Raw genomic sequence first — 72,089 nt, 5'->3', positions numbered from 1 at the left:
CAATGAGGTACCGCTTCACACCAGTCAGAATGGCCATCATCAAAAATTCTATAAATAATTGCAATTCCTGTCGTGGCACAGCGGAAATAGGTTCGACCAGGAACCAAGAGGCTGCAGGTTCAATATCTGGCCTCCATCAGTGGGTTAAGGATCCAGCGTTGCTGTGAACTGTGGTGAAGTTTGCTGATGCAGGTCAGATCTGGCACTGCTGTGGCTGTGGTGTAGGCCAGCAGCTACAGCTCTGATTGGACCCCTAGCCTGGGAACCTCCATATGCTGCAGGTGTGGCTCTAATAAGACAAAAGATGAAAAAAAATTATATAAATAATAAATGCCGGAGAGGGTGTGGAGAAAATGGAACCCTCCTCCACTGTTGGCAGTAATGTAAATTTGTGCAGCCACTACAGAGAACAGTGTAGAGGTTCCTATCAAAACTAAAAATAGGGTTCCAGTATGATCCAGCAATCCCACTGCTGGACATCTATCTGGAAAAGATGAGAATTCTAATTCAAAGAAATACCCACACCCCAATGTTCATAGCAGCACTGTTCACGATAGCCAAGACACAGAAACAACTTTCCAAAAACTAAAGATAAGACAGGTGCAGAAATAATAATAGTGCAAAAGGCAGGATGTGAAAGGTGCTGTGCAAAGTTTGGAAAATGAGCTGGAAATTTATTCTGACACCTATAAACACAGGCAAAGCTGGAAAAGTTGAGAACTGAGATGCCAAATGGCATGAAATTCGTTGGCTAGAACTTTGGGGCAGAAAGGGAGCCTTGTATCAAGATTGTCAAGAGTGAAGGCTGGAGAAAGGCAGACTATTAAACCTGAAATAAACGTGTACTACACTCAAGCTAGTTTAAAGGGACTCAGACATGAACCAGAACACACGTCTCAGGGGACTCCTATAGCACAAAGGAAATGAAGTTGTTTATCTCTGTGCCTTGAGCAGTTTAGCAATGACAATTTTTTACATGCCAACTCTGAAAAAAATATTGAGTCTGACCACAGAACTATCTGATACTCGATTTTTTAAAAAACCAAATTCTTAAGGCTAGTAAATTAAAAGAAAAATGATCTCGATGTATGGATTTATATGCATGATGAGCAAAAGAAAAAAAAGCAAGAGAAGGAAAATGTGAAAGGAAAGACAAGTCAGGGACATTACCGTGGGAGAACTAGGGGGCTGGGAGAGGAGCAGAGAAAGGCTGGTGATGGAAGAGAGTCAGATATTCCTCCATTGAACAGAAGGTTTTTTTTTTCTCACTTCTTATAGTCACTTACAGCTTTGTTCATGAGACATATAAATAGCTGTGAGTTTGAAAACTCACAGCAGTGGCTGTGTATGCTTTAATATCTGCACAGGTGAAATACCATTAGTCATACTCATCATTAATTATGCCGGACATTTTATCCCTCATATTTCTAGGAATTTTAAAACTTGGTCTATCAGTTTTCCCTAGTTTCTAATGCTTGCTCTAGTACGTGAGCACTATAATACAATTTTGAAACTACATTATAAGAGATAGAAAAACAGAACCTCTTCTTATTTCACAAAGCATTGTACTATATGACACAGCTGTCTATTATGATTATGTACAGTGCTGAAGAACTGATAATTCAATTCACTAGTCCTTACAACTTTTTTCCCTAAAGACATCTAGATGTATTTCAAATGTGGGTGCTGTAGGAGTTACCTATTGCTGTGTAACAACCCACTACAAACATAGAAGCTTAAAACAAAACATATTTATTATTTTAAAGTTTCTGTGGTTCAGGAGTCTGGCATAGCATAGCTGGGTCCTCTGCTAAAAGCCTAAAAAAGCTATAATCAAAGTATTTCCTAGGTTGGAGTTCCTGTTGTGGCTCAGTGGTTAAGGAATCCGACTAGGAACCATGAGGTTATCGGTTCGATCCCTGGCCTTGCTCAGTGGGTTAAGGATCTGGCGTTGTCATGAGCTGTGGTGTAGATTGCAGATGAGGCTCGGATCTTGCGTTGCTGTGGCTGTGGTGTAGACCGGCGGCTACAGCTCTGATTAGACCCCTAGCTTGGGAACCTCCATATACCACAGGAGTGGCCCTAGAAAAGGCAAAAAAAAAAAAAAAAAAAAAAAAAAAAGAGTATTTCCTGGGTTGTGATCTCATCCGAAGACTCAACTGAGGAAGAATCAGTTCCCATGCTCATTCTGGTGGTCAGCAAAATTCATTTCTGAGTGCTGTATGTCTTGGAGGCTGACTGTGCTGCCTTGTACATGAACTTCTCCATAGGCAGTTCACAACTTCGCAGCTTCATTCTTCCAAAGCAGAATGAGAGTCAGAGCTAGAAAGACAGTCTTATATAATGTAAGGTGATATAATCATAAGAGTGACATTTCACCACCCTTGCCAGAATCTGATGGTCAAAAGCAAATCACAGGTCCTGCTCAACTCAAAGGGAGGAAATTATATAAGAACATGAACCTCAAAAGGTAAGGTACATTCTTCTTAGGGTTTGTCTGCTGCAGATACTAAAATAACTTGTTCATATTTTGCTATCTTTTTCCATAGACATAATGTAAAAGATGAAAGTGATAATACGGAACCATGTTTTTAATAGAGAGGGAAACAGTTAAGGTCAAGAGAAAAAACTTTAAAGCCACTTTTAGCAAACTCAGAGTATAATAAATAAAATTCAAGATTAGGTTTTAAAAATTGTTTAACTAATAAGTGGAATTGAATATGTATGTTAGCTAACTGATTTCTTGAAATTTTTAAGTGCTAGCAATAGTTTTACGTGCTGCAAAGGTATTTGAAAGTGAATGAAGCAGAAAAAAAAAAATAGGAAGTTCATTGGTGGCTCAGTAGCATTAGGGAACTGATGGTGTCACTGCTATGGTGCAGGTTCAATCACTGGCCCAGGAACTTCTGCATGTTGTGGGCATAGCCCCAAAAAAGCAATAGACTAGTAGAAAATACGTGCAACAAACTCAACAAAGAGATTATGTACAAAATATATAAGGGTGCGACCACTATGGGAAACAGTACGGAGGCACCTTAGAAAACTATGCGTAGAGAAGTTCCTGTCGTGGCACAGCTGAAGTGAATCTGATTAGGAACCATGAGGTGGTGGGTTCCATCTCTGGCCTTGCTCAGTGGGTTAAAGATCCATGAGCATTGCTGTGAGCTGTGGTGTAGGTCGAAGACGTGGCTTGGATCTGGCTTGGGCCGGCGGCTACAGCTCTGATTTGACCCCTAGCCTGGGAACCTCCATATGCTGCAGATGCATCCCTAAAAACCACACACACAAAAAGAAAGAAAACCTTACATAGAACCACCATATCCCCCAGCAATCCCACTCTTGGGCATATATCCAGACAAAACTTTCCTTGAAATAGACACATGCACCCACATGTTCATTGCAGCACTATTCACAATAGCCAAGACATGGGAACAACCTAAATGTCCATCAACAGATGAATGGATTAAGACAATGTGGTACATATACACTATGGAATACTACTCAGCCATAAAAAGAAAAAAATAATGCTATTTACAGCAACATGGATGGAAATGGAGACTCATGAAGTAAAGTCAGAAAGAGACTTTACAAAGTGAAGTAAGTCAGAAAGAGAAAGACAAACACCATATGATATCACATATCTGGAATCTAATGTATCAAATGAACCTTCCCACAGAAAAGAAAATCATGGACATGGAGAACAGACTTGTGCTTGCCAAGAGGGAGGGGGAGGGAGTTGGAAGGACTGGGAATTTGGGATTAATAGATGGAAACTATTGCCTTTGGAATGGGTAAGCAATGGGATCCTGCTCTATAGCACTGGGAAACATGTCTGGTCACTTGTGATGGAGCATGATAATGTGAGAAAATAGAATGTATTCATGTATGTGTGACTGGATCACCGTGCTGTGCAGTAGAAAACTGACAGAACACTGTAAACCAGCTATAATGGAAAAAATAAAAATCATTATTAAAAAAAACAAAATATATAAAAGCTTCGACAACTCACTAAACAAAACCCAAAACACCCCCAGAGAAAAGTGAACAAAATATGATTAGGCAATTCACAAAGAAAATACGTAGTAAATAAGGAAATAAATGCTCAATCGCCCTTATAATTATGTAAATAAATTGTCAAAACAGTAATAAAATAAAAATATTCACTAACATAATTAGAAAGATAAAACAACAAAAAAAGATTTCTAATCTCAAGGGCTGTTAAGGAGGTAAGACAACAGGCACTCATACATTTAATGAAAAGATCAGCTTTGGGGAAGGCAATTTAGCAAAACCTATAAAATTTTAAAAAGACTTACTATTTGACCCAGCAATTTCCTTTCTGGGAAACTATCCTAAGGAAATACTCCCACTTTTTAAAAAGCAATTCACAAGGATATTCATTGTATAATTGTGGACACTGGAAATAACAATGTACTATCACAGAGAACTGAATTATGATAGAGTCATGCTATGAAATTCTATGAGGCCAATAAAAAGAAAGAAGATGACAGATGTGTACTTGCCTGAGAAAAGATCCATGACATAAAACTTCAGATTTTTTTTCACTCACTACCTCATGGCACTTTTTTCAGGTGAGTGGATACATAGACATAGGGAGCTTATGTATATAAACAAGGTATGTATAGATATTAAATATATGTGTGAAACACACAGACGGGACTGAAAGAATGTACATCTAATTCTTGGCCACCCGCACCTTCGAGTGGGACATGAGAGTAGGAAGGTGATCAGAGACTCTCATGCTTTGTTTTTGTCCCTTGACTTGTTTGTCTCCTGTGCACTAAGACTGCTCAGTAAGAATATAGAAATAAAAGAAGTGGAGTTCCCGTCGTGGCGCAGTGGTTAACGAATCCGACTAGGAACCATGAGGTTGCGGGTTCGGTGCCTGCCCTTGCTCAGTGGGTTAACGATCTGGCGTTGCCGTGAGCTGTGGTGTAGGTCGCAGATGCGGCTCGGATCCCGCGTTGCTGTGGCTCTGGCGTAGGCCGGTGGCTGCAGCTCCGATTCGACCCCTAGCCTGGGAACCTCCATATGCCGCGGGAGCGGCCCAGCAACAACAACAACAGACAAAAAAAAAAAAAAAAAGAAAAAAAAAAGAAATAAAAGAAGTGCCACCACACTTTTTGCCATTCGAAGTGGAAAAAAGCACTTCGATAATTAAAATTCATAAATATTTTTAAGGCAACCGCCTACATATATTTAGGTCCTTCCTTTGCAAACTTCTTGCTGAGTCAGCTAATTTTCCAGACTATGAACAATATAAACAAGACATTCAAAATTAAAGGTAACCACCTAGCTAGCTAGCTACCTATCTATTTATCATCTAACATCTACCTATTTATCTAGCAATTTTCTATCTCTGCTATTTATACTCTCTGCCTTCCCTAAATATTTTATACTGACTTTCATGCTGATCTTAAAATTCATACCTTCTCCTTCTCAGGTTTATTTTTCGGAAGCCGTGCATTGACAAGAATCCAATGGAAAAATAACAAGAATGCATAACAAATAATAATATTAAAAGAAGACCCGTGTCAACATACAGCATTAAAATTTTGGCATCATCTGCAAAACCTTTCTTGCCTATGTTCAGCTTCTGTGTATAAAAGGTTCAGTAGCTCTATTTTCTTAGCAAAATGATAACAAGCTGTAAAGTGCTGTGATTTATTTTGTCATAGGAGCTTCTTAATATGACCTCATGTCCTTTTTTGCTGATATGAATGTTTGTTGCCATAGTCAGTGAATTCTAGTATGACACCGGCTTGCAAGCAACATTTTTTGAAAAGTTAATCCAACTTCTTTTACATCAAAAAAGCAACGAAAGAGCTTAAAAATTAAACCAAAAATGAAAAACATATGGTTTGGGGTCTTTGCATTTGATCGGGTAAATATGCATATAAATTATACTTCGACCTGAAGGTAGTCGTTGCCCATTTTCACTTTATGATTACCTTCAGTCAATGTCGTGCCTTGTAAAAACGTACCTATGCTGCAGTTATTCCATAAACTCTATGAAATAAAACCCATCTTTCTGGCTCAGTGAAGTTCAGAAAATCTGGGTCTTCGCTCCTATAAATGTATCATATTGCATTTACTGGCTAATAAAGTCTCAAAGAACAAGATTGCCCTTCTTCTCACAACTTGATCCTTTACAAATTTACAAATGTAATGCTTTAACCTACTTGAACTTGACTCTGGCTCCCTGAGGGAAGACGCTTACCAAGTGAAAGTGTCTGTTCTCGGTTAGCTGGGCCCCAGGCTCAGGCAGCCACATCAGGAGGGGGCAGCCTTGTGCCTGAAGGGTGCAGCTGGCCTCCACTCAAGGTTTGTGTAGCCTGAGTTAATGAGGTTAATGAACCAAGGTCAAAACAAGAAGACCCAAGGAGAGAGTAGGCACCGAGAAGGCAAAACACAAGGACCAGGAACCAGAAGGCTTGGTCACAAGACAAGGGCAAGACATGTTATCAAGCTAGAGGCCAACTCCCCGAAAACCAAACAGAGATAAGCGCTGAGGAATAGGTGACATTCTTTAAAATTGAGATAGTCATTCCCTCTTAGCTGTCAAATACTTAGAGAAATAGCGCTCTGTAGAGATTCCTATTTGACAGTTGCAGCCACCTTACCTGAAAAGCTATTGTGACTTTCATGTGGCCTTGGGGAGGGTCTTATGATAAAAGGCCCTTACTCAAACCCTCCCCAGAACAAATCACTTTATTTTTTTTTTTTTTTTTGGGTTAAAAGGGTAGAGTTGGAATCAAGTAGCTCCAAAGGAGGTAAATGTGTAAGAAACCATAATGACACTGTAGGCAGGAACTTGAACGTGACCTTGTATAAAAATGGAAATTTCTTTATCAAGCAGCAAAATGTTTTGTCTACACAACTCAAAGCATTCTGAACTCAGGACAGTCAAACAATGAGTTTATACAGAAGGTAGAGGGGAGGTGGAGAAAAGTTAAAAACCAAAGATGTTTTTTAGTTAGTAGGTTTTCTCTTCGAAGCAGGGAAGCTTCCTGTTTTACCTGTCAGATTAAGACAGCCCATTTCTGCAGCAAATTATCCTCCTATAAAAACTGGATTTTTTTCCCCCAATGCCCTGGATGTTTGTCATCGAGTCTGTTCACGTAATAAAATGGATGAATAGAATCGTTCACAAAATCATTCCAAAAATTGCTTCAGTTTCAACACTACCACAGAAATTCGATCCATACATTTTCTAGGTTGTTTGAAATCAAAGCTTTTGGATCTAAAATAATTGCTTGGTGTTTCATTCTGTGCTGCTAGTTGATCTTCGCTGGAAAAGAGTAAATGGTTTCTTAGAGTCTGAAATGCACCTGCCCCATTTGTTTTGAAATTTTTAACCAAGTGGATGCTCTATCCTTTACCCCAACCACCTTATCGCCTCCTCAAAAAGAACACAGTGTGTGATTGCCATCAAAATGCTGACAGTAAAATCTGCCCATTTCCCTAAACTTCAAAATACATTAGGGAAAGCAAGGACTTGCCATGAAAATGGTTGGAGCTCTGGCTGTCCCTGGGTGAATCAGGGGCATAAGGTCCCCAATTGCCAGCATTTTAATCCAGGTTAAAAAAAAAAAAAATCAAGAGAGGAGTTCCCATCCTGGCAAAGCGGAAACAAAATCTGACCAGGATCCATGAGGACACAGGTTCGATCCCTGGCCTCGCTCAGTGGGTTAAGGATCTGGCGTTGCCGTGAGCTGTGGTGTAGGTCACAGACACAGTTCAGATCCCACGTTGCTGTGGCTCTGGTATAGGCCAGCAGCTACTGCTCCGATTTGACCCCTAGCCTGGGAACCTCCATATGCGGCAGGTGCAGCCCTAAAAAAATACCAAAAAACAAAAAAACACAAAAAAACCCCAAAACAAACAAACAAACCAAGAGACTTGCGTCTTTGTGGCAACCCTGCAGAACAAGACGGTCAGCCAGAAGGTCTGAAGGTGGTCTGTGGAGGGAAGGAGGCGCAGGTAAGGACAATTGAAAGGCCACAGCTTTTAAAAGATGTTCTCAGTACCCTCCCCTCCCCCACCATCTACACACATTGTCCGTTCTCTCTTCACTCCCTCGTATAAGAGACGTTTTTGCATGTTTTGTTTTGTTTAGCAAATTTGGGGAACGAACCTCTACCATCTCATGAGTGGCTGTCTTAATCCCAGAAGGCAGAGGCTGAAACAACCATCTTTTTTTCCTTTTTTTTTTTTTTCTTTCTTTTTAGGGTTGCACCTGTGGCCAAGGGATGTTCCCAGGCTAGGGGCTGAATCAGAGCTGCGGCTGCCGCTGCCGGCCTACACCACAGTCATAGCAACACCAGATCCAAGCTGCATCTTCGACCTACGCTGCAGTTTGCAGCAACACCAGATCCTTAACCCACGGAGCAAGGCCAGGGATCAAACCCACATCCTCATGGACATTTTATCGGGTTCTTAACCAGCTGAGTCACAACAGGAACTCCTGAAACAACCATCTTTGATTACATATGGAGAACAAAATTCCACCCCATGTTTTGGAGCTGAAATGCTAGTTGCTCTTAGTTTTGCAAATGGTTCTGTAGTTTTATCTTTATTTCATGCAGATAAGACACCGTGACTTTGTTTGTTTTGTTTTGTTTTGTTGTTAAGATTTTGAATGTAAGAGAAAAACTTTCCAGTGAAAAATCTCTTTGCAGTGGTAATGTGCTTGCCTGAACATTTTGGGAAATATTTGCTTACTCTTCACAACAAATATTTGGCAGAGCAACTGAGTTTTAAATAGTAGCTAAAACTCTGCAGTGGAGATATTATTATGGGAGGAGTGGGAAACATTTCAATTCAATTCAATGTAGTACTGCGTTCCTTTTCTATGCTTAGCACCCTCTAAGTGCTGGAAGATATCAAAGACGTGTTAGAAGCAGTTCCAGCTTTTTGCAATGTTATTGAAGAGAAAAGACAGAAATAACAGGCTGTGCAAGAAAGCATGTAATTAAGTACCAACATATGTCATGCCAAGGACATAGTCTTGTTTTAAGCACTGAAGGAAAAATAAATTGCATTGAAGCTCTGCTAAGAAAAATAGCTTAGCCCTACCTTCATTGGAGGTAGTATGGTATGGCGGGGAGAAAAAAAAAAAAAAAACAAGATTTTTAAGATCAGGGGTTCCCGTTGTGGCGCAGTGGTTAACGAATCCGACTAGGAACCATGAGGTTGCGGGTTCGTCCCTGCCCTTGCTCAGTGGGTTAACGATCCGGCGTTGCCGTGAGCTGTGGTGTAGGTTGCAGACAAGGCTCGGATCCCGCGTTGCTGTGGCTCTGGTGTAGGCCGGTGGCTACAGCTCCGATTCAACCCCTAGCTTGGGAACCTCCATATGCCTCAGGAGCGGCCCGAAGAAATAGCAAAAAGACCAAAAAAAAAAAAAAAAAAAGATTTTTAAGATCAAAGAGTCCCAATCCAGGTAGTCAGTGGGATGGCAAAAAGATCAGCCAGAGGGTTTTTATGCTGATCTGGGTTTGCATCCTAACTCTTCTACTGGTTGGTTTTGTGCTCTTGGACAAGTTCAGTTTCCAATTGCAAATGAGGATAATGATATAGTATAATTTATTTATTTCAAAGTCTCAGTGAAGTGGGGTATAAACATGAAAGGGTTTTATTTTTATCCAATCGCCGCTTTCAACATTGTTTTGGAAAAGCCTATCTTTCTCATTCGAAGGCTTGTGATTCTTATGTCTGAAATATGCGGTACTGAATCCAGGGCACATGTCCTGTCCCTGTGTTAAACAGGACTGAGACCATGCAAAATCACTTGGTAGTTTGGTCCAAAAAACGCCTGGTTTGGAAGGTAACAGTCTACACCCATTCTGGAAGAGTAAACTACCTAGCTTACTGATCAAGACTCACTGCTTGTTCAACAAGGTTCATCCCAAGACTAGAGCCTTGATTTGCACTTAACCAAAGCTGTTACGTCACAAACTGCCTGACCTCACCCAGCGACCCCTACTCCTGCCTTGCAACACCTGCCGCAACATTGCCAGCCCAGACCCTAACACTCTTTCCCACTTCTCCACTTTGAGGCACCACTGAGACTTAGTCAAGGAGGTGTTCTCTCTCTCCTTTTTTTTTTTTTTTTTTTTTGTCTTTCTGCCTTTTCTAGGGCCTCTCCCTCAGCATATGGAGGTTCCCAGGCTAGGGATCCCATCAGAGCTGTAGCCGCCAGCATACACCAGAGCCACAGCAACGTGGGATACGAGCCGAGTCTGCGACCTACACCACAGCTCATGGCAACGCCAGATCCCTAACCTACTGAGCGAGGCCAGGGATCAAACCTGCAACCCCATGGTTCCTAGTCGGATTCGTTAACCACTGAGCCACAACGGGAACTCCGGTGGTGTTCTCTCTTACAGCAGAGATCTAATAAATTTCTCTTGGCTTCATCAGTAAGTTTTCCGGTGGCTTTTTAAGATGTTAATTGCCAACACAAATGCCTTAAGAATGTCTTTAGCAAGTTTAGTAATATTCTGGCCACTCTGGAATTAAAACACAAACCTAGGGAGTTCCTGTTGTGGCTCAGTGGAACTGAATCTGACTAGTATCCACGAGGACTGGGGTTCAATCTCAGGCCTCACTCAGTGGGTTAAGGATCCAGCGTTGCCGTGAGCTGTGGTGCAGGTCGCAGACGCAGCTCAGATCTGGCATTGCTGTGGCTGTGGCGTAGGCTGGCAGCTAAAGCTCTAATTCAATCTCTAGCCTGGGAACGTCCATGTGCCACAGGTGGGGCCCTAAAAATCAAAAACAAACAAACAAAAACAAAACACAAACTGTCTGGTTTGCAAAGTTCAGTTTGCATCTTCTTCAAAGCACCCATCCAACATTCCCTCATTCCAGATGTGTGGCTTGTGGGACCTGGAAGGAGGAGGCGGTTTGGAGGAGGAGACAGAGCTTGAGATGACCCTCCTGCCTTTGAAGAACTAACATCTCCAGGAGGTGGAACGTAGCTGGTAGCCAGTTAGTTGTATGGAGAGCTTCTTGTCACTTTGCTGCTCTGGCTGGTTCACTATGTCCACCAATATGGTGGCCCCTGTATATACGGTGCTCCCCAAATCTTCCTTGGTACAGTATTGCCACGTTCTGCTCCCTCTTATAACCTTCTATTCCTTCATACTGAGCCACAAAACTACTAATAAAATAACAGTAAAACAGAACATTGTAGTGAGAATTAAATACACTTCTAAAATATATAGCTCACAGACCCTAACCAGAAATCTTTCTTCCATATATATACAATACATTGTGTTGGCGACCCTACCTTTGTGATTAGGAAATAGTGCATAAAATTTACCATTTTTAAGTGTATAAGGAAAGATTCACAAACATTTAGACTTCAAAACAAAAGCCAACCTACTCTGATTTTATCAAACTACAAATGAATGCAAATTCACCATCAAGTATTTGAAGACTCTAGTCCAGACCAATAAGGAAGTAAATTTTGATGCTGGAGTGACACTGTTTTGACTTTTTCTTGATGTTGCCTCTTAAAAAATAATCTTTAACTCCAAGTCTTATAAATAAATACTTCATTGTTGATGTGGTTAGACTGTAGTCAAGGTGTGAAATTAGAATGTGCCAACATGAAAGGGGGATAGTTCTCTTAGTAACACTTTGCATGACATGTCTTAAAGACTATTGCCGTTTGGGGAAGAGCCAAAAGAGCAGAATGAGAAATATTTATAGCATATGAGTATAATAAAAAATGTAATCATGAACAAACAATACATTAAACTGGTAGGACACAGTTTACATTGGATCACAGGAATGAATATCAAAAATACAGGCAATATTTTTGAAAAAAACAACCAGCAGTGAAAAATTTACTTATAATGCAAACCAGACCCTCCAAAATAATTTGTGGTTTACTTAATTCTTACAGTTCATCCTATATTCTTTTGAATAAGTTGGAGGAAGGCACCCGAGAAACTACCTCAGCTGTTTTTGATTTTGATTCTGAATTTTCAGTGAGATGAAAACTCTCGTCTATACAACAAAAAGAGATGGCATGTCATTTCAGAAATTTAGATTTTTTCCCCCTCATTGTAGATACATATTAAAAAGAAATGTATTACAATAAATTACTATATTTCCAAATTGTCTCATTATTTCTGGGCAAACAATAATTGCGTATAAATTGTGAATAAAGGAATATCACATTGCATCTTCTGCGTTCTGCAATATGCACTCATAGAAAATCATTACAGTAACAAAACCAGCTGTATGTAATAGAAAGCAAATGATTTACAATGTTACTATGAGAAACTACTTTATTTCATATTATCATAAAAAGAGCAGAACTGAATATTTGCATGACAAACAGAAGAATCCAGGAAATTCCAAAGGCAACTTAGATTTTTTTTTTTTAATAGGTATTAATGCTAATGCTGGGAGGTGATTTGAAAGCTTTCTACTCTAGAGAATATTAGCAATTATAATTTGCAGTCATTATTAGTCTAACAATTGAAAAAAATCTACAAACATTAATGGAATATAGCGATAAATACTTGGAGTAATAAGTGCTTCGATCAAACAACATCTACATTGCAAGAGCTTACATTTAGTGATTTTGAACGCTTTATTTCATTTGAGCTGAGATGTAAAATACATTTTTGTTTCTAAATGAAACTTGACCCTGAAATTTGAATCACAACCAGAAGTCTTCACTGTCTGTATTTTAATGTTTTGTATGTCAATCATCATTTTCTGCCTACCAACAGCCTGGTCCAAAAGAATTGGCCCCACCCACATCCCTAATAAAGGGGACATCCTCTACAGACTGTGGGGCCCCAGGTCTCTCCCTGCACCCCACCAGAACCCCAGGGGTGCTGTCAGAGCTACTGTGATATGCTCTGCCTTGAGAAAAGCTGAGTTGGGCCTCTGAGACACTTTCTCAGCCTTGCAAGGAGAAGGAGCATTAAGAGCCAGCAAGGAGAAGGAGCATTAAGATGAGGAGGCAGAACCTGAAGAGGTAAAAGCTGTGAGGCAGAGACAAGGCGCAGAGTCCAGGTGAGTGAGTGGGTAGCGACCCAGAAGCAGAAAGAGCCTGAGCAGAGAGGCACGTCACTAGTGGATCACTGATAACAACACACAAACTCATGCAGCGGAGAATCCCAAACCTCCCAAACTCCATCTCCGGTCTCTAGGACCCCTATTCCAGAACAGGCTCCTTGGCATAAATGGCCGGGATATTCCACATCTCTAATTTTGCTCTACATGTACCAGTGTAACAAAACCATCCTAAATAAGTGAACTAGTATGAGTCTCAGGTTCCTGAAGCCCCAAACCCCTACAAATTATATGCATATGTATAAAATCACATATAGATTATTTATAGCTATAAATAATATAATTATTGTATAATATTTTATGCAATTATACATTTTATATTTATATATAGTATAATATAACATTTGTCTGTTTTTAATAATATCTGATACCAAACGTATAATAATCACATTTATATGTTATATATTATATATCATGTAACATTGTGGCTTCTTATACACATCGCCAAACTAGAAAAAGGTCTTGGGTTGCAGAAATTTTATGCCTGAAGGCCAAGCTCCAAGTTCCTTGTTAGAGCAACCAAATAAGAATTCTCTTTAGTGATCGTGCTTTTTAGAGAAGCACCCAGTATAAGCTACTTAATAACTTTTATAGTGGGAGCAGTGAGTGGATATAAAACATATTTTAAATATGATTGAAAAAATACACTAAATGAGCACAGGAAACTAGCTCTTGGTTTCTGTTTTCATTGCTAAGCTTCAAATATCACAATGACATTAAACTATATACACTGAGCACTACAACAGAGGAGGCCATCTCTCTGAATCTTGGGGTTCTTCTAAGATGTCTTTGCTTCCTAAACTTGAATATCAGTTTTCCCTAAGGAATGAAGGCTAGAAGTGATTCACTGTATCAAATGTTGTCAATCAACCAATAAGATGAAGACTGAACATTGACCCTGGTGCCACATGTAGGTGTAGAGTGGAGAGGACAGAAATCTGATTGGCGCATGTGAGAGAGAAAATGGGAGAGAGAGAGAGCAAGTCTTAACTAATCTTTCAGAAACTTTCGCTCTAAAAAGAAATAGAAAAGGGGGGTGGGTGGTAGCTGGAGGGGACTCAGGTCAAATGAGTTGTTGTAACATGAGAAATATTAGAATATATGTCTGTTGATGAGACTTGGCCCCGTAGAGAAGAAAACACTGAGATGCAGGAGGGAGAAGGGATCGTGGAAGATGTAAAGCCTTGAGAAGACAAGGGATGAGACCCATTTACCTGATTTTTAGGATCAACTTCACCACTGACATCACTTCAGGTTCATACACTTGTAGTTTCTATTACACATGCTAATGAATTTTAATGTTTAGTCCTAATGTACCACCATAATCTGATAGAAGAGTGGATCCAACACAACCCCATAAAGTCATGGAGGGACCCCTCAAGTTCATGGGCTTTGGCAATCACTTCACTTTGCTTACAGTGTATTATCCTTTGAAGGGAGGATAATATTTCAGGTCACAGACTCAGGTGCTGTGTAAGAAATATAACTATTTCCCTATTATTCAACGTAATCTCTATTGTGATTCTCCCATTTCTATTCCTGTCAAAATTTATCCAGAAAACTGGAATGAATGTAATCATCTCAGGCTTTTAACTCAGGTAGTAAAATCTGCCTCCCCATTCTTCTCCCTGGGCAGAACTGAAGTTTAAGGGCTGAACTGAATCTGAGGCCCCAGAGGAGAAGCCAGGGTGAGTCCATGGCTATCAAATGGCTATCAGAATCTGTTCCCACCAGCATCTCTCTGCGCACTGAAAGATGTGTAGGTACCATCCCTGGTCCTCGATCCATGTACTTCCCAGTCCTAACTTGGAAGATCATTTAGGTCCAACTAGCGGTTTCTTAGTCATTTGCACAGCTCTCTGGGGAAGGAGAATGTCCCAGAGCTTTTCTGGTGCCTCTCTGAGGACAGAAGGCTCGGGATTACTTTGGATCCTCTCTGCCTAGAGTTCCTCTGTCCTGATGTTCTGCTGCTCCTGCTGCTGCTCCAAGCAGCATGGTGCAAGGGGTTGGGGGCTCTAGAAACTTGCTCACTTTCAAAGACCCTCCTGGAAAACAAGACACAAGTGGTAACTGCTTTTGGTCTGGAGGCTCTAGCAACAGTGTCCCTGATATCCATGCCTGACAAGGGCAGGAAGAGAAATGTCTTGGAGACATTCAAAAATATCCAACAAGCTTGACCTTCTCTTCCAGTCTCCTTCCCCCCATCCTTCTCCCTGACCAGGTAAATCTATGTCAAGTCTATCAATGTTTATCATTTGCATTCTTCCAAAATTCTTTATTTACTACATGAATTTGGCTCTTGTTACTTCTTCCCCTACTGGTTGGTTACTGTGAAATGGTAAAGCTGATACTGGACCCTGGCACAGTAGTCTGCTCCTGGCTGCTGCATTATTAACATAGCATCAATCTTCTAACCACATGAGCTTATTAAGAAGGCACTGGGTTTTTCATTCATAATACATTGAAATTTAGTCTGTCTAAATATAGTATATTCTGTTAATATATTTGACCCATCATATATATTTAGGTATCTACCAAGTTCTTATTTACTACTTTACAAAGTTGATTGAGTTGAACTTGGTCTGAATGATGGTAAACTAGAATTTTCTTGCTTTTAAATCTGTTCAACTCTTGCTCTTTCTAAGCAACTACTGATGCCGGAAGAAAAAGTGTATGTACTAATAAGTAAGCATTTAATAGATACAAACCTAAAAACTACGATAAAATATCATGTCTGTAAAATTCTTTACAGTTTCCAGAATGCTTTTGCATACATTACTGTATTTCACTCCCCAGAAAATGGCTAATAAACACAATTAGTAGGTTGAGGTGGTGTGTGAGCCTTGGTCTCCTGAAGGAAAAACCCAACAATTTCCCAACATTTGGTGATGAAAGCAGAAGAATTCAATGATATCAGAAGTGACTTTTATTCCCCCCAGTGGACAGGGTTCACTAATACACTTCAATCCCTCTGCAGTTTCTGGATGCCAAATACCATAGTACAGGCTGCTGCTTCTGGAGTATGCCATGAGTTGCCAAATAAATCAATTGTCTTTTGCTTGTCTCTGCACTTTCACTGAAGAAGTGTTAGGCTCTGGGATTGTGTCAAGGATGCCACGATAATGCTTAAAGCCAATTGAAGTACAAGAGTTGTTCAAAGGATATGAAGGATTTGGTGTCTAAGTTTCCTGCCTCATCCTGATGTAAGCAATGCCTAAAAAGCATCCAGCACACTACCTTCCTTCTTCTTTGGGATGGGATAGGAAAAAACAATGGTCATGCGTTGGCTGTAGCTTTAACGCTTTCAAATTGAGTGAGAATATGATGTTACAGAATTTAGCGCACGGTGAGCAATCGGCAAATATTAGCTATTATTATTATTAATATAGACATTCCATGTTTAAATTAGAGTGGTACAGGGGAGTTTGAAAACACTCATTAGTCGCTCGATGCTTATGTTAGTAGGTGTACCAAAGGCTGTCATACTTTTGTTTTTAAGTTAATCACAATTCTAGGTAAAAATCTAGTATATTAAAACATTACCTGGTATGTGATCTATAACTTAAAATTTCTAATTCAGCTACTTGTAATGATAGAAGGTACATAATTTAGGGAATCTTCATTATTTTTCTGCAACTCAAGAATAGGTTTAATTAGGTTGGTAGAATGATACTTATTTTTTTGGGGGGGGGCACACCTGCAGCATATGGTAGTTCCCAGGCTAGGGACTGAATCAGAGCTGTAGTCTATGGCCTATGCCACAGCCATAGCAACACCAGATCTGAGCCATGTCTTCAACCTCCGCCATAGCTCACCACAATACCAGATCCTTAACCCACTGAGCAAGGCCAGGGATTGAACCCACATTCTCGTGGATCCTAGTCTAGTTGGCTACTGCCAATTGATGACAGGAACTCCCTATAGGAACTCCCTAGAATGAAACTTTTAAAATTCAATATTAAATATTAAATGAAGGTCTGAAATATTGAGTTGTTTTATTTCTATATAAAATAACATTGGGTTTGGGATTCTACTTGTGGGCTCTCACCTACTGAGCTAGAATGCATCTGCTGCAGCTCCAGAGCCTTTACTCCTTGGTGAAGAAGAGCCCAGAACAACTGTGCTGCTAGCCGTGGCGTTGAGATATGAGGAAAGGCCTTGCAAAGAGAAGTGGAATTGGACCATCAACCCAACAGCAAGGAACATTTTTTGAGCGCTTCCTATGTGCCTGGCCCTCCCTGCCCCTTAGGTGATGCCTCATTTCATCCTCCCAACAATCCATTTTGCAGGTGAGCAAATATAAATTTAGAAAGTTTACATAATTTTCCTCAGGTCACAGTGGTAGTTGGTACTCAATGGACAAAACCTTCCCTGGGATCAACATGCAATTGAAATTGAGTGAACATTTCTATCTGAATTTCTGTATCCCCTGAACTTTGGAGAAAATCAAAATCTCATTTTAGAAAATGCTGCAAGCTCTTGAACCCCGAGGTGCCTAATGCACCAAAGTTCACAAAGCTAGTTTGCTCCATTCTTTTCCAATGTCCAAATGTATACAGAAAAGGAAAACCCAAACCCTTGAAATTACAAAGATCATTTAGTCGAAACTGCAGCTCGGAAAAAACTTCCTTAATTTTTCTTAAGACCTCAGGTTACAAGAGCGCAGTTACAGGCACAGAGTATACAGTCTAAATACCTATCCTCCTACATAAGCCTGAGAAACAACTACAGTCAAACACAGTTGCTCCTTGGTGTGAGTCTATTAGGAAGCAGTTCTAGGTAATCTCAGATCCAATTTTGGAGGCAGAGGAAATTTACAAGTTGCTCTTTCACTAAAGAATTGTTTAAGTTGCTCAAGGTCATACAGGCTGTTGGTTGGCTCAGCCAGATGACCTCTCATTCAAGGTTCCTTCCATTGTCACTTAACTCTCTGGAAGCAGGCATTGCTTTTAGGTCTTCATTATTCAATGGTTAACTTTGGCTCTGTAGATGGTCAAAGATCATTTCAATAACTGGAAAATGATTATAATAGAGTTTTGAAACTGTTCTTCCCTATATCAGAACCTGTAAGGTCTCTGAAGTTGACCTAATCCAGACTATGCAATCCTGAAAGATAAGCAACCAGTTTTAAGCCAAAACTATTTATATTATCAGACATTCACATGGACTAAAACATTGTTCAGGCCGATTGAAAACTACTTAACAAAAATGGTGTATAGTCTGACCTTGGAAGAAGAAAAATTGGGTTTACCCTTCAAAATGCAATGCTTTTCCTTGGGCTTTCTATCAAACACACAAAATTTATAACACATACTTTAAAGTCCCTTACTTTGTTTTGCATAGATTAAATAAATAGAAAGGGAGAGAGCACTAGATCTTACGCAGGGGGAGAAAACATCCCGCCAAATGTTTTTGCCAGCTGCTCACCAGTTTAATGCTCTCCAAATGAACATATATATTACTTCCAGAAATATTATAATTCTAATCTTATTATTTGTTTTAAAAAATCCTCCATCTTGGATTTTTAACTGGTCATGAAAAAATATTAACAGATGGTTACAAAGTACAAGGATGATAAGTTTATGTAACTCTGATAAACATTCCTTTCAGTCATAATCAAAGTTATCCATAAATCCATAAAAGTAGCCACGTTCTGAAAGACTTCAATAAGACAGTACGATGAGACCATCACAACTTGAAATGAATACCTGTATATTTGCAAAATCTTTTCCCAATAGCAATAATCTCTGCCTTTCAGTAATTTTTTACTGAAATAAAACTTATTTTAACTTTAAGTTTATTTTATGTTAAATATATACACACATAGAAACAAATCATATATATTAACATAAATTGTATTATATATATCTAAAACATAATATAAAAATTTTACATATAATACATGATATATAATACCTGGTAATATATAGTATATACTATGTAAAATTTATAATATATGTCTAGTAATATATGTCACATATAATATGTAAATACATATGTTCTATGTTTATTATTCTATCTATCTACGTATCCATCTATATCTGTCTATCCATTTAACTAACTTTGAGAATTTGGGGGTGGAAGGGGCCTCAGAGGTACAGAAAGATTATGACTTGTCAAGTCTACAACTCCTTAGTTGCAGAACCAGAATTAGAGTTCAAGTCTTCCGATGCTCAGGCCCAAAGCGTTGGCCACACTGTCATTTTCAAACACATAGTAATTTCTCAGCTGTCAAAAAGAGGTATGATTTAAAAAAAAAAAACCCTGCACAACATAATAGTATGATACCATGAAGAGGAAATTAAAAAACATTTAAACCACACATATTTATGCACAAATATGTATTCTGGTCCACAGATTCTTACCCTTCACAGCATATCTTCATAGTCTGAAAAACCTACAAGTAATATGAGTGGAAGTTTTGTTTATTACTACAAGTGAAAAGTTTAAGAGTTTTCAAAATCTCTTACACTTATATGTAATTTCTTCTAAATCTTGAGCTGTTAGTGTCAATTTCCTCATGCAAGTCTATTAATAAAAGTTACGTTTACTTTCTTTCTGTGATGATCATTTTCAACTTGGGAGAGAGAACTCTTATTTGAAGACCTTTCTTCTCATGAATTAGGAGATCCTTCATTATAAATTACATAAAAAGGGAATCTGCTTTTAGTATGTTGGCAAAATTCAATTAGATAATTATAATGCAATTTGCTTCTTTGTGTTATGGATGTACTACTTAGAATTACTAAGCGATAGGGAATGCTTTAGTGGTTCCTATTATAAACTCTTACTTTACAAATGAATAAACAGAGGTCCGAAGAAGGAAAATTACTTCCCTAAAGATATGTGGTTTAATAGGCAGACCTGGGATTGAGACCCAGGCTGCTGACTAAAGCTCTTTAAACTCCACACCACATTGCTTCACCTGCATCACAAACTGTCCATACCCTGCCCAATTCCGGAGACAAATTAATTCGTGAAGAAAACAGAACAGTCACCAAAACCCCTCAATACTAGTTTATCATGATTATTTCAAATCAGCTGACCAAGTTTCCTTTTCATTATGTGGAGATTAATCTATGTATGTATTTCCACATAACTCTGAGTTTTGCCATATGCATATGTGTATAAATTTTATATACATTTGAGTTATGTATATAAATCTGCAGCTTGTGTGTGTGTGTATCTGAAATCTGAAGATTGTTATGGTACATTTGAAAAGCTTCTTGTTGCCCTCTGTCTCTGAAGTCCCATCTAGAAAATAATATCTGGCACATAATGTCAGTGTTTTGTAATATAATGTATATGTGGGATATTTAAATATTAAGAGTGCTATGACTGCCCCACTATTGATTTGAAACTCTCAATTTTAAAATCCTGATGCCCAAAGAGGGAAAAAAAAATCTTTCATGATGCTTGGAATAAGTCTCCTTATAGGATTTTATTAAAGGTGCGGCACTTAGTAAATATCATTATCTGTTAAATCCTCCACTATTGGAGAGTATATATTATTTTTACTTTTTGGCTAAATCGTTCTTAATCATCGCAGCAGTCTTGTTAACAGTTAGAAACCTCAGCATTTTCCTCCTTTAGGATACATTATTTTTCCCGGCCGTTGATTTTGGAATAACACCAAATATTTCTGGACATATCATTAGTCATAGGATAATTTTAAAAAGTGATTCTCTTCAATTCTGGTATGTTTTCCTTATGAACGCAATTCTTTTTCTCGGTTTAAATCATTGTCCATGTATATCTTAAAATTAGTAAAAGGAATCTTTAAAATTGTAAGACAATAAACATTTTTGCACAACCACTTTGATCCCAGATCTTATGTAATTGCCATTATATTTCACTACAAGCCAACCGTATATTTGACCCAACTGACATGTTTTTACTCTTAATACAAATAATCAAAAAAGGGGAAAAAAAAAAAAACCACTTTCTTGCAGGAAATCATTTTACAATGCAACTCAAGGTTCTATTTAGTTCATTTTGATTTGCTTATTTGCTTCCCAAGGAACAAAAAAATATACTATTTTCTTATTTTGGTTTGGAACATTAAGTCATAATTTCAGATTTTGCCAATTTCGTCTTGAGCCAGGTTTTGGGAAGACTCAAAAGAAATTTAGGTTCAACAGGAAGAGGTTAGTAATTCCAGTTGTTCAGTTCTTGCCTTTACAGCATTCCCTGAACTGTGTTGGAGTCTGTTACTGCACTGCTGTGAACTACTGCTGCCAATTTCCACCCTAGAGATGGCTATATTTCAGAGATGAATGAAATGATACTTGTAAACAAGTTTACAATCATTAAGAAAGACTACCAACAATTTAAGCTCTGTGGAAACACACATTCACTCATGTAATTAGTTGCTTATTGCTTACTTAATTATAACGTTTAATAAAGACATGAAGACTTGTAAAAATGTAATTTATTAAAGTTGCAAACTTGAAAGTTTATTTTCATGATGTTTATTTTGTTTTTATAAGTTTCCAGTGTCAACTGATTTCTCCCTGGAGATCTTGGTTGAAATCCCACCATTGACTATTCCAATGCACTCTTTTAAAATTCCTAAGAATATTTTTCTTTAAGCTTGACAACTGCTCACTCTGGGATCCAGATGCTATATTCATCTCAGAGATGGAAAAATTCTCTTTTTTACATGCTATAGTTAGTACATGTTCATCAGAATGACCTGAAACCAGGTCTTTTCATTCTAGATGGTGTCCAGCTCAAGATTATTCAAGATTCATCTCTAGTTTGTCTCCCTGAATATCTTGGTGGTAAATTAATCTTAGGCCTCTTTTTAGAGTGCCTATTTCATGCAGAGCTCACACTAGCCACTGTGTGCAGCAGCACTAAAAAACCGGGATTTCTCAATAAATGAAATCTAAAGACACTAGCAAGTGTTAGTGGGTCCCTGAAAGAATGTTCTGGAATCTGAGTAGTCTTTGGGGTTTGTGGTATTATCCATTAGCTGAGGGGAGTATCTTCTTTCCATAAGATTAATACATAGTGTCATCCTCTCTTTCTCTTTTTCAACTCTCTTGTTGCTCCTTTAACACAAATATATTGGGCCCTCCCACACCTTCATTCAAAAGACACTTAATGAAAAGACTTGTTTCTTGAGAGTTCTAAGTGCTGCAACTAGTATCCATGGGGGTTAGGGGGAGAGACTATCCATGCCCAGATCGCAATGTTCTTCTCAAAGGGGAAACTTTTCAACCTTGCCTGAAAATAATAAACACAGTCCCTCACACTTTTATAATCATTTTAAGTTGGAAAAGTGTATGCACATCTATCATATGGTTTTACTCTCAAAATTAGTCTTGTAAAGGGAGAAAGGCATTAAGCCATTGGATCAGTGAGTGTCTATTGCCTGCTAAGCACTGCGAAAGGAAGAGCCACCACACACAAGGCAATTCAAAGAGCTAAGACCTTCCTTAGGAAGACATGAACAGAAACAAGTACAATAAACTCTAACAGAGAAATGGAGGGGCAAAAGAAGTTAGAATTATGTTCTGTAATTTGCTAGGAAATGCACATGTATTATCCTGTAATACCCCTCCCAATTCTGTAATAGCAATTTTACCAACAATTTAGGGACCGGGAAATCTAGGCTCCCAGGAATCCAGGAAGCTAAGTTCCTTGCCTCAGGAAGCTAGGTGCCCATCGAGAGCTTTGTACTGAATTTCGGGCAGTCAGGACCTCAAGCAAGGCTCCTGACTCATCATCAGCCATTACCCATACTTTTCCCACTGGATTAGGCTGGTTTCAGAAAACCTGCAGTCTTAACACATCCCAATTTTCTTCACTTAACAGAGTCCATCCGTCTTCGCCCTCAGGGTAAGTAAGGAATTTGTCAGTCGCCCTTGGTGAAGGAGGCTGTTTGTTTTCTTAGTTGACTTCGTTTTTAATACTTGCAGATTGACCACTGGGTTTGGCTTCTGAAGTTAGATGAGTGCCCAGGGGTTCCTTTTGATGTTAAGCCCTTACAGTTGTCATGGGGTCTCAGCCATAACGGAGAGCTATTTTAACAGTGAAAAAAACCAAGCCTCAGGGAAGGGAAATAACTTGACCAAGGTCGTTCAGACTGATGGTAGCAGATGTGGGATCAAGAACTAGGTCTGTGTCCAGCCCAGTACTCATCGTGACCTTTATTAATTCCCTGTGTTGGCTTTGGGATCTTTTTCTCTGCTTCCCTCTCTTCTGTCATCTGAGTAGGGGGTGGCATTCCAGTCAGTTAATCGCCTCTCTTTTCAAATAGAGAAGAGTGACTGAGGGTTTGGGGAAAGGTGTGTTTTTCGGCCAATGAAGGGGACTGATTTATTTCACCGCTATTCATCGAATGCCCGCTTGGTGCCAGGCACTGGGCATCCCGGGTGCAGCAAGGACAGCGTCCAAAGATTGAAACCGGGTTTCTCCCTAGGCCGGCAGTTCCTGGCCTAGACTGCTTTCCTCTCGGAGCGGTCTTTCGCTGTCCCCAGAGACTCCTTGACGTGCGGGTCCCCAACTCCCCGGCACCCCGGATCGTGACAAGGACCAAGCGAGGTGAACCCGCTGGATCAACACGCTGCCCTGGGAGCCGAGCTCGCGGCCTCAGCGCCCACGCGGCACACCCCCGGTCACCACGGCAACCAGGGAGGTGCTGACCCCTGACCCCATGGCTCCGCCCGGCCCCGCCCCACGCGTTCCTGAGATCAACATGGAGAAGGCCAACCCGGAAGTGCCGGCGCCGCCCGCCCGGTGCTAGGAGCCGCCGGCTCCGGGAAGGCTGAGCCCCGCGCCCGCCGCCGTGCTGCCCAGGGCCTGTCCCTGGTCCTCCTGCTGCGGGGCGGCCGCCTCCCCTGCCCCTGGTCCCACTCCACCCCGCGGCGACCCGCCCCCGCCCCACCTCCGCCCGAGAGGAGGAGCCGAGGCGAGGGGAGGAGGAGGAGGGAGAGGTTTGCGAGAGGGAGCGAGGCCGTGCGAGCGGCCGGCGGTTCGTATTACCGGGGTCGGGAGGAGGAGCCCGACCGGGCCGGTGGACCTGCACCCGGGAGGCGCGGAGGAGGCGGGGGCGGCCCGGCCGCGAGGAAGCGGGCGGGAGCCGGGGGCTGGGAGTCCGGGCAGGAGGCGCCCTCCCACTTGCGCCGCCCGCAGCCCGGGCCTTGGCGGTCGGGCCTTAGCTGCCCGCAGGCCCGGGAGTCCCCCCCCCCACTCCCCGCCGCCGCCGAGGGCCGGTCCCGAGGGCCGGCGGAGCGTTGAGGTGTGGACGCGAGGCGCGGGCCTCCGCGCGGAGGCCTGGACGGCGCGGCCAGGTGATGGTGGGGCCCTGTGTTTCTCCAGAGGAAAGGGGACCCCCAGAGCAGCCGTCTTTGGGCTGCCCCAGCGAGGCGTTTGGACGTCAGCCCTAGGGAAGTCGGGCAGCTGTGCGGTTGCCTGTCTCCGTAAGTGCCCTTAGGATGCAGTGATTAAGGAATTAGGCTCTCCCTCCCGGGAGGGGCACTGCCTGCGCTGTGAACTCGGTGCAGAGAAAAAGGACAGGATGATGCTTTCCGAGCAAGCCCAAAAGTGGTTTCCGACCCACGTGCAGGTCACCGTGCTCCAAGCCAAAGATCTTAAGCCAAAAGGCAAAAGTGGCACCAATGACACATACACTATAATTCAGCTGGGCAAAGAAAAGTACTCCACCTCCGTAGCTGAGAAAACGCTTGAGCCAGTCTGGAAGGAAGAGGCCTCTTTTGAGCTCCCTGGATTGCTAATGCAGGGGAATCCAGAGAAATACATCCTTTTCCTCATAGTTATGCACAGGTCCCTGGTGGGTCTGGATAAGTTTTTAGGGCAGGTGGCCATCAATCTCAATGACATCTTTGAGGACAAACAAAGAAGGAAAACAGAGTAAGTTATGTAATTTATTTTGAATTGGGGGGAGCGTAATTTTATCTTCTTTATGGATTTTTCTGTTCTTGGAAGTTACTTGTCTACCTGGGGCATGGGTTTGGGGACTGAAATATGACCCAGTTTTAAGCACCATATTTGCATGAGTCTGAAGTAAAAATAGCCCTTGTGAAGAAACATTTTCATAAATGGAGTCTTTAATGATCCCTTACTCTCTCACTTGTTCGAGGCAAACATCTTCGTTAACTGAATGTTTTGCACACGATTTTAAGTATATTAATATTGTTTCACTTCTAAGAGGACAGGAACAGTGTTGACCAGCTAAAACAACATATATGTAAAATGTTATACTCTTTAAACATTACAGTTTTTCAGGAAATGGAACAGCCATCAGAAAGCCAAATCTGCCAATGTAAGGTCTTTTAGATGGGTAGATAGATTGATTGATTTTGCAGTTGAACTCTTACGATGTCAAGTGATAAATTACCCAAGTTAGGACTCAGTATTTTATTTCAGCATTATAAACACAGTTGGCTTTTATTTTAGCTCAGGCATTTTTCAGGGTCAGCACATCTCGATGGAGTCTAAAGCTGTTAAAAAAAAGTTTCAAAAGTGGGTACCAACATCCTCGACCTTGAACGCCATTACTTCCAAGTTCTGCAAAGCCAGGGTGTTTAGACCATATTACATGTTGTCAGATTGGAGACTGATTAAATTCTTGTGAGGAAATGATTTAATGACATCTTCAGTAAAAATCATAGGCCTTTTTAATCTGACTTCCAAACGTAGAATAGATATAGAGTCTAATTTAAAAAGCCATAATATAAGTTAAAACTAGGATGTTATGTCTTAAATTGAAAAATAGTATGTTTTCTGAGGTAGGGATACCCAGCCCTTCTTTAAGCTTGTAATTTCTCTCTTCTGAGAGAACATTAAAGCTGATGGAATTTATGAGAGAAAAATATGGGTTGCATTGACAAGAGGACTTCAGATTTCAAAACTAACTTTGGTGTTTCAGTTATAACTGAAATTTTATTTACGATTTAAAAACTTTTATAATGATAACTTTCTTGAAGTTCATGTTTTATTTTAAAACAACCACCTCTTGTTCCTTCTGTACATACCTTCCTGCAAGCTGCTCTGGATTGGAATTTTTATTTTTATTGAAAAAAATGTTTTTGGAGTCAGTTCTTTACCTAAGGTTTAATGTATGTCTAAATGGTAGCGTGAGAAGTAACACTAGGAATGCAGAGGAAAAATGGTAACTATTTACACTACCCCGAGAAGGTGAAAATATTTTAAGGGCAGAAAAAGGTTTTAAAAAAGTGCAAAGTTGAATATATATGAATGATTTTAATGATGTTTGGTAACTACAAAGTAGCATGCAGTTACCCCCGAGAAGTTCTTCATCAGATTTAAACTGCAAAGTGGATAGTCCCCAAATAATTTCTTTCAAATTGCCAATTTCGGATGACCTTTCATATAAGATTTAAAGTGTTTTGAATGTGAACTTTTAAGTAGATTGCATCTTCTGATTTCATACTGTATTTACAGTACTTTTAATGTTCATGAATGATGTACTGCAGGCCTTCTCTGGAATATAAATTTTCCAAGTGAAAAATAGGCCCAAGTGTGAACCCAGAGATTCTGAGGCTGAAATAAGCCTTTAAAGTTTCTTCTTGTTTTACTCCTTATCTTTGGCAGCATCACAATACAATAAATTTGGCTGTAAGCAATACTCTTAATATTGTCGTCTCCCTACAGAAATTCTCTCTTGGCTACTATATAAAATGGATTAGAACTTTTGGGGAGGAAAACGCGTTTAAATGTTATCAGCAGGGCTTGTGATGTTATTGCCTTCAGCATGATTTTCATATGTTATTAATCCCTAATGTTTTCTTTCTTTGTGGCTAAATGGGGACCACGTATTTGATGAGGTATCTTTATTGGTAATATTTCTAGTTTTTTAATATATTGAATGGCTTCCTTTTCCAGCACAGCTGTACATATGGCCCAGTAAGAGACAGACTTGAGCCACCAGTGTATTGCAAAAAAGATATTTCATATTCTGCACATTGCTGACCCCTTGTCAGCATATTCCCAAGTGCGTTTTAGAACCTTGGTATGAGCGATGAAGGCCACCAGCTGATTTAGAAGTCCCATGAAACTGCTGGGTGTGAAACTTTTTACTTTTAACACTGAAGACAAGTATTTACAGCTTGTCTTCCAGTTGTGTCATGATAGGCAAAGAAGTTTGATGACTGAAACTATTACTTATTTTTATACCTTGAAATTAAAAACCTTTTTTCTTTTGAGGTGAAGGAAAAAAGGCCTGAGCCAGAACACTTTGAGTGGGGCATGGAAAGAGAACTTCTGTACGTTTAATGGGTGTCTGGGTTGGTTCTGGCACAAGATTTAAGGAAATAATACAGTATTTAATAATAGAATGGTAAAATCGTTCATGTTGTTATGTAATATCGATCTTTTCTTTCTTTTTTTTTTTTTTTTTACAGCAGAAGTGGGTGGTGTTGATTTTTTTTTTTTTTCCTATGCTCATGAAAAGTAATAACAATCAGAGTCCCTAGAGTTAAGTGTGACTCAAACACATGCAGATTTTAGGACTTTTGTGTGCAGCTCTGCAGTGCACCTGCGTCCTGGCCTCTGGCACCCTTACTGCCAATCTTGTCCCATTTCTGACCACACAGCACCAATTGCTTGGGAATAGTTCCCACATGTGTGGTGGTTTTTGAACATGGACCTGTGCCCACTAAAAATTGAACAGAGGCCATATACAGTTTAAAGCCAGCACTCCAGAGGTGAAAAAAAAAATCAGCATTAATCCACTAAGCCTCAAATGCTGTGTCTTCATTTTATCTTTTTGAAGCCTGGGAAAACAAGTGCTATCTCTGGAATGACTCTTGAAGGTCTCATTAAGACTTCCCTATTATATCACTTTCCAAACAAAGCAGCTAGAATTATTTGTCATGCCTATATTTTAAATTAGTATATTTGTTAAAATTCTTTGTGTTGGTCTTTTTTTTTTTTGAGGGGTGCAGAAGATGGAAGATACTGTTATTTGCAGTTTATATCCACACCCTCACTGACTTTATTCTTTAAAGCTTACCTAAGTCTTTGGCTTTCCTTACCAAAGAAAGCAGTGCAACACATACACAGAGTTGTTTTAAAAATATAGTTCTAGGAATGAAAATTTATTAAACATTTATTTAGTGCAGGGCAAACTGCCTTCAAGGAGCTTACACTCTTAGCAGAAGAAAACCTGCATTGCCTTCCTCTGGTTCTCGCGTCTTCTGATTAAATACAGTGACTTGTAATGTACAGCCTGGTATGCTTTTAACCTTATTAACATATGTGGTTCATTAAATACGAAAGAACCACTATTTTCATGCAGCTGTTCTTCATCAACTTTGTTCCTTGTTGACTTCAATCTGACATCGAGAAGTTACACATTGTCTGTGCCTCAGTTTCCTCATCTGTGAGAAAAGGGTGTTCCACTAGATGATTGCTTGGTCTCATTTCTCAAATTCTGTGAATTTTGCTTACGCTCACTCCCTACCATTTATTGGGTTATTGATTTGTTTTTTCTCAGATTTGCTTTGATTTGTTCCGCACATGGAAATCCTACATGCTTGGTGTTTTTGTTTGGCTCTCTTTTATTTGGGGATTTGGGAGGGTACACGGTTTGCAAAGTGGATTCACCTGTTTTCTATAGAACCTGTGCTGTTAACAGCATTTCTCACGTGCCATCCATTAGAAGGATTTCTCCCCCCATTGAAAATGCTGTTTTCCCAACCTGGGGGTTAGTAATTGGGTATATAATCTTGCTTCATTTCCAGGCTTTTCGAATACTCATCTTTGTGTTGCTCAAGGTTCTCTGTTCCACAGATTTTCTTGCTGTCATTTCTTATTTCTAGTCCTCAAGTCTATAGGTTTCACTGTTTGCCTCAGAGGAGTTTTTCTCCATTAGGGTCTCAGATTGATTCTTTCTATTATAAACTACGCTGTTTTTAAAAAGTTGCTTGTTTTGATGCAACTAGATTCTTGATTGACCTGCTCCAAATTAATCAAGAAAATATTTCTCTGGCATGTTACTTGCTAAGGTGTAGCTAGTGTATATATTATTGCCAGTTTTCTTTTGCCTGGAAAGACCTGTGAACCAGTTTTCCGCTTGAGAGTAAATGTAGCTTCTTCTGGTATATCCTGTAAAATCAGGTCAGAGTCCCTTTCGTCGTTAAGAAACTTTAACACTTGTAGAGCCGTATTTAAATAATGACCTGTCTACAGGAATGGATATTGTACTTCATTGCTAAGTCGCGTGAACACGTTGTAGAAACACTCTTCTAGGCTGGAGTTTGCAGGGTTTTTGGCTGCCTGTAGACTGACCACTTGTGATACCAGCAACTGTAGAAGTTTTCACAAGTAAAAATACTATAAACAAAACCAAAATAAACTTATACATCATTAAGAAATGGGCAGTGTAATTCATTAAGTAACTAAAAGCATAAGATTTAGTTTCAGTTAAAAAAAAAGGTTTATTTGGTATTGTCACAGCAGCAAGAGTTAACGAAACAAGTAGATTGTAAAAGGAAGCATATAAACTTTCTTCTTTCCTTAAAAACTCATTGCAAGATTTATCACTATTTTTCCTTTCTTGCACTTCACTTATTTTGCATGTTTTATTCAGAAAAAGGCTTTGACCTATTTTATATGAATCTAAATTACAGCACATGCAATTTTCATGATTAGCAAACTATATGGTGTAGTCACCCATATTAACAAAATTCTTTTAATAGCTTTTACAAAAGAAGTATTTTGAGAGGGACTAAATATTTACTGTTTTCTTAAAGATGTCATTAATCATTTTATAGTGCTCAAACATTTGTATTGATGAATTATTTCAGGGTCTCTACCTTAGTGTCTTTTAAAGTTAAAAAATTTCTTTAACCATTAGCAACAAACATAATAGCTATTATTGCTAAGACTTTTTGATGATGAGTGATTTCTCAAATCATGAAAGAAAAAGTTGTCTAAATACCTTTCCAAAGAAGACTAATTCCTTCAGTATATGCCACATGGCAGACTTCCCATTTTTTAAATGAAGCAATGGGTACAACCAGAAACCCTTTGGCTGATGATTCTTCCTTGGTGCTTAGATTGCCTTGATGTAGAGTAACTTTACCTAAAAACCTATTTGTATTATTACAGCAGAGCTCAATAATTCCCTCTTCATTACATGTTACAACTCAATTTTTCCTTCTCTTTAAGGTGGTTTAGATTAGAATCCAAACAAGGAAAAAGAGCCAAAAACAGGGGTGAGATAAAGGTCAATATTCAATTTATGAGGAACAATATGACAGCAAGTATGTTTGACTTATCAATGAAGGACAAAACAAGATCTCCTTTTGCAAAATTAAAAGATAAGATGAAAGGTAGAAAAAATGATGGGACATTTTCTGATACATCTTCTGCAATCATTCCAAGTTCTCACATGCCTGATGCCAATACTGAATTTTCAAGTAGTGAAATACAGATGAAATCTAAACCAAAAAAGCCTTTCCTTTTGGGTCCTCAGCGACTCTCTTCGGCGCATTCAATGTCTGATTTAACTGGGGCCCACATTTCTTCGGAGAAGCTGAAGTCGGGCGCCATCGCTCAAACTCATCTTCTCGGACGCCAGATAGAGCCCTTTGGAGCAGTTCCGGAAAGTGGTAAGTGACACATTCCAGTCGCTCCTCCGTGGTCTGAGCTACCCTTTTACTTTTCAAAGTATCGACTTCTAAAGTTAGAGAAGAAAGGTGGGAGTTTCTTGCTAGTATTTTCTAAATTTAGTCGTCAAATATTGAGTGCCTACTCTACTCAAAATTGTTAAGTTTATTGAAGGCGGAGTGGGTCTGCCTTCAGCGTTGTATTATATTATTAGGTAATAAAAATGAGTCCTGGTCTCTCTTCGTGGCCTGGCTTCTTCTTTTTTTAACTGCCATTTCTTCCATCTTAAAAGCCAGAAGCATAAATGAATATCCCATTTCATTAGAAAGTTCCTAGGAAAAACCTTTAATGTTCAGAAATAAGAACGTAAATTTAATGCTAATGATGAAAGAAGTCTGAGAATTTATAGCACTGCGGGGCCAAGCAGAACCTTTAGTTTTGACATTATACTTTGTTTATGTGATTGTTTCTTGCTGAGCTGAGTAAATTACTAATTGTTAGCCAGATACTAATTGTTATTAGCCTACATACCACTGTTCCTTAGCATTTTAAGATTGTTTTCCTTGATTATTTTAAAGGTTAATATCTTTAAATAGCTAATTGCTCTCATTCTAAAAGCGGCAGTATGCACACAGGATGTGTCAAATAGTGGGATGTAATGTGTCACTGATTATGTACTAACTACAAAATTGTTTGCAGGAAGTCTCAAATCTCCACACAGAAGAACATTAAGCTTTGATACTTCTAAAATGAACCAACCTGACAGCAATGTGGAAGAAGGTGAATCGTCTTTCGGAAGACAAAGTGACCCATTTACAAATGTGACTGCTTCATTACCCCAAAAATTTGCAACACTGCCAAGGAAGAAAAATCCATTTGAAGAAAGCAGTGAATCCTGGGACAGCAGCGTGAATTTATTTTCAAAATCGGTTGAAGTAAGAAAAGAAAATAAGAGAGAGAAAAGAGAGAAAGTTAGCCTGTTTGAAAGAGTGACTGGAAAAAAAGATAGCAGAAGGTCTGATAAACTTAACAATGGGGGATCCGATAGCCCTTGTGACTTGAAATCACCTAATGCATTTAGTGAAAATCGTCAGGACTATTTTGATTATGAGTCAACTAATCCGTTTACAACAAAATTCAGGGCTTCAAATATAATGCCATCTTCAAGGTAAGCTTAACAGGGGGAAAGTTTTGCTATTTTGGAACATATTGTACTTGAAAGTATCGGATGTTCCTTTTAAATTCCTTTCATTTTACTTGAAAAAAATTCTTATCTTATTTTTATAATTAATTTTGGAGCCAGGCAATGTTGCATACATCTTTGGAATTGAACTTTTTTTATCTTAGAAGGATAAAAGATTCTTAATCCGTACTGAAGTTTATTCTTACTTAGCCAGAAACTCACCGAAACTTATGGAGAGAATAGTATAGCTTTTGATGAGACGTGGTGAGAGTGAACCACCAGTAGGTGTTAATTCAAACGAAATCGAGGTACGTCGTGTTTCTACACCTTATTTTCCAGAAATTAGTTATGGACCAATAGCAGCCTGCGGACTATTCTTGAAGACATGCTGGCTGAAGTAGTAATAGTTTTCATAATAGGTGTTAACTATATTAAATGGCTCTTTGGAGTAGTTTTTATTTGTGAATGTTTACTGAATGCTTATGTGAATCTTGTGGGTACTCTTGGAGTATCTGTAATGATGACTTAGTCACAGAAATAATCTATCATGATAAAGTTTGGGCTCGGTCATGTATGTGATACTTTTCTAATTCCTTAGGACAAATTGAAACTATGGTTTAAATAAGATGATGGAATTGCAGGAGTGAATGGTAGAATAACTGATTAAGGAAACTTCAAGCAAAGAATAAAATGAATTTATTGGAGTCTTAAGCGATTGTCAAGGAAGGGTGTGCTGGACTGTTTGCCAGGTAACATAGACGTTCTTTCCTGGGGCAGGAACGCATGGCGTTCAGACTCCCGTGGGAAAGCTGGCTCAGTAGGTCTGTGACGTCTGTCAACCTCAGCATTTCCATCTTTGACATAAGGAAAGTGATTCTTACTTGTTAGGATTGGGGGGTGATAAATGATACAGTACATAGTACAAAGACAGGCCCCAAATAGGGACCCCATAAAGGGTAGTTGCTGTTACACTGTATGTAGCCATGTCATATTTTATTCAGAAACAGTGCTTTGTTTTTGTCCCACTATAAACAGAAAAGAGTACCAACAATTGCCCTTTTAGGCTTGTGATCCCCCAGCTGTCTTCTGATTTTCTAATGATACATTAAAACATGCATTTAGAGTTTTCTAGGGAAGGTTTGTACTTCTTTTGTTTTCTTTTATCAATAAATGGGTATTTGCTGTGGCTTTCGAATGTATCATTCCCTTTTCTTTATAGGCTATATGCCAAAGAAATGCTTTTTTATCATAGGGTATTAATATTTTATTGACGAATCCATGGTTTTGATGTGCTATTCTCAAATATTTCATTTTGATATTTTATATGGTGTGCTTCACATTATTGTGGGTCTTAAACGACAGAAGTTAATAGAAATGTGTTTCCTTTCTCCCCTCCTTAACTGAACTGTTTTTGAAAAAGATTGTCGCAAGCAACTATCTGAGATAACTTAGAGATTGGCTAATGTACGTAATTTTAGAGTCCAAGAAAAACAAGAAAAATGGGATATGGTAGGAAAATAATGTTTTTAAATTATGGCAGCATGGAGTTCCCACTGTGGCATGTAGGTAAGGATCTGGCATTGCCATAGCTGTGGCGTAGGTTGCAGCTGCAGCTGGGATTCAGTCCTTGGCTGGGAAATTTATATATGGTGCCAGTGTGGCCAAAAAAAAAAAAAGAAAAATATTAGGGCAATATATGGAAAAATAGGTACCCTCAACTTTTTAATTGACTTGGGCTGTTTACATGGACTTAAGAATTAGTGTTTTAAAAGTGAGTGTGGCATTTTGCCAAATATAGACTTTGTTTTGGGTTACTTCAGTGTTAATGCTGTGTCCATCAGTGTTAGAGCTGTTTCATTTTATACATATAATGATTGCAAGTATGTAAAAAGTTTTTTTAACTTTAAGATTTTTCTCTTCTTCATATTCCTGAGATGCTGTAGCTATGACGACAAACACATTTGTCGAGTCCTAAGAAGTTACCCTTCCTTTTTGTGTCACAAGCCATCTTTGTGGTAAATGTAAAACATTTACAATAAAGGGGTAGCTCTCAGTAGTAGCATATAAAAAAAGAAAAATTGAATATAAATAGATCCAGGAAGAGAGTTCAGATCAAATTTTGGGGAAATGATGTCTCGAATGGAATTAGAAAGGATGTAGTCGAGGTAGTTTGGTTTTTACGTATCAGTGTATTTGTATTTATCCTCCCGCTATCATTTCTCAGTTATATGGAGTATTTTAGTTTTCTCACATTAACATCTAAGCCAAATGCACTTTTGAAGCTATGAACTCACATTTCTAGGACACATGCTGTGAATTATCTTTTTCCAATAGTGCTAAATAGATCTATTTATAGAGTCTCCGGGACGCTTGTGACCAATGTTCGTGAGAATCCTGAACACAGTTAAGGGTAAAATATGTAGCTGTGGAGCTGGATTTTGTTCTCTGGGTGAATTGGCTCCCCCATGACCTGCAGGTACAGGGGAACCACATTATTACCCTCTGGGCGAATAGTGTGCATAATTAAAACTGGAGAATTTTCCCTATGCCAAAAAAAATTTTTAAGTACTAAAGAACACTTTCTTAAAAGTTAGTTATTACTTTTTTGTAAATGAAGTCCAACCTGAAGAAATCACCTTATAATCACAAAAAACACTGCATTTTGCTTCTGTTCTTCAAATAGGTCCCATAGTCTTGCGTAAAAATGAGAGAGGAAATGAGTTAGGCTTTTTGTTGGGTTACTTCAGCAAGGGGCAGGACTCTTTGAAACACGTTTTCCTACATTTACTAATTCTCAGTCTGTTTCCTCTTACATGCCCCCCACTGCTCTGAAGCCTTTTTTGATCTGTGGGAAGAGGTAGTTGTTGCTTGTGCGGCAGCATTTTCTTAGCTAAGTCTTACTTTCTGTGAGCATCCCATTGTTCACTAATGGGACCAGTCCCTTTTTTTCCTCTCTCACCTCCATGAACAGCATGAGGGCAGGGCCTTCATTTCATTCATCTTTCAACCCAAATCTCCAGCATGATGCTTTGTAGGAAGCAGGTGTTAGAAAAGCTTTTTTTTTTTTCCCCCTCTTTTGAATAAGTGAACACAGTATAGCAGATGGATTTCTTAAAATGCTACTTTCATTCCCTCACTCCCATGGACTCTTGCTTCTAGCTCAGTGTGGGCCGTGACGTCTTTCTAGTTGACCAAAAACAGATCTGTAAAGGTAGGTGTGTGCATTTTTATATTCAGCCAAACATTATTAGAAATCTGAGTTTTAAAGGACTACGAAAACTTAAATTTCATACCCTAACTGATGCATTTCTGAAATTTGCGAAGAACTCTGTATTTGTTAGAATAGGTGATCAGCTGCAATAAACAACCTCAGATCTCCCTGGCTGGTCACAGTGAAGTTTATTGCTGTTGTCACAATCTAACTCCCTGGGGTGGGGATGGGAGAAGTGGGGGCTTTGATCCAAGCACTCATTCAGCTCTACACGGTCGCTCAGGGACCAGGGCTCCTTCCTTCTTGTGATGCCACCATTTCACACCTGGGCTCCAAGACCATGCAGCAGGGAGAGGGGGTGAGCGTCACATGTGGGGTGTGTTTATGTTTCACGAGTGGCAGTGGTACCCATTACTTCCACATGACTTCCATTGGGCAGCACTTAGTCATGTCACATGGTTTTGCTGTGGACCCACAGGAGACTGAATTGGGCGCGGTGAGTATACAGTATTATGTGTGCCCTGGGTGCCAGTTCTAAGAAGTCTGCCTACTGTACTGCTCGCCATGCTGTACAAGTCCTACTACACGTGGACAGGAAAGTGTAGTTGGAATTCTTGTAGTTTTCAGGAAAATGTTTTATCAGTTTGTTATTGGTGTTGAGTTTGTGTTTTAAAATCACTCTTCCTCTTGCTTTTTATTTGTGGATCACAGGTAGTTTAGCACCATCAGTGTCAACTAATTTGTTATGTGGTTAACCCCACGATATATAAAATAATGCTTTCTTTGGCATCAGCAGTATTTCACTTGCCAAAAACAAATATTCCTGAATGTTACACCATTTTCAATCATTTGTTCACAGCCTTTTCTTCTTTAATGCTGGACTGTTTTTCCCCAGTGGAAAGTGGAAATAGGTGACTGTTTCTCCAAACCACATTTCCTTTTTTTTTTTGAACAGAGACACAGCTAAACCATTTAGTTAAGTGGGAACATATAACCAAGTTCTGGCTTATGAAAGACTTAGTGGAAGAGATACACAGTCAGCCGCCCATATCCCCAGATTCCACATCTGTGGAATCAACCAATCTCAGTCAAAAATATTTGGGGAAAGAAAAACCAGAATGCTCCAAAACGTAAAACTTTCATATGCTGCATAATGGCCACTACACACATAGCATTTACATTACATTTGCAACTAGTCATGTAGCGTTTACATCGCATTGGGTGTGTAACTAATGTAGAGATGAAGGGAGGACGTGTAGGTTGTTTGCAAATACAAGCGACTTGAGCACCCAGGGATTTGAGGAGTCCCCTGGGGTCCTAGAACCAGTCCCCCACAGATATCGAGGATGACTGGATCCCAGTTTCAGGAATAGTCCTCCATATTGCCTTGTCTTCCTCCCTACCCTAGACCAAAGGTTGGCACCCTAGGCTTGTGGGCCAAGTCTGGCTTGCTGGCTGTTTCTGCAAATAAGATTTTATTGGAATTCAGCTCACCCATTTGTTTATGACTGCTTTTGTGCTATAATGCTGGAGTTGAGTAGTTATGGAGAGTCGGTGACCTACAAAGCCAAAAAAGATTTATTATTTGGCCTTTTACAGAGACTACTGAACCCTACACTAGTAGAATGGAGATCTTTGAGAAAGGCAGATCCGTGAGATAGGAATAGCCTGGGTCCCTGAATGCATATGGAGGTCCCCTAACAACCAAAAATAACCAGTGAACCTTGTCTTGAATGATAAATTCCAGAGTATTAAGCTACTGTGATTTTGGCATTTATTATAGCACTTAGCATTATATCATTTAGCATTTATGGCATGTAGGCCATCGTGCCTCTTGTGCTGTTTAAGAAAACCTAATTCAGAAAACCATTTTGTTTGCAACACTACCTCCAAACTCGTCTTTCTAATTTTCAGGGATTTTCTTAATGATAAATTTTTATTTTCCTCTCGGTGCGTTAATTTCCTTCCTTCACTGCTCTACCCGAACCTTGTAAGCCTTGCCAACTCCATTCCTTGGCTCAGTTGTGGAATGCACTCTTTGCTCATCTCTGAGTGTCCTAAGCCCAGCTATTCTTTTTTTTTTTTTTTTCTTTTTAGGGCTGCACCCATGGCATATGGAAGTTCCCAGGCTAGGGGTCGAATAGGAGCTACAGCTGCCAGCCTGTGCCACAGTAACACAGGATCCGAGCCTCATCTGTGACCACAGCTCATGGCAACACGGGATCCCTGACCCACCGAGCGAGGCCAGGGATCAAACCCTCATCCTCATGGATACCAGTGGGATTCATTTCCACTGCACCACAGCAGGAACTCCCAGGCCCAGCTATTCTTGATGCTAAAAACTCTCTAATTCAATCTTGATTGCTCTGTGGAATTCTGCTGACGTAGAACCTAATTGCTGTACGATGTTTATCGTGTCTAGGTTTTAGTCTTCCCAGCTGACCCACTAATCCTTGTAAACTTCTGACCAGTTGTGCCGAATCTTCTCGGGGGTGGGGGGGGCATCCTCTGGGTCACTGTGTATCCTCAGTGGTGATCATTGAGAGCTGTAGCCGCCGGCCTACGCCAGAGCCACAGCAACGCAGGATCCGAGCCGCATCTGTGACCTACACCACAGCTCATGGCAACACCAGATCCTTAACCCACTGAGCAAGGCCAGGGATCAAACCTGTAACCTCATGGTTCCTAGTCGGATTCGTTAACCACTGCGCCACGACAGGAACTCCTATTTTTTGAAACTACAGTTCATTGGGCCCTGCCTCAGACTGAATTCAAATCTTCAGTGACTAGGTCCTGAAATAATCAGCATTTTAAAAAACCTCCTACTGATTCTTAGGCTTAAACTATATTGTTGATCTAAACTCTATCATCTCTCATAAAAGTTCAGCAGGTACTTTTTATGAACAGGAATCAGAAGTTGTGCTAGTAAACTCATAGTTGAATAGACAGTTTAGTCACATTGGCTTTGTTTACAAATAGAGGGGTCAGTGAGGGATCATTGTGACTAAAACAGGAATGTGGAGAGGAGTGTAGATTTGGCTGAGTAGCTGAGAAACACCTAAATGACCGTAGGCACTGAGGACCAGGCAGAAATGTCTACACTGAAATTTTTATGGCACCTGTGGCTGAATTGTTTCTCAGGATTCAGGAACACATAGGCATTAGTAGTGATCAATGGCGTTTTAAAAAATATGCTTGTGTTTGTATGCTACCTGTAATAAAGGGAAACTGTGGTGTCTATTCTTCTGTGGTTCCAGGTTAGGACTGAAGAACTCCTCCTGGTTTAGGGAATTCATTAATATAAGGAGAAAATTGGTTGTGTGTATCTGATTCTGAAATTAAAAAAAATAGTAAATAATGTAAGTACAGTCTGTAGGATGAGCTAATGTTGTTTGATGGGAGAGGCAGCTCATCAGCAAGCAGGACCTTACAGGAGACATTTTTGCCAGAGTTTCATTTTCGGAACATCTTTCTATTTACAACGTGCACAAAGAACATGGCTTTCCCTTCATTATTTTCTGCCTTGTGTTTTCTGCCGTATTGAGTACCATGTAGCAAATTGACTCTGCACTGTGATAACTTAATGGTATGCTCTATCATAATATTCCTATTATTAGAGCATGGATGCATATATTTCCCTTTGCAGTATTTGTGGTGGAAGAACCACCTGTCTACTTCTTAGCTCTGAACTGAGGCCAAACAGTTATTTTTCAGGGCATATATAAATAGTGCCTGAGATCAAGACCTCATATTTATCTCTAATATTTTATAATTTTATGTGACACTATGCCTTTTACTTTGGGAATTAGGTTAACCTACTTCTCTTTTCCCTTCCTCCCTCCCTGCTTTCTTTAATCAATTCCTGTGATGGTTGTGTCATACCTTTCTTAGAAGCTGCAACAAATTGGTTACCAAGAATTACATTTAAATGTGTTTCTAATTTTCACAGATCAAAAATCACCATAGGCTTTTAAGCATGTAATTGTTATTGTGAAGTTGTATAACATGCCCATAAAAAAGGATAGACTATTTACTATAGAGTTATGTTTTTCTTTTAAAAAGTTATAGTGAACAAATCCTAAAGGAAGGATCTTGTTCATAATTTTTAAACCTTCGTTTTTATTGTGCTCCTTATGAACATTTTTTTTTCCCTGTATAAGTTTAAAGCTGTCTTTGGCTTAATAAACCTTAACCCACATAAAGTTTATTTTAGTAGCACTATTTATTTTTTGGTCCCTATTTGTCTAATGTTAAAAATAATCTGTTATTCATGGCAGCTTGTAAATCTTTTTACACAGCTGAAAACTTGTAGCTTCATTTATGAGACAGAAAACAAAAACTTTTGAGATGATTTTTGGAGCCATTAATCCATTAATGCCCAGGGATTTACAGAATGTTTCTAATGAAACAATGACTGGGTGCATGGAATATGCGATGTGATTAGTTCCCTTAACACTAACTAGAACTTTTATGCCCAACTCCCCAGATACTACTTGAAACTTTTTTACTCTTTGTCGTCCTAATACTCATTATAATAGCTCTCATTAATTGGCACTTCTCCCAATGGGTTAATTTGCAGATACCAACCATGCCATCCTTTTGCTAACTTACTAATGCAAATTGATATTTATAGACTTCAAAATTGAAAACCAAAAAAGCTCTGACCAGAAAAGACAAACTTTGCTAAGTTATTATCACTATTATTATTTTGAGCTGAGAGACTGAGATACAGAGAAAATCTGTGAGAGAAGAAAATTAGCCAAAAAAATCCATAAAAACTACTGTAGGCTAATAAACTGATGTGAAAATTTCTCAATTTACAGCACTTGACAGGTGCTAAAAGAAAAGCATCTTTAATTTTAATGTGTTGTTAGGACCTCTTTAGAGAGACTGTACAAGTTATTAACAAGGTCCTCTGAGACAGGAGACGGGTAATTAACAAGACCTATGGAGATATAGTTTAGGTAATTAACGAGCTCTTAGGCACTGGACACAGGATAACACATAGCGAGTCCAATAGTTAAAGAGAACAGGTTGTTATGATATGATCAAATACAGGATATAGCATGCAAGTCTTCTTGAGGTTTCTGATAGGAAAGTATTAAGATTATATTACAGTGACCCCAGTGCACTAATTTTGGTAAATCAATATGTAAATTTTTTTGTTTAACTTTTAAGATAGAATTTGAGAGGATTATTTCTTTGTAAAATCAACCAGCAAGGAAGCTTGTTACATGTAGATTAATAATCTTTGTTAATTACCTTTAATGACCATGTACATTTTGAGAACAATACATAAAGACATAAATGATGTGCTTCTAAATTGTTTTAGATTTTTACTGTTCTGTTGATTTTTCACTGTGGCCTGTTGGCTAAGATTGCCTCTTCCAAATTGGCAATCCACTTTCCTTGTCCACTTTACAACGGTCAAGATCCAGGCCAGGGAGAAGACTGTCCTTCTTCGGTTTGGTTTTTATGTGATACGCACAGGTCCCTCCAGTTATGCTCTTAGGGTGCCTTCACGTCTGAGACTGGGTAGTCCCAATTTCAGATAACTTGGTCTGATTACTTCCTGTGTAAACTTGAGATTGTTGGGGTATGAATTCAGTTCTGATTCAGAAAACTCCCACACAGCGAGCCTTTATTATAAACATGTTACATTCTCAAGATTAGGAATGTGAAGCAAGCCCTTGCAGGTCTCCTGATTGATTCCATTGCCCCCTCAGCATGGCTCCTGCAGTCGATCCAGATGACTTTCGCCAAATTTCAGATAATCAAATGATATTTTCATTTTCATCACTTTTGGGTGATTAGCAGTATTTTAGATATAGCAATATTTGCTATATACAAGGAAAGCAGAGGTTATTAAGATCTAAATCCTGCTCTTAGAGCTCATAAAAAACAGGCATGTAAATACGAGGCCTGAATTCCACGCCGAGGACTGGACATTGTGTAGGCATTGGGGGACTATGAAAAATTTTTAAGTTGGTTGTGATACGATCAAAGAAACATCTTAGGCAGATAGCCCTACAGCCTGGGGATCTCCCAAGGACAGGAGTGGAAGAGGGAGGAGGCCTTGGGGCAAGAGAGTAAGTCAGAAAGTTACTGTGAGTGTTGAGGTGGGAGCTGATGGAGGGTACTTGGCAGTGAGGATGGAAAAGAGGAGAACATCCCTGAGATATGTTTCTGGGCTAAAATAGATGAGATTTAACTCTTCTGCTTTGCGTGTGTGTGTGGAGGAGAGGGATGGTGAGGAATTGGTAAAGGAGAAAACACAGGGATTATCCCATTGATGTGTCTTCAATTTGGTGTCTTAAATTTGACAAACCACAGTGTGGTAAAAACTGTATTTCAGCAATGTCAGATCTGTAGTCTTTGAATCAGACTTGGCATTTTCATCTTGATGGAGAGGTTTGAGTGTTTTGTTTTTGCTTCTAACAAGGTGCTGCCTTGTTTATTTAGAATTTTGTTTTTGAGAATAGGAATTATGTGTTTTGAGTTACTCGAGACAAGTGAGTGTCAACACAGGAATAGTTCTTGAGAGTGATTTTTGAAAGCTGGAAAATTCTTTGGCTTCTCTGACCATAAGAATGCACATTTCTGCAACTACTTATGGACTTAACGCAGTTAAAATGTGTTAACCTCGACAGTGTAATCACTATAAGTGTTTCTCTCCATTGGTTCCTGGCTTTACCATATCTTGCCCCTTTGGACCCCTTTTGTTAGTTTCTTACTGGGAGAATGAGTCCTGTTTCTTTGATACGTCCTTTGCCCTCCCTCTGTGCTCACCACTTTTCCCAGCCTCCTGCTTCTGTGTTTGGAGCACCTCCTTTCTGGCCACTGTGGTTACCTTTTTTCAAAACAGTAAGGCGTTAATTTTTGAAATTTAGGCACTGTTGCTATGTATTTACTGTATGGTGGTGGTGTTACCTGGCGCCAGGGTTTTTTTAATGCTGCTGGTGATAGAAACTAAAGCAGTTGATTGGATTTTGAAATGAACTTCCTTGTATGCATTTAAACTAGTATCTGAGAATATTAGAGTCCAGACATTTGACATTTGTCTCCTTGAACTTATATTTTAAGAATAAGTTATTGCTCTGATTTGATGCATTAAATATAATTCATTGTTAATATATAGCAGGTAATAATTATAATGTGATATAAATGTGTAAGAATCAATGTAAATATTAAAATACAGCATTAGGTAAATATTTTAAGTATACATCAAATAAAAATGTTTTATGTATTTTATTTATTTATTTATTTTTTGGTCTTTTTAGGGCCGCACACACGGCGCATGAAGATTCCCAGCTAGGGGTCGAATCGCAGCTGTAGCCGCTGGCCACAGCCACAGCAACATGAGATCCGAGCCATGTCGGCAACCTACACCGCAGCTCATGGCAGCACCGGATCCTTAACCCACCGATTGAGGCAAGGGATGGAACCTGCATTCTCATGGATGCTTGGCAGATTGGTTTCCGCTGAGCCACAATGGGTACTCCATATTTTATGTATTTTAAGCTTAGAAATCTTTCTGACCAAAGTGCTAATGCCACTTAAATAGCAGTTACATGAATCAGTTTGGGGAGAATAAAATTTAATTCAAATTGCCAGTTTTTAAAAATGGTTGTAACAAACATGTTTGGAAAGCTCTACCTGGGCCGGGGTTGGGTGGGTGGGTGGTTTGAGACATGATTCATAGATTACGAGTAGCCTCACAAGCCAGGGAGAGGGATACGGAAGTAGTGACCTGTAGTCCAGGTAGAGTGACTCTGTTGAACATAGCGTTTGTTGTGAGACAGCGAGGAGGAACGCTTTGCTAGAAACTGGGAAGTGGTTCTTCAAGGAAGAGGCCTTTGAGCTTTTGCTCTGGACCATCGAACATGATTTTTGGGGAATGAGTAGACAGGCCAGTTGTTTTAGTAAATAGCAAGAAAGCGTATTGAAAAAATTGTGAGATGTGTTTTGAAGGAGTGTTTTATAAATAGTGACTCTATCCTATTTTATCATTAGGTCTCTACTAATTACTTAGTAATTCTTCCATTTCTTTTCTTATTGGAGTCATGGAGCTGAAGTCTACGTCTGTCATTCCCTGCCTGGTAGGTTCCTGAGGAAGTATGTGTGCTACTTTAAGCTACCAGGAGCCAATTAGTGAGTGCCCTGCCACAGCTCTGCGTTAAGTATAACAACCTCTTTGTTAGGGAGCCTGGTGTGGGAATGGGGGTATTCGGGTTAATCACATATCTTGTTTACTTGAGGTGTAGAATATATGTGTTTTGTGTAGATTTTTTTCTCTTTCAAAGATAGTAAATGCCCCAAATAAATAAAAAAATGGAAATCATACTGAACATAACTTTTGATTCAGAAGATATATTTGATTAACTACTTCCACCCAAGGATTTTTTTCAGTGTGACATGAAAATATAAGAATAGTAGAATATCCTCAAGAGAGTATAGGATAGGTATTAAGAATTCAGGTTTAGGACTCAGGCCTGGATTTGAGTCTGTTGAAAACTGTCTGACCTTACTTAACCCTTCTGAGCGTCATTGTAAACTGGGATAACCACCTTGGTGTTTTGGAAGAAATTAAATAATGTTTGCATAAAAAGCGCTGAAGGTATGTTTACCACATAGTGAACCTGGAAATGGTAGCTCTTGCTATGATCTTATTACAAAGTAGCCACAGGATATATGAAAATTGCTTTAAATAAATGAAATCGTTTACAAGTAATAATGTATTCTCAACTTTAAAAATCTTAGCAGAATTCAGGAGCTCGTGTTTTTCCTTGACTGATAAAGGTCATACATTTGGTAGACCACAATGACCTCGATAAAAGTTTTTTCCAGGATGTATAATCTTCAGTAATAATCTTTGATGGAATAAACTAAACCACATTGAAATTAAGTATTCTGTGTATTGAGTAGAAAATTTATTTTCTTACTTTCAAGGCAAGGTGTTGTAATTGTATTGCTGTAAAATCCTGTGTTCAGAAATTGTCCCATAGCACTAATAAAGACAGTGCAGGGTAAATATCTAAGCTTTGGCTTTACCTTAAAGCATGGTGAGTTTTTCCTCAACTCACATGATTGAGTTTGGATTAAATCGTTCAAAACTAGCATAGTAAGAAGGATAGAAGCTGCTTATGGAAAACTCCTCAGAACATTTCAAAGTCCCCGCTGGAGAAGGGTCCCTGCCTTGGGAAATTCACACGAGTAGCAGAGTTTCCTTCTAACCAAGCTGTAGAAATTGCCTCTTTCATTTCTTATTCAGTGAAAGTACCCTCTTTTGTCTTTGTTTTTCACCAAGAGTGTAAGATTGTACTCGAGTAGTCTCCAAACTCAACCTTCTTTTTCTTTTTCTCTTTTAATTGAAGTCTAGGTGATTCAAATGTGTCAATTTCTGCTTCAGTGTTCTTTAGTATGCCTGAAATAATTGTGTTTTTAATGTTGTCATTCTGTTTTTTTAAAATAATATTCCTCGCTTAGGAAAAAACATGTAACTAAAATTTGAATGTAAGGTGTTTTTTGGATTATTGTCAATTTATGAATTCTCCTGTATTTAGAGAAGGGTAGGGTCGTATTGCTTCCTTGTGTCTTTAGATTTTTAGGCAGTATGTATTAGAGTGACATTCTAAAAGAAATTTGTATGAGAACTTGGTAACAGGGAACAGACATTGCTCTTCTTTCCATATAAGAATTCCGTTAATATCATGAAACATGGATTCATAAGGCAGTGTCTCTGGCTTTAAGATCATAGGCAGGTAGATAGAAAATATGTAATTAATTGTCCTAATTAGCAGTACTGTTAGTAAATGGTGATGGAGAAGAAATTAAATGGGTAAGGTTAGGCAGCTTTGGTGTCATGGAAAAGGTAGAGTCTCAAAGGCTGGCTCTATGAGAAGGGAGAGGAAAGGGTTTTCACGAATGGAGATTAAAGTGAGAAAAGGCAACGGGGTAAAAATGAGTGTTGTCATGGCCCTCAGGGACCCAGCCTACCTACAGCCCTCAAGGTTGGAGGTGGTAGTGGGGATGGGGCCTTATGACTAGGAACTCCAAGTGCTAGAATGAAGGATTTGCCCCTAACTCTGCAGTGAGGATACAGATTTTTCAGCATGCGAGTGACGTGATGGGAGTAGTTTTAGGAAAACCCAGAGAACAGTGCCGTTGCTAGTGCACATGTGATCTGGACCTGAATGGAAAGGGGCACCCATGGAATCACCGAAAGATGCCAGTGAGACTCCATTTGCAAGTGTGATTTTAGATTCAAAAGAGAAACTTTTCTGCAGTGAAAAGCAATTGTAATTATATAGCTTATGGGGAGTAAGACAATAGGGAAATTATTGTGGCATCAGAAATTTGCAAGTATTACACTCTTTAAATCAGTAGGTGCCTATCTTTTAAATGTTCTTGAGTAGTAGGTTTTTTTTTTTTTTTCCCACTTCATTTGTAATGAAGAACCAGTCAGAAAAGCTGGCTGAGAGATATAGTATAATGTGTAATTTCCAATAAAATCATTGTATTTATCTATTTGAGGGGGGTGCCAGACAATGTATTTTTATACAAAACATAATAATTTCTTTTTTAGCAAAATCTTATCATAGCCCTACGAAACTAGCTGAAGAGTGTTTTAAAGTGGAGCTTTCAGCCTAGGGTGAAGCGTGACCAGAAATTCCCCCACTCAGCCCAGCAGCTCTGGTTCCAAGGAGGATACACAGGCATTTGGGGTTGGGTTTGTGTCACCCAGTGGAGGGACCCCAGGTGCCCTGTTTGCCTTGGGCACCTCTTTTCAAAGGCTCTGCAGAGATGACTGGTGTTAAGGAAGCAGGTGACTCATTATGGGGTGTTCCTGAGCCTTGGAGGCCTTGCTGGTGACCAGAGGGTACCGAGGCTTCTTTTACAGAACTTGGCTTTGTCTCAGATATGGGGCCTTTTGGCCAAAGGTGTTGTGGGCCCTCTGGCCTTTTTTGTCTAGTCCAGGGGGCCCCAAGGCCAACATGCCTTGCCCCTATCTTCATGGAAGAGTTGCCTGTGCTCAGGTTGTCCTTGACCTCTCCTCACAAGAAAAACCTGGTCAAGGATGCCGTCTTGGCCTCAATCACAGGCAAAGCCCATGCGGGGTCTGGCCCTGTCGAGGGGCCCGGCACCTTGTTCTCATCACTCCTGTCCAGCTTCACTGTTTGGCTTCTAAAATAAACAGAACTTGATCCGCACTCCCCACACCTGCATTTAGGCTTCAGTGTAGACAGTGGGCCAGGGTCTATTATATTAAGAGAAACATGATGGTGGAATGGAATAAAATGTTAAAATCTGAACTTTTAAGCTAAATTTAAGATGTCAAGGAAATTTTATGCTTGTCCAGATTGTCATGTATCCAGGGTACTAATGAAAACAAAGTTTGAGAAGCTTGGTTTTAAAGAAAATGGAGAACTTTTGAGAATTCATGTATTTGGAAGTTTGTGAATTATTTGATTGACTATTTTAAATGATTATATCTTGTCTTCACCAGGAGAAAATAGTAAGTAAATTGATTGAACATGATATTCTTTCTTGAGGAAATATGCCTTAATTTCATGAATAGCTTTCAATCTTCAAGTTTTAGGACTTATTCACCAAGATACTCCTTGCCATTTTGTGACCAGAAAGCAGCTAGGTCTAGATTTGTTGGCCATGATCTTAGGTGTCACTGACCACAGTTTCTTAATTGTCTTGCCTATGAGATCTCATAAAAGATATCCTGTGAGAATAATAACAAGTAAATTACTGTTAATCCCCATAGACATTTATGTATTAGGTTCTGTTTTGCCATCTAGGCATTTAGTGTACATGCCCTGTCCCAGGAGAGAGAATGGAGTATTTTCATCTATAATATCATTAATTTGATTTGGTACAGGCTTTTCTCTCCACTCCCCCCCTACACCAAAAAAAAAAAAAAAAAAAAAAAAAAAAAGCGATGGCATTCCCATCGTGGCGTACTGGTTAATGAACCTGACTAGGAACCATGAAGTTGCAGGTTCGATCCCTGGCCTCGCTCAGTGGCTTAAGGATCCGGTATTGCTGTGGGCTGTGGTGTAGGTCACAGACGCGGCTCGGATCCTGAGCTGCTGTGGCTCTGGCATAGGCCAATAGCCACAGCTCCAATTCGACCCTTAGCCTGGGGACCTCCATATGCCGAGGGAGCGGCCCTAGAAAAGACAAAAAAAAAAAAAAAAAAAAAAAAAGGGAAAGAAAAGCAATATGGACTTGCACTTGGCTCTGAAGCTTTACTGGCATGTGTAATAGACATATTGAAATGTGCAAAAGGTTGTGTTTCCTAATGGAATCTCTCTTTGGACACTTCATTTTTTTAGTGCTTTAATAAAAGGAATCATTAAAGGACATTTTTAAAAACTCCTTTGACACTGAACCTCTCTAAAATAAATATTTTCAGGATTTACCAGAAAAAATTCAAATTAATCTGTATTGTGGTCGAATGCCTTAAGGGGTAGACCCAGTTGGTAATTTGGATAAACTGGCTAATTGAGTTGATTTTATTGCAAGTCACCAATTTGAAACTTATTTCAGTTCATATTGGCAGCTTTAGGTATCAGCATAATTCCTTTGATCTTAAAAAGAATGGAAAAATATTCCATTGATATGCTGTTAGGTCTGTATAGAGGTAATCTTTGTTATTCAGAAAGGTGATTTCCTCTGTTCTTTGGGGACTTGGTATCTTGTTGTCAGAACCTGTATTGATCTACCATTGATTTTTCTCAGTCAACCATTAGTCCAATTTTTAGAAATTTCTCGTAAGCACTGGCTATTAATTTATTCTACATACGTTTGTTAAGCATCTCCCCCACACTAGGTTCTATGTCAGATGTTCAGACTAAAAAGATTGAGATCTCATTCTTTCCTGCAAGCAGTTTGTAGTAGAAAGGGGTAGGGAGGCCAGGGATTAAGATAGCCAAAAGGCAAACTTTAAAAAAGAACGATTTTTAGAACAGTTCGAGATCACAGCAAGATTAAGGAGAAGGTGCAGAGATTTCCTGTATACAGCTTAACTAGAACTCATTCTTAGCCTTTCCCAGTATCAGCATCCCCCCCTAGAGTGGTGCCTTTGTTAAAAGTGATGGACCTACATTGACACATCATAATCATACACAGTCCATAGTTTACAGTAGGGGTCATTTGTGGTGTAATATATTACTGTGGGTTTTGACAAATGTATAATATACATCCACTTTTTTTTTTTTTTTTTTTTTTTTTTGTCTTTTTAGTGCTGTATCTGCAGCATATGGAGGTTCCAGGCTAGGGGCTGAATAAGAGCTGTAGCCGCTGGCCAGATCCAAGCTGCATCGGTGACCTACACCACAGCTCACGGCAACACTGGATCCTTAACCCACTGAGCAAGGCGAGGGATTGAACCTGTGTCCTCCTGGATGCTAGTCAGATTTCATTTTCTCTGAGCCGCAGTGGGAACTCCTTGTCATTTTTTTATCATACAGAGTATTTTTACTTCCCTAAACAGTCTTTCCTGGTCTGCCAGTTGTTGATCCTCCTCCTCAAACCCTTGGAAACCACTTAATTTGTGTCTTTTCCAGAATGTCATGTAGTTGGAATCATGACTTTTTCATACTGGTTTCTTTCACTTAGCGATATGTGTTTAAGGTTCCTCAATGCCTTTCCCTGGCTCGATAGTTCATTCCTCTTTTTAGCACTGGGTAATATTCCGTCGTCTAGATGGACCTTCTGAGGAACATCTGCTCCCAAATTTTGGCAGTAAGAATAAAGCTTCTGTAAATACTTGTGTGCAGGTTTTTGTGTGGACATAATTTTCACCTTCTTTGGGTGAGTTCTGTGGTCGCTGGATCCTATGGTAAAAGTTCCTATTACTCCACATCTTCAGCATCATTTGGCATTGTCAGTGTTAACTGGTTTCGGCCGTTCTGATAGGTGTGTAGTGGCATCGCATTGTTTCAGTTTGCTTTCCCCTGATTATATGATGTGGAGCATCTCTTAATGCATATTGCCATCTGTATTCCCTCTTCTTTGATGAAGTATCTGTTGGGATCTTTGGCCCATTTTTAAATTGGGTTGTTGGTTTTCTTATTATTGAGTTTTAAGAATTCCTCGTATATTTTGGATAACCGTTCTTTTATCAGGTAAGTCTTTTGTATACATCTCCCAGTCTGTGGCTTGTCTTTTCATTCTATTAGCTGTGTTTTTCGCCCAGCAGAAATTTTTGATTTTAATAAAGTCCAGCTTATCAATCCTTTCTTTCATGGTGTTGCATCTAAAAAGTTATTACCATACCCAAGATCATCCAGATTTTATCCTATGTTATCTGCTAGGAGTTCTATAATTTTGCACTTTACATTTGAGTCTGTGATCAATTTCGAGTTGATTTTCATAAAGAATGTAAAATCTGTATCTATGTTCATATACTTTACATTGGAATAGCACTTGGGCATACAAAACGTCTCACTTTAACTCTCTTTTAGTCCTCAGTCTTTGAAATAGGTAGTGGAAGTACTGTTTCTTAATTAAAAATAAAATATAAAATTTAGAGCAGTTAAATAGGTTGTACCTGGGTACTGGGTGGTGGGCAGTAAATTTGGAAAAGTAAATATGATCAACTCCAATAGACATTGAAAGCCAGGCTAAGAAATTTTGTTACTGTTCAGGAGGAAGTTAGAGGCCAGAAGTTTTTTGACAGATGAATAATGAGGTTAGACTGAAGCTTTAGAATGTCCTACGCAGCCGTGCTGTTGCACAGACTGGATGGGATTGAGAAGGAGTGGCAGAGACTGTGAGGAGGCTGTTGCAGGAGTCCAGGCTGTTATAGCAGCCTAGGTGGTCATGTGATCTTGCGATCAGAGAGAAAGCAGTGACAATGAGCAGCCAGGAACCAGCGAGGGATCTGTGTCCAGAAGCCGAATGGGGTGAATTGGCAGCTTACGGATGAGGCGCACAAGCTGGAGGCTGGAGTCAAGGGTGTCTCGGAGGCTTCACCTGCGGCGATGAGGAGAATGGCTGTGCCAGAAGGAGGATGATCAGACGGAATTGATAGAAAAGTCAAGATGATGATTGGTTTGGGCGAACTTTGAGGTACAGGTGAGATAGCTGGTCTGATACCTTAAACAGACATTTGTAAAGGTGGCATTACAAAGGGTAAAATGATTGTGGTTGGAGATAAAAGCTTTGGCAGTCATCAGTCCAGAGTAGTTGAAGTAGTGGCAGGACATGAAGTCACCAAGGAAGTAGGAAAAGAGTTTGAAAAACAGACCCTTACGAAACACCCAGTGTTTTCCCATCTGGGGTGAACGAGGAAGATGACAAGGAACAAGAGTAATCAGAAACCTAGGAGAAAACTTAGGCTACCACCTGTCACAGAGGGAGGAGTTTCCAAGAGAGAACAGTCATTGGTATCAAATGGAGCTGAGAAGTTAAAGAAATTGAGGCTGTTGCCTTAAGTAAAAACAGTTTGTGGGTAACCTTCACAGAAGCAGCAACGAGTACCGGTGTGGGGGATGTTTTTTCAGATTAGAAAAGGTGAGTCAGTAAAGTCACAGAGGCAGCAGGAGTTACTTGGGAGGGATTTGGGAAGGATTAGAGATGGGCAGAATGAAAGTGGTGGCACGTCTGGGGGGTCATGGGCTGTAAGTACGCTTTGGGATAAATATCCGTAGATGAGGAGTCTACCGGAATCATAGCGGCGGGGTCCGCAAAGCAGGTCCCATAGGAGCGAGGCAGTGGGAGAAGCCAAAGGTGAGATGAATCGCATGGGCCTTTGATTGGGAGATCTTCCTGTGAGTGGCCGTGTTCCACCTTCTTGGTTACTGTTCCTTTGGAAACATGTCTTGGGAAGTTCCATTTGTGAGTGTGTCATGCATTGTAAGGCAGCATATGACTACGCGGTGGTGTTCACATCCTGGTCGGTCACTTCAGTTGTGCCCCCTTTCAAAACTGCAGTTTTCCTTTGGCTTGCTTGCTTGCTTACTTGTTTTCCCATTGTTAATTGTTAAGTGAAAAGTTTATGGCATTGAAACTTCTTGTATCAGTTAAAGTCCCAGCAGGAACAAATGACACCCTCCAAACGAGCAGTTGAAGAAAGTTTAGTGAAGAGGTCCTTTATAGAGGGGTGGCCAGGGTTAGGACACCCAGGAAGGGAGAGTATAGCGCTAGGGAACAGCAGTGTCTGGAAGGGACTGCCTGCTTAGGTGTGACGGAGCAGCTGGAGCTGCAGCTGTGGCTGGTTGGACAGAAGCTACTGGTGAAGCTGCAGTGCAGCAAGGGGTCTGAGGAGGTGGTAGGATGGGGCTGGGCGGAGAATAAATGCCCAGTCTCCCCTTCTTCCTGCCCTTCTGTCTTACAGCTGCCTCCCAATGGCCCAGCACAGCTGGAAGCCAGTGGGTGAGGGGAGCCAGGGTTGCACTGTCAGGGTGCAGGAGGGGCAGAATGGAGCAGGAGGCCAAGCAGGAACACAAAAGTCACAATCTGTTGCTCTTCGGCCTTTGCTCTCTCTCTTTAAGATTGTCTAAGCCTTGGAGTTCCCATCGTGGCTCATCAGTCAACAAATCTGACCAGCATCCATGAGGATGCAGGTTTGACCCCTGGATCCAGTGTTGCCGTGAGCTGTGGTGTAGGCTGGCAGCTACAGCTCTGATTCAGCCCCTAGCCTGGGAGCCTCCACATGCTGCAGATGCAGCTCTAAAAAGCAAAAAAAAAAAAAAAAAGATTGTCTCAGCCTTGCACTTTTCTTAGTCATGCTGTTTGGAAGACACTTGAGGAAGCTGTGCTGGCCTCCTTGAACCAGCCATCTCCAGGCTCGCAGTGGCCGAGTTAGAACACTGGCGTGGGAGAGGTGCCCGTTATGGCTGAAGAGCCGGCATGGTGGTATTTGGCTGCTTTTCTCTGAAGGCTGACTCTGCCCCTTAGTAACTGTGTGACCTTGAGCAAGCTTCTTAACGCCTCTGTGCCTTTTTCCTCCTCTGTAACTCACATAGTGGGATTGTTCAGGGATTAAGTGAGTAAACCTGTAGAGTGCTCTCACAGGCTCTGGAACTGCAGTTCCTGTCCTGTGACAGCAGTTGTTGTTAGGCCCGCTGTCCGTGCTCTGTGCCCTTGCGTCACCACATATTTTTCTTTTCCTCTTTTCAGACCCATTAAAGGTTTTTGTGTCACGTTACAGTTCTCAGTTTATACCCTCCCCCAACTGCATTTGTCACTGAAGTAGAGCTCCAGACCTACAGACCCCACTCTCAGCTACACAGCATCAGTTGGAGACTACTTTCCTTTAAAAAGAATGAACGTCAGCAGTTCCCACCATGGCTCAGCGGAAACAAATCTGACTAGCATCCCTGAGGACAAGGGTTCAATCCCTGGCCTCCCTCAGTGGGTTAAGGATCTGGCGTTGCTGTAAGCTGTGATGTAGGTTGCAGACGCAGCTTGGATCCCATGTTACTATGGCTGTGGTGTAGGCTGGCGGCTACAGCTCCTGTTGGACCCCTAGCCTGGGAACCTCCATATGCCGAGGGTTCGGCCCTAAAAAGACAAAAAAAAAAAAAAAAAAAAAAGAATGAACATCTGAAGTTCTTCTGTGACGGTTTAAAGTTATACTTATTTCCATACACAATAAGGAATTTAATATGATATTTGCCATAGTTACTCCTCTACCCCCCTTTCCTGTCTCCCCCCCCCCCCCCCCGACAGATGGGACACTTAACTGGATTTTGCAAAAAACTTGAGTTCACTCATTAAATATAAAATGGGTCAAACTGTAGGCCAGAATGGACTTAGCTTTATAATTCCAGCAGTAACAGGGTTTGGAAAGAGGTGTCATGGAAGATACAATAACAACTTGTTTCTAAATACCTTGGAAAGAGCTTTAAGTGTTTTTACATGACTGCTTCTTGAAAGATTTAAAAACCCAGAGCCAGGAATTTACACAGTTTGCATTGTCTTTTACTGACGAGGCAGCTAGTTAATCAGTTTTAGTAGATCTTTGTTTTTCTCTGGGCTTTTTTTTTTTCCTTACCAAACTTTTTCACGTTAGTAGTCTCTTCCCTTTCTTAGGTATTCTTGCTCCAAGAGAGCAAAAAGAGTTTTCAAAAGAGAAGAGGAAGGACAAAGGAAAAAAAAAAAAAAAAGTTCACTATCAAAATGCCTTAGTGATTTCTGCAATGGTTAGATTTCTCTACTTTATAAAGATCGGTGTGTTTTTCTGAGAAGGACTAGTCCATAGCAGAAATTGAAGAACACTTTCAAGTTTCATCAGTTTACTTTTACTCAGTATCTATCCTAACTTCAAAGTAAATTAATTAATAAATGATGTTATCGAAGAGATACTGTGATTCCTTGAAATATATTTTAGTTCTGTTAATTTTAAAATTTGGAGTTTAGTAGGAAAAAATCTTTAAAATTTGTAAATATCACAAGGTAGAAAGCTTTTATAAAACCTAAAAACTTCAGATTGTTGCGGGAAAGTGTTTTATTACTGTAAAATAATTTTAAAAATATGCATTTAAAAATATTCTTATCATTCTTTAAAAACCTCTGCTGCCCTCTTTCAGTTCTGATTTTGAAAATTAATTCTTGTGTAATTCTGCAGTTTAAATTTGCCCAGACCTTTTCAGTGTGAGCCTAAGTTTATTTTCGTACCTGATTAAAAACACCATTTTCCTTAACTTGTCAACAACTCAGTTGAGCAGTCAGGCTGTATTATTCACTATCTTGTCTGACATGCGGACGGCAGTCCAAAGAGAAAGGTAGCACAAATTGGTGCCACACTTCATTAAGTAGAGACATTTTATTTTTGCCCAAGCTAATTCAATCCAGTTCAGTTCACTCTTTTTTCCCCCTTAAGGACAGATCAGACAAGGCAGCTGTGAATGACTGAGTTGGTCATGTGTTTGACACGTCAGTCTATGAGTATAAAGCGGACCGCAAGGGAAGGGTCCTGCCTTTGGATTTCAGACAGTGCCCAACACAAGAGCCCCCGCCTCAGATCCACCCAACGGCCAGCGGCAGCCGGGGGGGGGGCGGGGGGGGCCTCAGATGGCACTCAGGTGCAGGGCACAGAGGGCCTCGCCGTGCTCCTCACCCCTTTTCCTGACAGCTGTGGCCGTTCTTGAGCAATCTCGGACCTTTCCGCTGGCCACTGAGTTGCGCTTCAGTTCCATGGGCTGAAGCCGTTGATACTACATGTTGTTAGTTTTGTATTTTGCTAAAATAATTGTCCTAACTGTTTCTTAAAAACTCTTATTACAGTAAATGTAATACCAGCATTTCTATTTCTTAGTTCAGTAATTTCTTCCTGAGGCATAAAATGAAATTTACACAGATCATAACGTTGTTTACTCTTCAAAGATGTGGCGGGATAGGTATAAGAAACATTGAAGTCACGTTGATGAAAGAAGACTAACTGTCAAAAAATGGCCTGGTGCTCTGTGGATCAGCTCCAAGAGCCTCTGCTTTGCCTGACAACCCTTCAAGGGCTCCTTTGCCGCTGCCTGTGTTCCAGTCTTTCCCGTGTCCTGCAGTGGCGCAGCTGTCCGGCAGCCCAGACAGCACGTCACTTCAGAGTGCTCTTTCTGTGGCCTGCCGGACCTGGCCTTCCTGGGACTCTAGGTCCTGCTTTTTCCTTGACGTAGAGCTTCCTTGATTAGTTTCTGTGGTAGAACAGTTCCCTCCTCTGGGTGGTCTAAGAATCTAACTCTCAGGGCTCCTCCCCACTCCCCAACAAGGGCAACTCTCCCGTGTGTGTTCTCGAACATCTGATTAATCCTTGGGCTTCAGCGGTGCAGCCAGTGCTCACTGAGTAGATCTATGTGCAGAAAACAGGGCCGGGACTGTGTGTCCCAGGAGGGCAGAGCCTAGAGTCGGACACCACCCCCTCTTCCTCTCCGGACAACCTCGCACGACCTCCCTCACGTCCCTGTGACTTGGTGCCTTCTTTTGAAAATGAAGATCATACTTACCTTAAGGGTTATAAGATTAAATGAGTAAGTTTTGGTCAGGAGCTGAGCACAGGATCTGGCACAGTCTACGTGCTATGCAAATGTTTGTTTAAGAGAATAATGTACTGAACCTGTTCCCTCTGCTAGTCACCGCTGAGTGTTTTACATGCGGTCCACTCATTTCACCTTCGCAGTGGTCTTACATGATAGAGGCTGCTTCCATCCCCACCTTACAGACCGGGGAACCCAGATGCACCCAAAGGCAAGACGCTTGCTCAAGGTCACCTAGGAAGTGTCAGGCAGAACCAGGATTTGAGTTCACACTCCCTGGTTCCAGGCCCTTCAACCCCTTCTCTGCCCGTCAGCACTGTGGTGAGCTGTCAAACAGAATGGAAATCATGTGTCCTTGCGAGTATCACAGTCGGATGGAGAAAGATTTAGCAGAATGCATTTCTTGACCTATTAGAGAACAACGTGCTGCGAGATAATGGGGCAAGGAGAGCTGAGTCCCACTGGTCTCATGCTGACCTCCGGGGACTGAACACCAGGCAGCTGGGAACCGCGCGTGTCATCAGCTGCTCCTCGGCACTCTCAGCCGAGGTGTACCATGCGGTAAAGTCTTTTGGATTTCATTTTTGTTTTCTTTCCAGCCACTCTTTTATCAGGCTTTTGAGGCTTTGCTGATACAGTAACTAGTCTGGGACCATAGAGAAACCCGTAAAGACGGTGAGACAAAGGGAATGCGAAAACACATACATTAAAATACATATAAGGAGTTATAGGTGGTAGGTAGGAGTTCTAGATAGAAAAGGTCAGCAACCAGTGCTGGAAATCCTAGTCAAAACAAAGGAAACCTGTGTTTCCTGTGAGAAATTCCCTTGATGTGGTTGTACATGCATGTATGCCCTGCAGATTTATAGTTTGGGATATGCACTTGTAATAATAGCTATTTTTCAGTGTCCAGACATTTTGTGCTTATAAACAAAAGTTTTTAAAGTGGATTTCTTCAAAAGATTCCAGTGATTTGGCTGATAAAGTACAGGTAATGAAAAAATATATTTTATAGTTAAGTGTTTTTGTTGGGGGGGGTAAAAATGTTCCTAGGATAGTAATGCTCTGTAGAGGTTCTGATAGCTAATACTCCTAAGTGCTGGGTGAGAATTAAACTTGAATAGCAACGATGAAATATTTACTCATCAGACGGCTTTGAAGTTTAGCTTTTTTTTTTTTTTTGGTTGCAGTCCCCTTCCTAATGGGCATGTTTCAAAGAAGAAAATGCTTATAGCATTCAGCTGGGGTGTTATTGTACTCTCTGCATGGAAGAAATCCATTTTGTTTTGGTCCATTCGGGTATTTAAATTTCGAAGACCAGCTACTTAGAAATCCATTAATAATAGAAATACAACTCAGAATTCACACAACTCAGAATTCATTCTCCTTGATAGGATATAATATTTAAAGGTTAATTTTTCTTATACCTATAGAAATAATTGTTTTAAAAGTTGCTTTCAACTCTTGTTGACAGTCTTTCCAACCTAAATTTAATTCTCCAAAGTTTTGTATCCGAAAGCCTAAGGTGAGTGTATGTTAAATGAATCATAACATCACAGAATTTCCTTTTATAAAATATCTCACTGGGTAAAATGACTTATATTTAAAGATGTTTAAATACTACATATTTAGAGGTACAGTTCTTCAGTTCTAATAATGACTGGAGGGTTTTCCTTCAACTTTTAAAATTATAGATGCTTTCGAATGTTGAGTAAATATTGATTTTCTTTTATATCCTGCTTTAAATTTCACTCAGGTAATATAGGAATTTAGAAATTGTTATTGCACTCTTGATTAAAATGTTCTGCTTTTGTATTTCCTCCCACGTGGACTATGATACACTTTTAACATTTATGTTTGTCTTTTATTACTCAGTTTTCATTTGAATCCGACAAGCAGTGAAGACCTCAGGAAAATCCCGGTAAGTTGCCAGGGGTGGTTAGTGAATTTATTGAAAATCAAGCTGCAAGCTGTCTTTCTGTCTGGGACACATTTCTAAAAAGGCCTCCATCTCCTCGAATCGCTCAGTTACCTATGGGTTATAGCTTAGTGTGGTAATTTGGGGAGCAAGAAGAAAAGCAGAATTCAAACTTTAATATACCATAGGGTGTGCGTGACTTGATTTAATGGAAATGTAAGCAATCGTGGTTATAACTGAAGCCTATTTAGAAGGTACCGATTTTGTTTGCAGACTGTTTTAAAATGAATATGAAAGCTCTATGTGAGGGTCAGCATTATAGTTATGAAATAAGAGCATGTGGAGAAAACTAACTTTTTGTTGTTGTTGTGGCTAAGACTGAAGGAAGAATAAAGCTGCTGTCAGCATTTAACAGCAGGAAAAGCATCCTGTTGAGAGAGATCCAGTTAACCAGGAAAGTGTGCGCGAAAGAACATTTAGGACACTTACCTTCCAAGTCAGGACAAAACCACATATATTAACACGTGTGGTAGTGGCCAGCTAAATTAACCGACATATTTTGCCGTTATCACCTCTGTTCAGAGTTGCAGTGCATCTTCAGTCAGTTCTAAACTGTATTAAACCTAGAGAATGAGGTTTGACAAGAATACGGGCACATGTCTTGGTAGAAAACTAAATTCTCACTGAATAACAGAAATAGAGCCTTTATTCCAAGAGGCTGGTGGTTGCTGTTTGAACCATCTGTCCTTAATGTGTGTGATCCAGATGTATAATAAGAATTTTTCAAAGCAGTAACGTATCTCAATTTTCTAAGATGTGATATGCCTGGAAGAAACCATGGTGGTGTATAAACCATCTGAGACATAGTTGTTTGTCTTTAAAATGGTAGAAAACATTATAGAGACAGGGGACTTTGTACTGTGTTTTTGCTGTTTTATGTAAATGATTTGTACGTTTTGATGTTTCATAAATACTCAAGTCTTTATATTATGGCAGTCTGGCGAGAAATGTCAGAATATATGAAGTCAGCCTTTGATCAGATAGTAAAATGAATTCTATCAGGCAGTTACTTAATCTCAAACAAAATGCAACATCAAAAAATCGATTTAATGTGCAGCTATTGTTTATTAAATAACCTTAATTACAATTTCTATGTGCTTGTAAATGTACTTTTCCAAATCTTGTAATTTATTGCTGTAAAAGCATCCTTAGAATTCTTTAAAGGAATAAAATGTGAAAATTGTTTTAGTTAAGGGATTTAAAGGTGATAAAAGAACCCTTGATGTGTGATTATTTTTCTCTGGAATACTAACTATTCTAAATGACAGTTAAAGGATTACTAGGTGTTGTTAATTTACTGCAATACAATTAAGAGGAGAAGGCTCATCCTCATACTGATCGTTTTTGAGGAAAAGTATTTGAACAAGTTTTATGTTGAAGATTATAAGATGTTTGAAGTAATTTACATTAAGTTCTCCAATAATAGCCATCCACCAAGTTATTTTTTTCCCCTTCTGGACATAGTATTTTGTAATTAAGTTTGTATGTCTTATATGCTAGTGCCAACACCTGTCTGTGAAAGCACAGTGTTTAAACAGGAGCAGTAGCCAGTTGAAAGGGCAGTGTGAGCTCTTTAAGGCCTAATTAAGAACTGAAAGGGAGATGAAGGGAGTAGGACAAAAGATGTGAAAGTAGCTGAGATGATATTCCCAGAGCAAAGTTCCTCATTAGAACAATAATGAGATGATCAGAGAATGCCAAGCCTTCATCTTATCTCTCTCTCTCTCCTCTAGTTGCCTTGGATGTCAGTTAGTACCCCACCAATATTTGGTTACCAGGACAACCTTTCTTTAAATCTTCAGTTATTTTGAGTCTTGATAATTTGCTTTTGTTGAAATTTAAATATTGTAAAAAAAAATACATTTCCTATTTTAGGCTAGGCTAGACTATGCGTAAAGTAAAAATAGATCACTAGTAATTTTTAAAGTCTTTTGCACAACTATCATTTAAAACTGTGATTAGAAAACTTCATGTAGTAATTCTCTTCTCTCATTCCGCCTTAATTTTCTTACATCTGCATATGGCAATTTTTTTAGGAGGTTGGGTAGGAACGAATAAGGATTGATTATGAAAGGGGAAGAGACAAGAAAATTTACATTAAATTTCATTATAAGAAGGCATCTTAAAAATGATGAGCCATCTGTATGTAATGCTAGAGGAAAAAATAATGAGTAGTTAGTCCCGTGGTAGGTTATTTGAGTCTTTACTGGCTTAGAGATTTCTCAATTTTAGTTTTTCCAAGACTAATATTAAAAGTATCTTTTGAAAAAGTAATTTTTATATTTGCCTGAGAGTTTGCCCTTTAAGCAAAATAATTTTTGTAACCAGAAATATTTTATTTTCCTTTTGTATGTATTAGTTAATATTAACCTTTATTTTATTTGGAATTACATCAACAAACAGAGGGATAGATATATTTATTGAGTGTATTAGTCAGTTTAAGAATCTTATGAACTAACATTGGAAGGTTTACATGATTTTCAAATATGGGATAAAATCTGCGACTAAGCATAAAACTGTTTTTAATTATTTTATATTCTTTTTCAGAATATAGTTTATGGTACATGTGTTTCTAAGATGTTTTCTTGCTTAGAAACCTGATGCAGAAATTTGGGGTAAAATTTTCACATAAAAGGGCAAATGAAAAATTTATTGAAAGGATCAGGAATGTATTTCCAAGAAATCTGTTTATCGATAGTATTAGATGGGCATGTGTGTGTGTGTATGGGAGGGGGGAATAAGCTAAGTAATGGAGCTGTATATTCTAGATTATTACTGTAAAGTGTTGAACAATATGCTGGGATAATTATTTTGAGAGATTAAATTTTAGGTTGATTTTTATCATAGTATTAACTCAAACTACTATGTCACAATAAGAGGGTTTTTTTTTTTTTTGACGTGTTTTTCCTCCTCATTGTCTGTAGAGAAAATGTTAAAAAAAATTGTTTTAACATTCTCTAATGGTATTGGTATAGTATTCAAAATAACAATACAAATAATTTTCTAACTGTATATTATCACTTAATTAGTTTGGAGAAATCAGTCCCTATATGTATAATTTGATTAAGAGAGACTTAGTCTGATGCTGTTAGTATGTTAAATTAAGGAAAAGTGTAAAACCATCAGTAGTGAATACCCTATAGTTTAATTTCATTAATCTCTGCAGTTCTATCAAGAACTCCTATTTTTCAGTAAATGTTTTATTAGAAAAATGAAATCATGTTAGTTGGACATTATTCCTTGTTAAAAATGCAGTTCAGAAAAAAATCACTTTGTAGACCACGAAATGTTAAAGTGGAGAGGGACCTTGGAGAACATCTCATTTATCAGAGAAGGCACATGAGACCTAGGTTGGTTTCTGTCTCAAATTTGTGCAGAATTACTTAGGTTAAAGTAAGAAACTTTAGCTTTTTTAAATGAAGGTTTAAGATACACATTCCTCTATGGTATGTCTTATGTTCTCTATAGAAACCTGCTTAGTATAATAAATGTTAATAAGAATGTGTTTAGGAAATTGTAAGTTTTATGTCTCTAGACTACTCATGGCCAGTTAAATAAACTAGTAAATATGTGTGTGTGTACGTAGTCTTACAAAAGATTAATCTGAAAGAAAAGAGAAGAAAAAGTAAACCAAGACCTATCTCCAGAATTGCCCTTTAGTTGTTATAGGGCAGTGTTCTGAAATGTTTGGAGAGACGAAGGCAATGCCGTTCATGAGGTCGTGCAGATCTCAGTTTCTAAGGTTAAAAGAAGTTATTTTTTAACATGTCTTACAGAACTGGAACTTACTTCTTTTCTAGCATCCTCTGTTGTGTTAATCCTCTCCCTATAGAGGCTCGTATTAACTCTTATCTTTACTATTTAAATAGCTTTGTAACTAAAGGAAGTTCCTCCAAATGGTCTTACCCCCTGCTGCCATTTCCCTAGAACTTAGCTCTAATCATCTTTCCTGTTTAGAAACTTTCAGCGGGCTCTCTGTTTGCTGCAGCACTCTGTCTGAGAGGATTCGACATCCTAGACGGTCTCTGTGGAACTCACCATTTCAGCCTCTCGCTGTGCCTTGTCCTGAACCTTCTTTTCCAGCCTTACACCGCTGATCACCTGTATTGACCTTTGCTTCCTCCCTTTGAACAGGCAGAGCCCACTGCTTGAGATGCCCATTACATATTTCTGCCTGGCAAAATCTTTGAAGACCTAGTGCACACCTGAGAGGGTCTATGGATTGGAGAAGTTTTCAGTCCTGAATTTCTTTTTTTTTTTTTTTTTTTAATCCTAGAAAAGGGAGTGTGCTTGGGTAACACAGTAGCAAATTGCTGTCTGTGCTCTGGCTTGTTTCTCTGGTACAGCAAAATCAGGTGTCCAGAGGAGGAGGGGATAAAAAGTTACACTTTGGCTTTACTGATGAAAACTCCTAGACATATATTAAATTAAAATAGATCCTAAAAATGAGTAAGGACGAATTTAATTTCTGAGACAAAAAAGGAAAAAAGACCTTCCTACCTGCACCCCATCCCCGTTCTCCATCCTTGGCTGAATGTGTTAGATACTATTAGTCCTTAAGAGCAAGAGCAATTTCCTTAGTACCTAAGTTTATTTTCCTTAAAGCCAAATGGAAATGTTTTGAAAAAAAAGTGATGAACCATTTTAAGTCGTTGAATTTAGTGATAGAACTGTGTAGGAAAAGGCATAGATTGCTACTTTATACTTCGGCATTGTATTTTAGGTAATGAAAAATCTAAATATTATACACTTTAAATAAATGAAGTAATAGTGCCTTTTAAATTAAATTCCTGCGAAATATTTTTCTTTTAATATTAGAATGCTTTGTAATAACGAATTAAATCACTGCCCTTTTTTGGTTTATGTTCATACTTTTGTGTAAAAAGAATTTTCACTAACAGATTAAGGCTAAACAGTAAATTACGTGAATTGCAAGAGTGCAGATATACTCATCTTAAGTGTTAACATGACTGTAGTTGAACTGTGAGTGTCCTGACAACCAAGGCAAAAAGGGAAATAAATTGTATAGGTATTAGTACTAAAAGGAGGAAATAGACTAGTTACTCAGGGGAGAAGAAGGTCTGTTTGCCTATAAGTTAAAACAGTAGTTCCTCCCGTGGGGTTCTTATAAAGGATGCCCATAAGGATTTAATTCTTAATGCCTTCGACATTTCGTAACATTGCAGAAGCAGATCCGATATTGCTTTTTCCTGGTAGCCATCTTCAATAAAACGGTAAAGGCATGATGACATTAAACTACAGTTCAGTGGAAGAAATTCCATGAGGACTAAACCAGTGTCCAAATGCATAGTTTCAGTAGCTTCTTATATTTCTTATAGTTAATTCTTGCAGATCTTTTGGTTTTGTCTCTTCGAATTATGTTTATTACAGAACATTTTATCTCTTTATTTAACCTTAAATTATACGGTCATTTTCTTATATTGGGACCTTGTCCACACGGTAGAAATAGTTTTAGAAGAATTTAGGGTTGTGATCAAGGCTTTGGTGCATCTGCCCTGGTCGTTTCCTCAAAACAGGGGCCAGCCATTCTATGACCGGTCACATTGGTTCTAGCCAAGGATAGAGAGAAATTTGACGAGGGTTTGAAGAAAGTTGGAGCACAAAGCCATTCATAATTTGTCCCTGATATTGTCTCTCTTAAGACGACCATCTTTATCCTGTTCTAGGACAGCAACCCTTTTGATGCCACGGCGGGCTATCGTAGTCTGACCTACGAGGAGGTGCTGCAGGAGCTGGTGAAACACAAAGAGCTCCTCAGGAGGAAGGACACCCACATCCGGGAGCTGGAGGACTACATCGACAACCTCCTCGTAAGGGTCATGGAAGAAACGCCCAGCATTCTCAGAGTGCCATACGAGCCGTCCAGGAAGGCTGGCAAATTCGCCAATAGCTGATAAGCTAATGGTACTGCATTTGTAACTGGGGGGAAAAAGAAAGGAAGAATGAGAAAGAAAAATAGAAGAAAAGCTTGTTGCTGAGAGAGACCACACTATCAGGTTTCATTACGTACTCTCCTTCATTGTGAAAAAATTGTTTTACTTGTAAATATTAGCAGAGACTATCAAGAGTGACCTTTGAAGTGAGCTAAATAATTTCAACCTTTAGCGTGAAAATGGGCCAGATGCTCGATGAATAAGCAGTTCCTTAGGTGCTGGTGCCGGCCCACTAACCTCCCATAGGCCTAGATTTTCTTGAGAAGAACATGACTTATTCCTCAGGAATAGATTTCCCATAAAGCAGAATTGATACTGTGGTTGGTTTCTCAGAAGTCAATTTGCAGACATTTCGCTGCAAGAATACTGCTCATTATAAACACTACTTTAAAAAAGTTCCTATTTTATATACATATAGATGTACATGAATATCTGTTCATGTATCTTTGTATATAAAATATATGCAATACCTCTTATATACGTGTGTTTTTAGAACATTTTAAAACAACTGGTTGCCTCTAAAATTAGGATACCAGTTAGGATTTCTTAATGTGAAAAGGTATGTGTGCTGCTCTGTCGATGCAAAACAAATCATCATTGCTCCGATGATGGTCTATTAGCTTCTTCAAATTACTCTTGACTACGTGCACCTCGGTTTCAAAATGAGCTGCTACTATTTCTCCAGCATCAGTTTTTTTCTCTTTTTCCAAAAGTAATGATCCAGAGTCCTATTTAAAAGAATGACATATTTTAGGAAACTTCAACAGCATGAATTTCTTGAATTTTTTGTCTTAACATTTGAGTTTCGTTTGAGCTCTAAGCCGAAGGTAAGCAAACATGATTTGTTCAGATTCTGAATGTCTTTAAAATACTAGCAAAGAAAAGATTAGGAAGTTATAGCTGAAGATAATTTGGGGGAAAAAAGTATGTGATCATCTGATGCCTGATAACCCAAAGCAGTGAGCAAATAATAGGAACGAAGAATTAGGCTTGGTTGCAAGTTATCTAATAGAACAGATGGTTGCATTTGGGTTCTGAACCAAAATAAGAGTTGCTAAAGGAGAGGTGAGTGTTTGGAACACATCTTTACTAGTACAGCTTTTTACATCCACCCTTTAGGAATTGTTTTATCACAAGATTCTGAGCGGCTTTTCTTTAAAGTCCGCTCTCCTGAAATGTTGACTGCTTTCATAAATTATCTTTATGTATTTGAACAAAATTAGTCTTTAGAGTGAGAGATAATGAGTAAAAATATCACTAATCCTCTACTGCTTATTTTTAACCCAAAAAGTCTGTGGTACTGTAATATACTGAATCTGTGTCTTCAGAATTGAAAATGAAAAATTCAGCAGTATATGGAGACATACATTCCCCAGTCTTTTACCAAACTGTATTTTTTGTCTAGCATTTATCTCTACCAAGACTTCATTGAAAGTTAAATACGAAGGACATGAAATAGTTTTGTTCGGTTTAATGTTTTAAATCAGATAATATTTGGCCGAGCTTGTATTTGTAAGCTAAAATTACTATTATATGTATTTTCTGGGTTTCTTTACTTTTCCTATGAGAGCATACATTTTGAAATTCTGACACATTTTCCCAAATGCAGAAAATTAGATAGTTCTTAAAATGAGGAAACAGAGAAGGAAAAAATAGCTTTTATCAACTTTTTCTTCCACTTATGAATTTCTGTAATAAACCTCACAATCTGATGTAGAATTTTATTTTCCCATTTGAAGTCTTGGTAATCACTACTTTTTTAACCTGGTGCCATTTCTAGTTATCGTTTATCAAATGTTACAGAAGTCTAAGCATTTGTTTTTTCTTTTAGTGTAATTGAAGTTCTTGCACTTTTCAAAATACTGAAGTCCATGTGTTTTCAGTATTATGACAGGTTATCTGCAGATATTTTAGTATGCTTTGGCCAAATTTACTCTTTATAGAATGAACCAAGATGTCAGTGTCATATTGGGGGTATGTTTTATGTAAATAGAGCTCATGAAAAAGTATGGTTCAAGTACTACTCTTCTTTTTGTAAGGAAATTCGTCTTTAAGGAGAGATTCTTTGCTTGTATAAAAACTCTTAAGGATTAGACCCATCCCTGTGTGGACTCTAGGGAGAACTGCATCAATATTTTTATCTTTAATTCTGAGACAAGAATTGGATTGAAAGCTGAATCTGCATTTACCACTGCCTGAAATACTTTGTTCTGAAGCTTATGAACTTTCTTTCAGTCATGACCTAGAGTGAAACTTCCTATATATTTTCATAATCGGTCAATGTAATGAACTAAAAACAAAAAGTAAAAATGGGTTCCTAAGTAAACATACCAGTGTTTCCTGTGTTTGTGGGCAGAAGTGCAAATAGTTTTCATTTCTCGCTTTGTAGGAAAAAAGGCCAAAAAGATCACATTAGTTTATTTTTTACAAAGTATAGCTTTTAAGTATTCTAATGATATATTTTGTTAGTAGCTTAGAAATGGAAATAAAACATATACTCATTAAATAAAGCACAGCACAGTAGACTTATAGACAGATTTTACTTTTGTGTTTATACTCTAAAAAGACATGCTCAAAGATATTTCCACCAATAAGAGGATTTTTTTAAATTGCAGAATTGATAGTAGTCTCAAACCTGTCTTAAAGCTAGCATACTTCTGTTATATCACTAAAAATATTTCTGCTAATATTTCTAAAACAGTATAGTTTTACAGCCAGTTCCCCTTCCAGTTCTAAAATTCCGCTTGAAAGTATTGAACACACTTCCCATCACTTATGCTTCAAGTTTGTTTGTTGAAGAATAGAGACTAGATCTTAGAATTGTATATAAAATGACATATTACCCATTCAGGAAAAATATTTAAGTATTGCTTTTTTGCTGCTGTATTCTGCATCGAGCCTGGTTTTGCCATCCCCCCATGATTATACATGACTATGTCTATTGCTTTCAGCATAAGTGAAGATTTAGTTGTAATATTCCAGCTGTGAAAAAGTTGCCTTGTGTTTAAAAGGGTTTCATGAATGGAAACCTCAGTAAAACTCAGCTCGTTAGTGACAGACTTGCTTTGCTCACATCCTCCACCAACTCCTCCGCCCTCACATCCCACTGCCTACCACCCCCATACGGGTGCTTGTTCTTTAGCGAAGAGAATCTCAAAAAGGAAAAAAAAAAAAAAAGAATTGCTGTCTTTAATATATCTCGTAATTGTTACACTAAGTAGAGCTTTTATTTCCCTCTGTAGCCTTTTAGAAAAAAAACAGCCTACCTTGGATTTGTAAAACAAGCTGCAACTTTCTGATGTCTGTGTGCTCATATGTCTTATAGATATGGCTGGTGTCCCTTGTGTGTGTAAGTGAAATATGAAGCATGCTCATTCCCTCGCTCTCTTTGAAGTAAAAGGGAAAGGATCGCAGTGCGGCTGGCTCGTGATTGTAGATGGAAGGGTCTGTCAGCACACACGGAAAGCCCCCATTTTCACAGATTTATAACTTTAATAATCCAGATGCGATCATTGCAAGTATTTAATATGCAATAGGTAGCACCTTAACTAATTAATCTGCATAGGAAGGGTTTTCTGATGTATTTAGTAAGACGTGTGGAAGCTCTTCAAGCATTAAACTAGAGTTGACATTTTATTTCGTTTATTTTCTATGTCAAAAAATCCATTCTTACAGTGGAGTCGAAATCTGTAACAAATGATACGTTGGGCCTATCAATCTTCGATCTTCCAGGTGGTTTGTATTTTGAGGTACAGAAAAAATGCTGCAGATCTAGAACTGTATATATGTAGCAGGTATTTGAAAGACACAAGCATTATTTATAACTGAAGAGTATTACACTTGTTAAGTAAAATGCTCCAGTGACTTGTATATGTTTTTGCAGGTACGAACTCAAAAGTATGTAAGCATTACATGATGTGACAATTGTATAATTTATGTAATCTGATGCATGAATCAGAATTTTTATATGATATATTGATTATTGGTTTATTATAGTTGATTAAAGTGTTTAAGCTTAGTTTGGTTGTCATAATTTCTTATTCCAGATAAAATGCACGAATATGCGTTAATACTGTCCATGAGCCCTCCTTGTTTTTTGAAAATACAGTACTTAGGATGCCTCTTGTTTGATGTATTGCAGCAGGTATTCTGTAAGACCTCCAGCCTCACCATGGAAACAGTTTTGAAAAGTCATTCAGAGAGTGGTTTGCACCTGAGCGTGGACACCTCAGCAGCTGTGGCTAGAATGCCCGTTATGTATGGGACATCCTCGCACGGGGATAAAACTTACGGTTCGGTAGAAAATTCCATCCGAGTATTTACACAGAGGCTAAGGCCTGTGCCAAGTGCTTTTCCTTTATGAATTATTTCACTTATTTTCAACCACCCTCTCAGGTAAGGACTGTACAAGGTTTCAGAGGAAATTTAAGACAACTATAACAAGGATAACTTTAGGGAGCTCAAGAGTAGCATTGGCAGACCCACGGCATTTCTCACCTCCTTTTACCGTCCAGCCTGTGGCAGAGCCCACTAACTGATGACCACTTCGGGCCCTCTCAGCCTGCGGTCCAAGTATGCACCTGCCCATCCGTGATGCTCTCCGAAGGAACCAGGAGTGTAAGGGCTCGGGATGATGTGTGTTACACAGCCGTATTATCCCAGATTATGAGATGGGATCCACACGTAGGTGTCTTGAAGGTAAGTCACACGCACTTGGAGCATGGGAGTTCTCTGCAGGCCGGCACCCCTTCCTGGTCTCTGATTGCCCTCAATTCTAGAGGCTCATTTACTGTATCTCTTCACTTCCCCACTGTTTCTCTAGATTGTCCCCCCTTCTGCCTGTCCCCAGCACACACACATTTATTTTATTTTGTGTGTGTGTGTGTCTTTTTGCCTTTTCTAGGGCCGCTCCCATGGCACATGGAGGTTCCCAGGCTAGAGGGGTCTAATCAGAACCGTAGCCGCCAGTCTACGCCACAGCCACAGCCACAGCAACGCAGGATCCGAGCTGCATCTGCGACCTACACCACATCTCACGGCAACACTGGATCCTTAACCCACTGAGCAAGGCCAGGGATCGAACCTGCAACCTCATGGTTCCTAGTCAGATTTGTTAACCACTGAGCCACGATGGGAACTCCTGACACATTTATTTTTATTTATTTTTTAGTCTACCGAGACAAAGATACTTGGGGTAATTTGGGACTAGAGAGTTATTATTAAAGTGGCCCTTTTCCACATAGGTTTTGTTTGAACGCAGTGCCTATCTCAGAAATGTTTTTGTTCAGCTTTCAAAGTCATGGGCTTGTGACCTGGGACACCCAGCATTCTAGATTTCTCCCCAAATAATTTCACATAACGCAGAATGTTACACCGTCACATTTTTATGATTGTACAGAGTTCATACTTGGAAGCAACATTCTCATATACCTACGAGTTACATCAACTAGAAGTGCTTGGTTCTGTTCTTACTCTCCTAAAATTTGATTCTCAAAATTTCAGGGGTCTCATCACTTGTTAGACATACTCAAAAGCCAAAATCGAATTTCTCTCTCAGAGGTTTTCAGTGCTGTGGTCAAGTGTGAGAGATGGTCCAGTTATTAATATTAGCACCGAAGTTTACAAATGATTTTTTAAAGTAAATTGGAGGCGAGTAAAGATGATCGCCGTTACAATGTCACATTTTCGTGTGTTCTGGTGACCGACCAGAAGGTGTATGGGACGGAGACTGGCTGTTCGGCAGTTCCCAGCAACCTTTCTTGTTGTGCCACAACCTTAGTGTAGGGATTGCACACTCAGATGTTTAAGGAGCCAGGTAAGTACGGCAGATGGTGAGGTGGGCCAGGTGTAGGTGAGCAGGGATTCCTGGGGACAGTGGCAGCCTGGAGGGCTCATTTGCCCCCTCCAAAAGGGGGCAACAGCAGTCGAGCCCCAGCTCCCGGTGACCAGGTGGACATGAACTCAAGGCCAGGGTTGCTAAACCAGTGATCTTTCCAGAGACTGAAAATACAGGGTTTTATGTGAAGTATGATTTCCAAAGGTTAGCAACTGATTCTTTAAAAACAAAAAAACTGCAGGCCCACCAGTGTTCAGTCTCTTATTTTTGATGTACCACCTTTTGTCGCCATCAGAAAGATGCAGGGTGTAGTCGTTTCCTTCCCCCACCGAGGATCTTGCATTAATCAAAACCTAGTTTGGCTCGGGGTACCTGTGTGTGTGTTTGTGTGTGTGTGTGTGTGTAAGTGTTAAGACCACGGACTCGGGGGAGGGGGGAACTGACTGTAAATGTTCAGTTATGTAAGATGACGAAGTTGTAGAGATTGTGCAGCGTGGCGCCTACGGTTAACAGTATTAGACACTTAAAAATTCGTAGGGAAGCTCCCATGTTGACTTAGTGATAATAAACCCGACTAGTATCCACGAGAATGCCAGTTCAATCCCTGGCCTCGTTCAGTGGGTTAAAGATGCAGCAGTGCCATGAGCTGTAGCGTAGCTCCCAGACGTGGTTCGGATCTGGTGTGGCTGTGGCTGTGGCTGGCAGCTGCAGCTCTGAATTGACCCCTAGCCTGGGAACTTCCTTATGCTGCACCTGTGGCCCTAAAAAAACAAACAAAAAAACAGAAAGGAAAAGAAAATTTGGGGGAGTTAGAAGTCATGTTAAATGTTCTCACCACAATGAAGAAGAAGGCTTTCCCAGGTGTGCATGTCCCTGAGCCTGACAGATGCTTTTAAGAGGAGAGCAACCCAGGAATCTTGAGTTACAGTCCAGGGGTCACTGCTCTAGTATCCAGAGCCTTTTAGAATATTACTCTAGGATCTGAGACATAGCCTTTTGTGGCAATTAGGATTTTTCAACATCTTATTTAGGATGGTCTTGTCTTTTGGCAAAAACTTTATGAATTAGAAACTGTTAGTGTTTCAAAGATCGGTTTAGCATGTAATACCGTGTTGAGGTCAAATCATATATGCCATGTGAGAGTTTCCAGGAATATAAAGTCAATGTATTTTCATCTGAATTTGTTTAGGGTATAATTTATATACATTTCAACTGAAATATAATGACGATTGATTTCATAGTTTGATTTTGTACATCAGCCATTTAAAATTCTGCTGTACTTTTGGGCTCCAGCCAAATCAGGAAGGGTGGGTGGTTAAATCACTGGTTCTCAAAGTGGTGTCTCCAGCGCAGCAAAGGCAGCATTGCCTGGGAAGTTGTTAGAATGCACACCCTCAGGTCCTACTCCAGGCCTACAGCAGCAGAAGCTCTGGGGGTAGGACCCAGAAAACTCTATTAACAAGCCTTCAGGGGTTTCAAATGCACATTCAAATCTGAGTAGCACTGAGATAGAGACCCAGCCCCCCCCCCCTTTTCCTTACCTTAATGTAGTTTAGAGAATCTTTTTATTGATTTATTGTAACTTTCCTTGCCAGTCCTGGGCTTATTATGAACCTGTTTTTTTAGTCTTTTGATGACATGAATATTTTGTGTTTTAAAGAACCAAACTTCAAGTCTGATGAAACTTCATGGAATGCTTATGAGATACAGTGCATTATGCAAAGTAAATACGTAGTTAATACTGTTGATTCTTCGATTTTGTTTGTGCAGTAAGATTTGGTATTGTGATTGGGAAGGCAGAAATGCACCTGGGCCTTAGTGTGAACCTGCCAGAATGTCTGCCTTTGTCCTGATGTGGCGATACCCAGCTTGGTTAAGGAGGGCATCTTGCTCAGCCTCACAGAGGCCTTGGAAACGGAGGAACAAGGTAGTAGAGAGGAAACAGTTTGTAGCACTTACGGGATGTGGTAGAATAAAGGTTTTGAATATATGTGTGAGGTTGGGCAGTGGACCGTACGTGCTACGACAAGTGAGGCCAACTTGTGACTTGAAGTGAGAGGTTTTATTTAACAGTCACTTGGTCAAATAGTTCATTAAAAGGTTACATTATTTTCACAAGTCTGGGTCGAGTTCTCATTTCTAGGGAAATCTACAATGTAAAAGTCTTGTTATGTCTTTGATCAGATTCTAGAGATACCAGATGCTTACTCTTTAGGTTAAAAATAACAAAATAAGGATGGTATGAGGGAGGAACATCCAATAGCAGAGTATTTTATTGGTTTTTAATCCCTCGGTGGAATAATGGCTGGAACATTAAGAGTGTCAAATGGATTCAAAGACATCTGCACTCTGGCAAGAGTTGTTGAGTTTGGGGTTTTCTCTCTTTTTGTTTCAGTCATCACACAAACCTGCTGTGGAAATGTCAGTGCCAAACATCAGACGAGCCTCTTACAGGAGGGGAACTAGAGAGCATGGGTCATTAAAATGACAGCTGATTCTGCAGCCTCAGCTTGAACCTGTGCAACATCATGCTCGGGTTAGTCTAAAGAGTAACAAAGTTGGCCTTTGAATTTCGTTTCCTAGTTATGAAGGAGGCATTAATGAGGGGGAAACAGCAGAGAAAGCCAGGGGAATTGGGTAGAGAAGGCAGCAGTAGGCCAGGCTCCCAGGAAAACTCATTGCCAAACTCCGATTAATTGAGTTTATAATCTGAGACCGTATAGGACAAGCACCTCTTTGAAGAAAGAATTCATTTTGTCGTAAACAGTCAGCTGATCCAATAGCGGTATTTAATGTTTTTATGTTTACATTTAAAGGTTTTTTTTTTATTAATGTACTGTTATTGAACATCTTTCATGATTTATAAGCTGTAAAATATTTTAATCCCTGGCTCACTTGTTTACCAAGCTCTTCACGTAATGCTATAATATGTAGCACTTGCAACCATCTGTTAGGAATGCTTGAATAATATGCACACTGTGAAGATATGTGTAGCAAATAAAGCACAAAACACATGAAATATTCAGGAAGAGTTCATGAAGACAATCCATGTGTTTTAATTTTTTTTTTTAAATGTGGTCTGAAATCTAGCAGGAAGACTTTCAAAAAACGAAGCTCTCTTTCTGGGCAAATTGCTCTGTTGAGTGGCATGAAGATGTCATTTTTGACTTCAAGTGAATAGATTTTAAATAAAAATATTGGTATTAGTACTAATTA

The 72,089-nt window shown here is 39.4% G+C and overlaps 1 protein-coding gene and 1 long non-coding RNA gene across 4 annotated transcripts; one reads left to right on the top strand and one right to left on the bottom strand.

Annotated features, from left to right (window-relative positions):
- Positions 1-23,805: 23,805 nt before the first annotated feature.
- Positions 23,806-67,055, top strand: RAB11FIP2 (RAB11 family interacting protein 2). Of its 3 annotated transcripts, none has more exons than XM_001927901.7 (5): positions 23,806-24,999; positions 30,283-30,725; positions 31,423-31,891; positions 56,981-57,026; positions 62,771-67,055. In XM_001927901.7, exons 1-5 carry the CDS (start codon positions 24,647-24,649, stop codon positions 62,996-62,998), a joined length of 1,539 nt encoding a protein of 512 aa, XP_001927936.3. In that variant the 5' UTR covers positions 23,806-24,646; the 3' UTR covers positions 62,999-67,055. The 3 variants fall into 3 exon arrangements, with proteins under 3 accessions (XP_001927936.3, XP_084851835.1, XP_084851836.1); XM_084995709.1 differs by having other exon boundaries at positions 24,048-24,999; positions 30,590-30,725; XM_084995710.1 differs by lacking the exons at positions 30,283-30,725; positions 31,423-31,891 and having other exon boundaries at positions 24,048-24,999.
- On the bottom strand, positions 48,268-50,943 carry LOC146397090 (uncharacterized). Its single transcript, XR_014827068.1, has 2 exons — positions 50,799-50,943; positions 48,268-50,231 (listed from the first exon to the last, which is right to left on the bottom strand). It is a non-coding gene; the product is annotated as an uncharacterized LOC146397090 (long non-coding RNA).
- Positions 67,056-72,089: the final 5,034 nt, after the last annotated feature.

Source organism: Sus scrofa, chromosome 14, assembly GCF_054392235.1.
Source record: "Sus scrofa isolate SSC_HxYL_T2T_F1_AM1 chromosome 14, Sscrofa_HxYL_maternal_Yorkshire_Landrace_v2.0, whole genome shotgun sequence".
NCBI lineage: Eukaryota > Metazoa > Chordata > Mammalia > Artiodactyla > Suidae > Sus > Sus scrofa.
Note: the sequence above shows the minus strand (reverse complement) of the source record. Positions and strands in the feature narration are given on the sequence as shown.

Bases quoted from the DNA above. Each gene is read 5' to 3' on its own strand.
- RAB11FIP2 (XM_001927901.7), top strand. From the start codon at position 24,647: ATGATGCTTTCCGAGCAAGCCCAAAAGTGGTTTCCGACCCACGTGCAG. The intron at 25,000-30,282 runs GTAAGTTATGTA...CTTCTCTTTAAG, and splicing joins AAACAAAGAAGGAAAACAGA to GTGGTTTAGATTAGAATCCA. The intron at 31,892-56,980 runs GTAAGCTTAACA...TTTATTACTCAG, and splicing joins AATATAATGCCATCTTCAAG to TTTTCATTTGAATCCGACAA.